Source organism: Triticum urartu, chromosome 2 (genome assembly GCF_003073215.2).
Source record: "Triticum urartu cultivar G1812 chromosome 2, Tu2.1, whole genome shotgun sequence".
Lineage (NCBI taxonomy): Eukaryota > Viridiplantae > Streptophyta > Magnoliopsida > Poales > Poaceae > Triticum > Triticum urartu.
In genome coordinates this window covers 182,222,253-182,294,341 of record NC_053023.1, presented here as the reverse complement: position 1 = coordinate 182,294,341, position 72,089 = coordinate 182,222,253, and the positions used below count along the sequence as shown (strand labels likewise).

At 46.4% G+C, this 72,089-nt stretch overlaps 1 protein-coding gene, 2 long non-coding RNA genes and 1 pseudogene across 10 annotated transcripts; all 4 read right to left on the bottom strand.

The window, feature by feature from the left end:
- Window positions 1–34,346: 34,346 nt before the first annotated feature.
- LOC125541369 lies at window positions 34,347–36,023 on the bottom strand. Of its 2 annotated transcripts, none has more exons than XR_007297502.1 (2): window positions 35,345–36,023; window positions 34,347–35,235 (listed from the first exon to the last, which is right to left on the bottom strand). It is a non-coding gene; the product is annotated as an uncharacterized LOC125541369 (long non-coding RNA). The 2 variants fall into 2 exon arrangements; XR_007297503.1 differs by having other exon boundaries at window positions 34,347–35,231.
- A 2,135-nt stretch (window positions 36,024–38,158) lies between these two features.
- Window positions 38,159–42,659, bottom strand: LOC125536651 (annotated as a pseudogene).
- Window positions 38,643–43,889, bottom strand: LOC125536652. Its single transcript, XR_007295113.1, has 3 exons — window positions 42,978–43,889; window positions 42,666–42,890; window positions 38,643–38,997 (listed from the first exon to the last, which is right to left on the bottom strand). It is a non-coding gene; the product is annotated as an uncharacterized LOC125536652 (long non-coding RNA).
- An 18,235-nt stretch (window positions 43,890–62,124) lies between these two features.
- LOC125536650 lies at window positions 62,125–64,427 on the bottom strand. Of its 7 annotated transcripts, none has more exons than XR_007295109.1 (3): window positions 63,788–64,426; window positions 63,216–63,372; window positions 62,125–62,760 (listed from the first exon to the last, which is right to left on the bottom strand). XR_007295109.1 is itself a non-coding variant. In XM_048699901.1 (2 exons), the coding sequence occupies exons 1-2, from the start codon at window positions 64,147–64,149 to the stop codon at window positions 63,314–63,316; spliced, it is 408 nt and encodes a 135-aa protein (XP_048555858.1). In that variant the 5' UTR covers window positions 64,150–64,427; the 3' UTR covers window positions 63,052–63,313. The 7 variants fall into 7 exon arrangements, 2 of the variants coding, with proteins under 2 accessions (XP_048555858.1, XP_048555857.1); XR_007295108.1 differs by having other exon boundaries at window positions 62,125–62,757; XR_007295110.1 differs by having other exon boundaries at window positions 62,125–62,374.
- Between the last annotated feature and the right edge of the window lie 7,662 nt (window positions 64,428–72,089).

The window sequence follows — 72,089 nt, the reverse complement described above, 5'->3', positions numbered from 1 at the left end:
AGGACTTAGTGGAAATGCTAAGTTCTTGAAATCAGCATTAACGAATGCTCCACTTTACAAGCTTGTGCTAGTCACCACACACATCACAAAAAATACATGGGTTGCACCTCTGGATAGATGGCAAAACATATAACAAAACACATGTAGAGCACAGGGGCATATCATGCACACATTAATCATGGCAAAAATGACAAATATCTAATTGGAGCAGCAGATCTGACAAATATCTCAAATAGCATTCTTCCAACAGCATTTCGGGCATCAAGATGAACTCAAATGAAAATGATGCAATGAGATGAAATGATGTGCTCTCTGAGGCGAACATTTTGATATGCTATATGCCCAAAACGGAGCTATGGATGAGGAGTTACGATGCGATGAACATAGACAAAAGGTTAAGGTTTCGGGGCAAAAGTCAACCGTCTCGTCCAGATTCAGATCCGGTTGCACGCGAACCAAGGAGATCGCCGGAGTGTACTGTAGCTCGCCGGAGACGGAGGAGGCCGGCCGGAGAGGGACTTGGTGCGTGGAGGAGGCGACCGGAGAGAGGCGGAGCCGGTGGTGGCAGCGGCCGGGCGCGGCGCCGGCGGGGTCTGACGGCGCGTCGGGCGGCGGGGAAGGCTCGCCGGAGACAGAGCCCTGGTGGTGGCGCTCGCCGGCGTCGGTGGTGCGGCGGTTGGGTCACGCAGACGCGGGCGGCACGTGAGGAGGAAGAGGGCGGCGGCAGCTCTGGCCCGAGCGGCCGGCGGGGAGGGCCGGAACCGGGCCTCGCGGGCCTCAGCGGGAGCGGCGGCGATGTGGGGTGCCACTGCCACGTGGCGCGCCCCGGTTGGCCGGAGGCGGAGGCGGACGCTGTCCGGCCGGGGACGGACGTGTCCGGCGCGGCGCGAGGGGTGGATCTAGGGTTAGGGATGGAGGGGATCCGGGATTTTCAAGGAGGGGTCTTTATATAGGCATAGAGGGAGCTAGGTGTGTCCAAATGAGGTGCGGTTTTCGGCCACGCGATCGTGATCGAACGCTCTAGATGATGGAGAGGTTTTGGTGCATTTTGGGCCAAAATGGAGGGGTGTTGGGCTGCAACACACACGAGGCCTTTTCGGTCCCTCGGTTAACCGTTGGAGCATCAAACGAAGTCCAAATGGTACGAAACTTGACAGGCGGTCTACCGGTAGTAAAACAAGGCCGCTTGGCAAGTCACTGTCCAATCCGGAAATGTTTAATCCCCACACACGAAAGAAAGGTAGAAATGGCCACCGGAGGAGAACGAAGCGCCGGAATGCAAAACGGACAACGGGAAAAATGCTCGAATGCATGAGATGAACACGTATGCCAATGCAATGCACATGATGACATGATATGTGATGCATGACAATGATAACAACACACGGAGACAAAAACCCGAACCCGAGAAAATAAAATAACTTAACGCCGGAAACGGCAAGAGTTGGATTACATATTGGGTAAATTACATCCGGGGTGTTACACACCTCCTTCATCTTCTGACGTAGGGTCCAAGTCTATCCGGTAGGTTTCCTTCCAAAAATAACTTCTCTAGTTGATTTCGTTCCGTTTTGACTCCGTTTGATATTCCTTTTCCTCGAAACACTAAAATAGGCATAAAACAGCAAATCTGGGCTGGGCCTCCGGTTAATAGTTTAGTCCCAAATATGATATAAAAGTGTATAATAAAGTCCATAAACATTCAAAACAGTAGATAATATAGCATGGAGCAATCAAAAATTATAGATACGTTGGAGACGTATCAATTGTAAGCCAACTCTTTATCCCTTTCTTATTCAGTACATGGGATGTGTAAAGATTACCCCTCTTGCGACATGCCTACTATGCGGTTATGCCTCTAAGTCGTGCTCCGACACATGGGAGATATAGCCGCATCGTGGATGTTACAATATGAGACCAGTCTCCAAACCTGCTAGGCAAGGAGAGCTTGATTGAAAGCATGCATGTCCTTGAACCCCATGCCACCCATCACCTTTGGTAGAAGCATTTTATCCCATGCTAGCCACGCCATTTTTCTCTTTCCTTCCTCCACTCCCACCAGTATTGTCTAATGTGCTTAGAAAATTCATCACACACTGAAAAAGGTATTTTGGAAACACGCATTACATAAGTAGGAATAGCTTGCACTGCTGCCTTTACCAATATTTCCTTACTGGCCATGGACATATGCCTCTCACTCCAATCCAATAATCTCTTCGCTAATTTTGCAAGTAAAGGTTGTAACAAACCTTTATGTATCCTCCCCTCTGGAACCGGTAGTCCCAAGTATTTTGGGTCAAATACCTCCTGAGTAATTTCCAAAATGTGTTTAATTTCCTTGGACACCAACCTCTGAAGTTTGTCGGCAAACAAGATGGAACACTTGGCTGGGTTGATGAGTTGTCTCGTTGCTGCTGCATATGTGTTCAACACCTCTTTGACAATTATCGCTTGGTCGGGCTTGGCCCGAAAAAATAGGAGAATATCATCTGCAAACAAAATGTGAGAGATCTCCGGAGCTCTTCTGCATATTTTTATAGCTTCCAAACCATCCTCTCTTATAGCTTTATGTAATAGAGCAGATCAGCCACAAATAAAAATAGAAAGGGGGATAAGGGATCACCCTGCCGTAGACCTCGAGAAGGCGAGAATTGATCCAAAAACTTCCCATTAAACTTGATGGAGTACTTTACTGATTTGACACACACCATCACACGGTTCACCCAATTTGCCGAGAATCCTCACTTGAGAAGGGCACTCTCCAAGAAATCCCAGTCCACCCGTTCATATGCCTTCGAGAGATCCAACTTGTATGCACAATAAGATTGCTCCCGCGAAGATGATTGAATATGATGGATACATTCAAAGGCAATAAGAGTGTTATCAGTAATAAGCCTTCTCGGTATGAACGCACTTTGATTTTAGATATGAGCTCCACCAACAAGGGACAAAGACGATTGACCATACATTTGGACACCACTTTATAAATTACATTACATAGGCTTATATGTCTGAAATCCTTCAAGTCCGTCGGGGACGCAACCTTAGGGATTAAAACAATTGTTGTCCCATTAACACCCGGTGGCATGGATCCTGTGGCAAAGAATTCCAGTACCGCCGTAGTGATCCCCCCCCTTCAATACTTGCCAATTTCTCTGAAAAAACACGGCCAGAAATAACGCGTCAGCCACTTCCTTCTCCGTGTATATTGCATAAATAACATCATTCATTTGTTGCGTTACTCTGGACTGTATGCACCTTAACAAGGACTCCGACTCCTCTGTGGCGGCATGCGCATCTATCTCCACTTCGACCTCATCGAAGAAGGCGTCGGTTGCTGCCGTCGGTTGGCCTCCATGTTAGGCAATCCGATCTGGTCATAGCCTGCCATATTTAGTGCTCCTATATTTGCATATAAATCAGGCCATTATGGTTAGGATTGTATTGATTTGTTTCCATGATTATATTGTAACTTGTCTATATATATATGAGGTAACACGGAACCCACATTTGTGTGGTCAATTACTCTTGCCTTCTGTTTCCATCATGGTATCAGCCAAATGATTCTCTTCCATCCCCATCCACTTCCGCCGCTGCCCTAGGGTGCCGCACCGCCCCTCCTCTCCACCTCCAGCTGTCGCCGTCATGCCCGACGCCGACCCTCTCCATCCCCACGCTGCCCTATGGGCGCAAGCCAACTCCATCCAGAACATCAAGAGCCTCATCCCAGTCACCCTCGACCTCAAGGCGTCCAACTTCTCCAAGTGGCACAACTTCCTCACCATTGCCATCAACCAGTTCGCCCTCGCCGATCATCTTGAACCGGCACCCCCTCCAGCTGACGCGGAGTGGCTGCAGATGGACTCCACCGTCCTTCGGTGGTTGTACAGCTCCATCAACCCCGACATCGCCGACATGGTCATGGCAGCCAGTACCACGGCTGCCGCTGTCTTCGCCGGCATCACCTCCCTCTTCCACGACAACCAACAGGCGCGTGAGGGCTACCTCGGCCAGAAGTTCCGCAACATCGTCCAAGGCGACAAGACCGTCACCGCCTACTGCCTCGAGCAAAAGATGGTCGCTAATGCTCTCGCCGATGTCAATGCCTCGGTCTCCAACGACGCTCTGGTGTGGAACACCATCAAGGGACTCAACGACCACTACAAGGACATCGGCAACCTCGCGCCTCTCATCAAGCCGTTCCCCATGTTCCTTGAATTTCACAACATGCTTCTTCTCCAGGAACTTAAGCTGTCCTCCCCGAGCTCTACGTCGCCCGCAGTCTTCTACTCTGCTCCCGCCAACGGTGGGCCTCACGGGGGATCTGCGCATCCACCACCACAACCGGCCGGTCTCGGTGCTCCGGTGCCATACTGATGACCCACAAGTATAGGGGATCTATCGTAGTCCTTTCGATAAGTAAGAGTGTCGAACCCAATGAGGAGCAGAAGGAAATGATAAGCGGTTTCCAGCAAGGTATTCTCTGCAAGTACTGAAATAAGTGGTAACAGATAGTTTTGTGATAAGATAATTTGTAAGGAGCAACAAGTAACAAAAGTAAATAAGGTGCAGCAAGGTGGCCCGATCCTTTTTGTAGCAAAGGACAAGCCTGGACAAACACTTATATGATGTAAAGCGCTCCCGAGGACACATGGGAATATCGTCAAGCTAGTTTTCATCACGTTCATATGATTCGCGTTCGGTACTTTGATAATTTGGTATGTGGGTGGACCGGTGCTTGGGTACTGCCCTTACTTGGACAAGCATCCCACTTATGATTAACATCTATTGCAAGCATCCGCAACTACAACAAAAGTATTAAGGTAAACCTAATCAGAGCATGAAACATATGGATCCAAATCAGCCCCTTACGAAGCAACGCATAAACTAGGGTTTAAGCTTCTGTCACTCTAGCAACCCATCATCTACTTATTACTTCCCAATGCCTTCCTCTAGGCCCAAATAATGGTGAAGTGTCATGTAGTCGACATTCACATAACACCACTAGAGGAGAGACAACATACATCTCATCAAAATATCGAACGAATACCAAATTCACATGACTACTAATAGCAAGACTTCTCCCATGTCCTCAGGAACAAAAGTAACTACTCACAAAGCATAAACATGTTCATAATCAGAGGGGTATTAATATGCATATAGGATCTGAACATATGATCTTCCACCAATTGAACCAACTAGCATCAACTACAAGGAGTAATTAACACTACTAGCAACCTACTAGCAACAATCCCGGACTTGGAGACAAGAATTGGATACAAGAGATGAACTAGGGTTTTGAGATGAGATGGTGTTGATGAAGATGTTGATGGAGATTTCCCTCTCCCGATGAGAGGAGCGTTGGTGATGACGATGGCGATGATTTGAGATGACTTGGAGACAAGAATTGGATACAAGAGATGAACTAGGGTTTTGAGATGAGATGGTGCTCATGAAGATGTTGATGGAGATTTCCCTCTCCCGATGAGAGGAGCGTTGGTGATGATGATGGCGATGATTTCCCCCTCCGGGAGGGAAGTTTCCCCGGCAGAACAGCTCTGCCAGAGCCCTAGATTGGTTCCGCCAAGGTTCCGCCTCGTGGCGGCGGAGTTTCGTCCGAGAAGATGGCTTATGATTTTTTCCCATCGAAAGATTCCATATAGCAGAAGATGGCCACCGGAGGAACACCAGGGGGCCCACGAGGTAGGGGGCGCGCCCAGGGGGGTAGGGCACGCCCACACCCTCGTGGGCAGGGTGTGCCCCCCTGGTGAAGTTCTTGCTCTCAGTATTTTTTATATATTTGGAAAACGTCTTCCGTGGAGTTTCAGGACTTTTGGAGTTGTGCAGAATAGGTCTCTAATATTTGCTCCTTTTCCAGCCCAGAATCCCAGCTGCCGGCATTCTCCCTCTTTATGTAAACCTTGTAAAATAAGAGAGAATAGGCACAAGTATTGTGACATAATGTGTAATAATAGCCCATAATGCAATAAATATTGATATAAAAGCATGATGCAAAATGGACGTATCACATACGGTGCTCCCACCAGGTGTGGTACAGGCCGCTACAAGGGGAAGAAGAAGACTTGGGGCGGTGGCGCCCCCATCTTCCCCAACATGCAGAACCCCTGGACCGGTGCCATCCACATGTACCCGATGATGGGTCCTGGCGCTCCCACGCACGGTCATGCTGGCCCCGTCAGCATCCTCGGACCGGGACCCCGCTCCTCGGCGTCGCTGCATCGCCCTCCTGCTCAGGGCTACATGGCCCTGCCTGTCCCGTCACCTCCAACCCCATAGGTGACGTACTCCTACACCGGCTACCCCGCCGATGGATCCTCCTCGGCACAGACGTGGGATTCGTCCGCCCTCGCGAGCTACTTCAATACCATGAGTCTCTAGGCTCCTACGGAGTGGATCATGGACACTGGAGCAGCCGCTCACATGTCTTCGGACGCCGGTAATCTCACCTCCCTCTCTTCAACTCCTCCACATCAACATGTCATCATTGGTGATGGTTCTTCTATTCCTGTCACTCATTCTGGACATGTTTGTCTCCCCACCTCTCATCATCTCACTCTTCGTGATGTCCTTGTTACTCCTCGTATTGTTAAGAATTTAATCTCAGTTCGTTAATTTACCACTGACAACTATTGCTCGGTTGCATTTGACCCTTGGGGCTTTTCTGTGAAGGATCTCAGGACAGGGCACGTGATTCGCAGGTACAGTAGCTCGGGTGACCTCTATCCGCTCACTACCTCGCCGCATGCTCTCACCGCCATCACCTTTGACTCCACCCTTTGGCACCGGTGCCTCGGCCACCCCGGTCATGACGCGTTTCGCGCCTCTTCTCGTCATCCTCGCTTCCTATAAATAAAGTGCACAAGGATCCTAGTTTATGCCATGCTTGTCAACTTGGCCGTCATGTCTGTTTACCTTTTTTTGCTTCTACCACTCATACTCATAGACCGTTTGAGTTAATTCACTATGATTTGTGGACTTCATCTATTGAGAGTGTATCTGGCTACAAATATTATCTTGTAATTTTAGATGATTTCACTCACTATGTATGGACATATCCCATGCGGCAAAAATCTGAAGCTTTTGCTCTTTTGTCTAACTTTCGTACTTATGTCGCTACACAGTTCTCTCTTTCTCTCCAAGCGATCTAATGCGACAACGACCATGAATTTGACAATCGCTATAACACCCATGATGCGGCTATATCTCCCACGTGTCGGAGCATGACTTAGAGGCATAACCGCATAGTAGGCATGTTGCAAGAGGGGTAATCTTTACACACCCCATGTACTGAATAAGAAAGGGATAAAGAGTTGGCTTACAATCGCCACTTCACACAATACATAAATAACATACATCATCCAGAATACAATCAAGGTCCGACTACGGAACCAACATAAAAGAAAGACAACCCCAAATGCTAGATCCCCGATCACCCCAACTGGGCTCCTCTACTGATCGTCCGGAAAGGAAACATAGTAACGTCCCGAATCCTCGTCGAACTCCCACTTGACTTCGGTTGTGTCCCCTGCACTGGCTTCATCGACACCTGCATCTGTTTTGAAGTAATCTGTGAGTCACGGGGCCTCAGCAATCTCACACCCTCGCGATCAAGATTATTTAAGCTTAAAGGTAGGAAAGGGTAGTGAGGTGGAGCTGCAGCAAGCACTGGCATATATGGTGGATAACTTACACAAATGAGAGCGAGAAGAGAAGCAAAGCACGGTCGGGAAACTGATATTGATCAAGAAGTGATCCTGAAGCTACTTACGTTCAAGCATAACACGAGACCGTGTTCTCATCCCGGACTCCGCCGAAAAGAGACCATCACAGCAACACACGCGGTTGATTCATTTTATTTAAGTTAAGTTTCAAGTTTGCTACAACCAGACATTAACAAATTCCCATCTACCCATAACCGCGGGCACGGCTTTCAAAAGTTCAAAACCTTGCAGGGGTGTCCCAACTTAGCCCATCACAAGCTCTCACGGTCAACGAAGGATATTCCTTCTCCTAGGAAGACCCAATCAGTCTCGGAATCCCGGTTACAAGACATTTCGACAATGGTAAAACAAGACCAGCAAAGCCGCCCGATGTGCCGACAAATCCCGATAGGAGTCACATGTATCTCGTTCTCAGGGCACACCAGATGAGCGCTCCGTACAGCTAAAACCAAACCTCGAGTTTCCTCGAGGTGGCGCTGCAAAGGACTCTAGTTCGGACCAACACTCATAGGAGCACTGGCCCGGGGGGCTTAAAATAAAGATGACCCTTGAGTCTGCAGAACCCAAGGGAAGGTATATGGTGGTAGGTTGTTAGGAAAATGTAAAACCAAGGTTGTGCGTTGCTGGAGGAGTTTTATTCAAAGCAAACTGTTAAGGGGTTCCCATAACACCCAACCGCGTAAGGGACTCAAAATCAAGGAACATAACACCGGTATGACGGAAACTAGGGCGGCAAGAGTGGAACAAAACACCAGGCATAAGGCCGAGCCTTCCACCCTTTACCAAGTATATAGGTGCATTAAAGTAAACAAGATATAATAATGATATCCCAACAATAACCAGGTTCCAACAAGGAACAAACTGTATCTTCACCTGCAACTAGCAACACTATAAGAGGGGCTGAGCAAAGTGGTAACATAGCCAAACAACGGTTTGCTAGGACAAGGTGGGTTAGAGGCTTGACATGGCAATATGGGAGGCATGATATAGCAAGTGGTAGGTATCGCGGCATAGCAATAGAGCAAACAACTAGCAAGCAAAGATAGAAGTGATTTCGAGGGTATGATCATCTTGCCTGAAATGAACTCAGAGTTGACGAAAGCTTGATCCTTGAAAGCGTACTCAATAGGTTCCTCGATCACGTACTCGTCTCTCGGATCTACCCAAAGCAAGAACACAAGCAAAATGACCAACAATCAATCACGGTGCAATGCACAATCAACATGATGCAAAACATGGCATGACATGCGGGATGTGATATGCAATGCATATGTGTGCTTCGGAAGGGAAAGATTGATCAAGGCATCAACTTGGCAAACCAAGTGTGCCTCTGGAAAGATGAGATGATTTCGGTCGAAATCAATATAGAGATCACCGGAATCGGATGCGCGGTTTGCAAATGGCAAGCAAAACAAGAATGGCACAATTCTGTGATTAACAGCACGATGCCATCTATAATGTAACAAGAAACTAAGCTACTGCACTCCAACAAAGCAACAAAGCACATGGCAGTGATCTACTCAAGATGCTTGACAAAAGATGAGCACTGAGCTACGGCTAAAACACACAAGAGCAGGTTCAAACAAGCATGGCAAAAGTGCAAAAGATATCAGCATCACAGACTTAGTGAAAATACTAACATGCCAGGAATAACATCAGGAAGCCATGTTTAGAGCAAGCAAACAACATGCTATAGGAACATATTATAGCAAAACAAGGATGGCATGAATCTACTCAAAGCATAGAACAAAAGTCCCTTACTAACCATGAGCCAAAAAGGCACAAAAGATATGATGGCACCCATGTAAACATAGCAAGTTTTATAAACAGATTCAGACTTAGCAGAAAACTGAGCATGGCATAAATAGAGTTATGAAGGCCTGTTTGCGAGCTCGATTCACACATCATAAGGCCTTGCATGACAAGCTAAGCATAGCATCAGTAAGAAGACATCTTCATAAGGCTAACCATGTCAAGAACAAGTTTATAGCATGCTTGGGTCAACTACAACATCCATGGCAAAATTGATTAACATGTAAACAATCTGCCAGGAACATTTTATAGCAAAAGTAGAGCAAGATTAAGTCATGCTAGGGCACTCCATAAATGCAAACAGGGGCATGGATGGATATACCACAATCATATGTCCAAATCATCCTTACTTAAGCAACTCAAATAAAGCATGTATCTCACTGTAGTAACATGGCTACATGGCATCAAAATAATAGCAGACACAGACTTAGCCAAAATCCGAGATCCTGAAATCAACAATATCACGAAGGCTACTTTGCATGCTTGTGCTAGTCACCACAAAGATCACAAAAATACATGGCATACACCCCTGTAAAGATGGCATGGCATAGACCAAAATACATGTAGAGCTCATGCCCTTATGCAGCACACAACAATTGTAGCAAAAATGACAAATCCTCATACTCTGATAAGAATCAGCACCTAACAATTTATAGCACTCTTGCATCAATGATTTGGGCATCAAGATGGACTCAAAAAAGCAGGTCACAATGGAATGAAATGAAGATCACATCATTATGAACATTTTCATATATCATGCGCTCAAAACGGGTCTACGGATGAGGAGTTATGGCATGTTGAACAGGGCTTAAGAATGCAAAAACTCAGGGACTTAGTGGAAATATACCCCTCCTCGGATCTCAGATCTAGGGTTCTTCGGTGGCGCGCAAACTGAGGTCAACTCCGGCGAGGGAGGGCTTCTCCGGCGAGGGGCGGCCGCGGATGAGGTCGGGGAAGGGCGGCGTAGGTCGGCGCTCTGGCGAGCGGAGGGGCACGCCGGCGGACGAGCTCCCTCGGATTTGGCAGGAAGGAGGCCGGAGTCGGGGTTGGCGCGGCCACCGGTGGTCGACGGTGGCGGCAGAAGTTCCGGGCGGCGCGGCGAAGCTGGACGCGGTCAGGACGCGGCGGAGTTTGGCGGCGACTGGTGCTCGAGGCGGGCGGCGGCGCTCGGGAGGCAAGGAGCGGAGGCGTGGGATCGGGCGGCTCGGGCCCGGAGGGCCAGATCCAGGTCCCGACGGGCCGGGCGCGGTGTGGGGGAGCGGCGGGGCAACAGGTGGCGCACCGGGACTGGACGGGGTGGCGGCGCGGACATGTCCGGCGGCAGAGTGGACATGTCCGGCGCGCGGAGGAGGAAGATCTAGGGTTAGACTGCGATTTTGGGCGGGGGAGGCCTTTTATAGGTAGGAGGAGGTAGGAGTGTCCAAATGAGGTGTAGTTTTCGACCACGCGATTGTGATCCGACGACGGAGGACATGGGAGTGGTTTGGAAGGTTTATTGGGCTGTTTTGAAAGGGTGTTGGGCTGCAACACACACGAGGCCTTTGTGGTTCCCCGGTTAACCGTTGGAGTATCAAACGGACTCCAAATGGCACGAAACTTGGCAGGCGGTCTACCGGTGGTGTACCAAGGCCGCTTGACAAATATCGGTCCATTCCAAGAATGTTCAACACCCGCTCATGAAAAGAGACAAAAGAGGGCGCCGGAGGACGTAGGAGTGACGGATTGCAAAACAGACAACGGGGAAAATGCTCGTATGCATGAGACGAACACGTATGCAAATGTGATGCACATGATGACATGATATGAAATGCATGACATGGACAAAATGCAAAACGAAAACAAAACCCAACTACGAAAGAAATATCGTATCGCATCTCGGGAAAAGGCAAGAGTCGGAGTACCAATATGGAAAGTTGTATCTGGGGCGTTACAATCGCGCCCTTTAGGATCTCTCCCTCCAGCACGGGATCCTCCTACCTTTCTCATGCCCATACACCTCTCCACAAAACGGTAAAGTTGAACGCATCATTCTCACTATCAACGACGTAGTACGTACTTTGCTTTTTCAAGCGAGCATGCCTCCAAAATTTTGGTTTGAAGCCCTCCATACGTCCACCTATCTTCTCAATAGATTACCCACCAAAGCCCTTGCGACTTCCTGTCCTTTCTTCGCTCTTTTTAGCAAAACACCAGACTACACCCTTCTTCGTACTTTTGGTTGTTTATGCTACCCCAACATCGCGTCCACTATGTCTCACAAATTGTCGCACCGTTCAGTCGCATGTGTTTTTCTTGGCTATCCATCTAACCACCGTGGCTATCGTTGTAGGGAACTTGAAACTCATCGCATCATCATCTCTCGCCATGTGATTTTTGACGAAACTCGGTTCCCGTTGGGAACCTCTTTTTTCTGTCTCTAACATGCAGCAGCACGCCTCTACACCGCCCTCGGACGATGGTCCGATCGACATACTCGACTCGGTCGTCATGCCACCCATGCATGTTGGGTTGCATCCCTCCGCTGGACAGCGCCTCGCCTCCCCATCGACAACCTCTGAGACGGTCTCGTCACCCTCACGCACGACGGCCCACTCGGCACCGTCCATGCCGGTCCACTCGTTCGCGCGGACGTCGGTCTCGCGCACACCAGCTTTGCGCATGTCGGGTCATTCACCGGCCCATCCGGCTTCGCCTACGCCGGGCCATTCACCGGCCCATCCAGCCTCGCCTGCGCCTGCCTCGGTCTCGCTCGACTGTGGCCCATCTCCAGCGGCCTCTGCCGCCGACTCCAACACCGCGGCTTCTGGCCTCGCCTTCGACGCTGCCTCCACCACGCCCCGTTGGTCTCCGACAACGACACCGCAGTGTTCGCCGCCCCCGGCACCTGTGGTCGTCCCTCCTCCACCGGTAACGCGTCGACCAGCTATGGCTGCTCCTCACCACAAGGTGACCCGCCGCCAAGCCGGCAAGACCATCGGTCCGCATGAGCGTCTTAACCTCCATGTCGACACCGAAGCTGCTCTATCACCGGTTCCCAAGCTATTCGTGGTGCTCTAAAAGACCTGAACTAGCTCGCAGCGATGACTGACGAGTACGGTGCTCTCCTCTCTAACGACACATGGGAAATTGTCCTCCCGCCAGCCAACTGATACGTCTCCGTCGTATCTACTTTTACAAACACTTTTGCCCTTGTTTTGGACTCTAACTTGCATGATTTGAATGTAACTAACCCGGACTGACGCTGCTTTCAGCAGAATTACCATCGTGTTATTTATGTGTAGAAACAAAAGTTCTCGGAATGACCTAAAACTTCATGAAACATCTTTTTGGAAATAATAAAAAAATCCTTGCAAAAGATGAAGACCAGGGGGGCTCACACCCTAGACACGAGGGTGGGGGCGCGCCCCCCTACCTCGTGGGTCCCCCTGGAGCTCCTCCGACCTCGACTCCAACTCTATATATTTGCTTTCAGGGAGAAAAAAAATAAATAAGAAGGATTCATCATGTTTTACGATACGGGGCCACCGCCAAGCCCTAAAACCTCTCAGGAGGGCTGATCTGGAGTCCGTTCGGGGCTCCGGAGAGGGGAATCCATCGCCATCGTCATCATCAACCTTCCTCCATCACCAATTTCATGATGTTCACCGCCGTGCGTGAGTAATTCCATCGTAGGCTTGCTGGACGGTGATGGGTTGGATGAGATTTATCATGTAATCGAGTTAGTTTTGTTAGGGTTTGATCCCTAGTATCCACTATGTTCTGAGATTGATGTTGCTATGACTTTGCTATGCTTAATGCTTGTCACTAGGGCCCGAGTGCCATGATTTTAGATCTGAACCTATTATGTTTTCATCAATATATGAGTGTTCCTTATCCTATCTTGCAAGTCTATAGTCACCTATTATGTGTTATGATCCGTTAACCCTGAAGTGACAATAATCAGGATACTTACCGGTGATGACCGCAGTTTGAGGAATTCATGTATTCACTATGTGTTAATGCTTTGGTCTGGTACTCTATCAAAAGGAGGCCTTAATATCCCTTAGTTTCTGCTAGGACCCCGCTGCCACGGGAGGGTAGGACAAAAGATGTCATGCAAGTTCTTTTCCATAAGCACGTATGACTATATTCGGAATACATGCCTGCATTACATTGACGAACTGGAGCTAGTTCTATGTCACCCTAGGTTATGACTGTTACATGATGAACCGCATCCGGCATAATTCTCCATCACCGATCCATTGCCTACGAGCTTTCAATATATTGTTCTTCGCTTATTTACTTTTTCGTTGCTATTGCTATCATCACTACAAAATACCAAAAACATTACTTTTGCTATCATTACCTTTTGCTACCGTTACCACTACTATCATATTACTTTGCTACTAAATACTTTGCTGTAGATATTAAGTTTCCAGGTGTGGTTGAATTGACAACTCAGCTGCTAATACTTGAGAATATTCTTTGGCTCCCCTTGTTTCGAATCAATAAATTTGGGTTGAATACTCTACCCTCGAAAACTATTGCGATCCCCTATACTTGTGGGTTATCAAGACTATTTTATGGCGCCGTTGCCGGGGAGGGTAGGACAAAAGATGTCATGCAAGTTCGTTTCCATAAGCACGTATGACTATATTCGGAATACATGCCTACATTACATTGATGAATTGGAGCTAGTTCTGTGTCACCCTAGGTTATGATTGTTACATGATGAACCGCATCCGGCATAATTCTCTATCACCGATCCATTGCCTACGAGCTTTCCATATATTGTTCTTCGCTTGTTTACTTTTCCGTTGCTATTGCTATCATCACTACAAAATACCAAAAACATTACTTTTGCTATCATTACCTTTTGCTACCGTTACCACTACTATCATATTACTTTGCTACTAAATACTTTGCTGTAGATATTAAGTTTCCAGGTGTGGTTGAATTGACAACTCAGCTGCTAATACTTGAGAATATTCTTTGGCTCCCCTTGTTTCGAATCAATAAATTTGGGTTGAATACTCTACCCTCGAAAACTATTGCGATCCCCTATACTTGTGGGTTATCAAGACTATTTTATGGCGCCGTTGCCGGGGAGGGTAGGACAAAAGATGTCATGCAAGTTCGTTTCCATAAGCACGTATGACTATATTCGGAATACATGCCTACATTACATTGATGAATTGGAGCTAGTTCTGTGTCACCCTAGGTTATGATTGTTACATGATGAACCGCATCCGGCATAATTCTCTATCACCGATCCATTGCCTACGAGCTTTCCATATATTGTTCTTCGCTTGTTTACTTTTCCGTTGCTATTGCTATCATCACTACAAAATACCAAAAACATTACTTTTGCTATCATTACCTTTTGCTACCGTTACCACTACTATCATATTACTTTGCTACTAAATACTTTGCTGCAGATATTAAGTTTCCAGGTGTGGTTGAATTGACAACTCAACTGCTAATACTTGAGGATATTCTTTGGCTCCCCTTGTGTCGAATCGATAAATTTGGGTTGAATACTCTACCCTCGAAAACGGTTGCGATCCCCTATACTTGTGGGTTATCAAGACTATTTTCTGGCGCCATTACCGGGGAGCATAGCTCTATTCTTTGAGTCACTTGGGATTTATATCTGCTTATCATTATGAAGTACTTGAGAGATCCAAAAACCAAGATTTATCCCTCAACTACGAGGGGAGGTAAGGAACTGCCATCTAGCTCTGCAGTTGATTCACCTTCTGTTCTGAGTAAGCTTGTGCCACCTAAACCTGCTTCTGCTATTCGTTCTGATATGTCGCATGTTATTGATGATGCCACTTCTACTATGCATGATACTTATGATGAAACTACTTCTATGTTTGATACTACTGTGCCACTTAGTGAATTTCTTGATGAACAACTTGCTAGGGTTAGAGAGAGTGAAAATATTGAATCTGATAATATTGATGAAAGTGATAATGAAGACTCTCCCTCTAATGAATATGAATCACCTGTTATTCCCGAGGGTTATGTTTTTGAAAAAGAAGTTGCTCTAGCTATTTTAGCTTGCAAAGATAGATATGAACTCAAGAGGTTATTAGCTAAATGGAAGCAGCAATCTCTTAATGCTAGAATGAAACCTGACCCTACTTTTGCTACTTCACCTATCTGTGTTACCGATAAGGATTATGAATTCTCTGTTGATCCTGATATAATTACTTTGGTTGAATCTGATCCTTTTCATGACTTCAATGCTTATTTTGGTAGACAATTGAAATACAATTCAAATATGCTTGAATACTTGGGTGATTATATGGCTAATGTTAAAGGTGAACTTAAACTTATTAGTAAACATGCTTCTATGGTTACCACTCAAGTAGAACAAGTACTTAAAGCTCAAAATGATTTGCTCAATGAATTGAATAGTAAGAATAATGATTATGCTGTTAGAGTGGCTACTAGAACTGGTAGAATGACTCAGGAACCTTTGTATCCTAAAGGCCATCCTAAGAGAATTGAGAAAGATTTTCAGAGAAATAATATAGATGCACCTAGTCCTTCTAAAAGGAAGAAAAAGAAAAATGGTAGGACTTTGCATGCTTCTAGTGAACCTATTGCTGAAACACCTGAGAATCCAAATGATATTTCTATTTCTAATGCTGAAACACAATCTGGTAATGAGCCTGAAACTAGTGATAATGTTAATGATAATGTTCATGATGATGCTCAACCTAGCAATGAAAATGATATAGAAATTGAACCTGCTGTTGATCTTGGTAACCCACAATCGAAGAATCAATGCTATGATAAGAAAGACTTTGTTGCTAGAAAACATGGTAAAGAAAGAGAACCATGGGTTCATAAACCCATGCCTTTTCCTCCCAAATCATCCAAGAAAAAGGATGATGAGGATTTTGAGCGCTTTGCTGAAATGATTAGACCTATCTTTTTGCGTATGTGATTAACTGATATGCTTAAAATGAACCTTATGCTAAGTATATGAAAGATATTATTACAAATAAAAGAAAGATATCGGAAGCTAAAATTTCCACCATGCTTGCTAATTATACTTTTAAGGGTGGAATACCAAAGAAACTTGGAGATTCAGGAGTACCCACTATACGATGCTCCATTAAAAGAAACTATGTTAAAACTGCTTTATGTGATCTCGGAGCCGGTGTTAGTGTTATGCCTCTCTCTTTATATCGTAGACTTGATTTGAATAAGTTGACACCTACTGAAATATCTTTGCAAATGGCTGATAAATAAACTGCTATACCTGTCGGTATTTGTGAGGATGTGCCTGTTGTAGTTGCAAACGTTACTATTTTAACGAACTTTGTTATTCTTGATATTCCCGAGGACGATAGTATGTCTATTATTCTTGGAAGACCCATTTTGAATACTGTAGGGGCTATTATTGATTGCACTAAAGGCAATGTCACTTTTCATGTTAATGGTAATGAGCATATGGTACACTTTCCGAGGAAACAACCTCAAATTCATAGTATCAACTCTATTGGAAAAATTCTATCGATTCTATTTGGAGGTTTTGAATTTCCTCTTCCTACTGTCAAGAAGAAATATGATATTCTTATTATTGGGGATGTGAATATCCACGTTGAGGTAACATAGTGTTATTCGAAATTCCTCCGGTTCCATGTTATTCGGAATGAGTTCGTTAACAAGACTTGATCAACCTTGTTAATGGATTTCTTTTGATGAGCATGAGATGGATGAAACTAGAAGGCACAACTCTCTGTACCCTCCTTTTGCTTCTTGTTATTTATATTAAATAAAATAAAAATAAGTATTTTCCGTCTGTTATCTGAATTATCCATGCAATATAAAAATACCCCAAAAATAAAAGTTCTCCAAATGCCCTGAAATTTAAATATGATTTTTTCTGGAATATTTGAGAATATTTGGTACTGAGAACACAGCAGGAGGGGCATCCACCTGGCCACGAGGGTGGAGGGAGCGCCCTACCCCCTGGGTGTGCCCCCCTACCTCGTGGGCCCACGGTGGCCCTCCTCCACTTATTCCTGCACCCACACACTTCTTCTTCCTCCCACAAACACGAATATCCAGCTCAAGCACGAGTTCTAGCTCATTTTGCTGCAATTTTTGATCTCCTTGCTCAAAGCACCTCTCACAAAACTACTTGGGGAGATTGTTCCTTGGTATGTGACTCCTCCATTGGTCCAATTAGTTTTTGTTCTAGTGCTTTATTCATTGCAAATTTGTGCTGCCTAGGTGACCTTGTTCTTGAGCATGCATGTCAAATTTATATGGTCAAAAGTAGTTCTAATGCATGATATAGGCTCTAGGCACTTGTAGGAGTTGTTGCTATCAATTTTGTTGAGTTTGGTTACTTTTATTTTGAAGTTACTAAAAAATTCAGAAATTTTTCAGAGGAAGAAATATGCTTAGGAAAATGTACCAAGGTGGTTCTTCAAGGAAGCAAGGACCCAGTCTTGCAATGTGTGATGCTGATGAAGAGCCACCAAGAGACGCTCCAGTGCGTCCTTGTGAATGGCCTTAGGAAAAGTTTATGGATCGAGCGGGAATTAAGGAAGAATTTAATGCATATTTGCGTAACGCTGATCTTGTGAGCTTCGAGGAAGAAAAGTGCCGCCATTATCACTATCTCACTAGTTCCTTTGTGAGGAGGTTTGAATTTTCATCTTCACGTAATTCTCCAATTGTTCTGTTTGATCTTTATGAAAATTCTTACACTATGGACTTAGAGGATTTTACCACTCCTTGCAAACTTCCACAATGGGGTAGTGTCAGGGAACCTCGCAAATCTGAATTTAGAGATTTTCTTGCTAGTATAAATGTGGGGGAATCTAGAGATATAACACAAGCTACCATAGGGAGCATTCACTTTCCTGCTATACATTATTTTGCTCTCTTCATAGGTAGATGCATTAATGTTAAGGATGAGGCATGTCACATGTGTGTCCCTGACCTCAATATTCTTAGGAGTGCTGTGTTGGGAGATAAATCTTATAATTTGAGAGCCATTGTTGCACATAGGTTGCATCTTAGTAGATTTAATAAAGATTTCTTTGGTGGAATATATGCAACCCGCATAGCTAATTTTCTTGGTATAGCCATACGTGAAGATGATATTGAGTTGCCTCCTGCTTATTTGGATTATGAGGCTATGGTTCACCACCAGTTTGTCGAGAGGAATGAATCACCTCTCTACTATCGCTTAATCTTTGACAGATGTTGTGTTGTCCGTATTACTCTCCCCGCTCCTGCCTTCTTTGATTATCGGGCAAAAGGAAGATATGTAATTACCAGAGAGGAGGCAGATGAGTACGAGAGGAGGGCGGAGGCCGCTCGTCGCCACGCTGCAGCTCAGGAGGCGATAGCCACTGCATCTCAGTACGACCCCAACTATTATTATGGATATCCGCCAGGCCAACCGTGGCCATAGACCAACTTAGGCCAAAAGCCTAAACTTGGGGGAGTACGTATTACCCACCGACATTACATTCATGTTCACACACTCATTGCTAGATGTAGGTGCTCATACTTTCTCATTGTATCATCCATGCTAGTTTATTTTCCTTTTTATGCTTTCTTCTTGTTTGTTTAATAAACCTTAAGAAAAACCAAAAAAATTAGTTATAGCTTTTAATTAGTTTACTTTCCATGCTTGTAGTAGTAATTAAAAAACCCAAAAAAAATCCTGTTCTTCTTTTGCTTGTTGGGAGCTTTCCCGTGTAAATAGTTTTATTTCTTTTCTTTTCTTGTCGATAGGAGAAGACCATAATTAAATTGTTGAAGTGGCTCTTATATGCATTATTGTTCATCTGACAAAAGAGCCCATATTGCCTTGTCTTCTCCTGTTTATTGAATGCTTGCAGATTCCAGCTTAGTCCAATGCACGTGCACTCTTATTATTATTCACACTATTCGGTCGTGCAAGTGAAAGGCAATTATGACGATATATGATGGACTGACTGAGATGAGAAAAGCTGGTATGACCGTAGTTTGAGGAGTTCATGTATTCACTATGTGTTAATGCTTTGTTCCGGTTCTCTACTAAACGAGGTCTTAATATCCCTTAGTTTCCGTAAGGACCCCGCTGCCACGGGAGGTTAGGACAAAAGATGTCATGCAAGTTCTTTTCCATAAGCACGTATGACTATATTCGGAATACATGCCTACATTACATTGACGAACTGGAGCTAGTTCTGTGTCACCCTAGGTTATGACTGTTACATGATGAACCGCATCCGGCATAATTCTCCATCACCGATCCATTGCCTACGAGCTTTCAATATATTGTTCTTCGCTTATTTACTTTTCCGTTGATATTGCTATCATCACTACAAAATACCAAAAACATTACTTTTGCTATCATTACCTTTTGCTACCGTTACCACTACTATCATATTACTTTGCTACTAAATACTTCACTGCAGATATTAAGTTTCCAGGTGTGGTTGAATTGACAACTCAGCTGCTAATACTTGAGAATATTCTTTGGCTCCCCTTGTGTCGAATCAATAAATTTGGGTTGAATACTCTACCCTCGAAAACTGTTGCGATCCCCTATACTTGTGGGTTATCACCAACGCCAACATCGTCTCTGGCAAATGGGTCTTTCGTCACAAGCTCAAGCCGGATGGCACCCTCGATCACTACAAAGCTCGATGGGTGTTGCACGGATTCTCTCAGGAACACGGCATCGACTTCGATGAGACCTTCAGCCCGGTGGTTAAACCGGCTACCATCCGGGTCATCCTCTCGGTCGCCCTCTCCTCCAACTGGAAGATTCGCCAACTCAACGTCAAGAACACCTTTATTCATGGGCGTTTTAACGAGGTGGTCTTTTGTCACCAACCAACCGGCTTTGTTGACTCCGCTCACCCTGACCATGTGTGCCGCCTCAACCGTGCACTCTATGGCCTGAAGTAAGCCCCTCGTGCGTGGTATCACCGCTTTGCGAGCTTCATCACCTCCTTCGGCTTCACCTACTCCAAGTCGGATACATCACTATTCACTCTCCACGGTTCCATGGGGACTGCTTATCTTTTCTACGTCGACGACATCATCCTCACAGCTTCTACATCGACCCTGCTTGAGCGCGTCATTACCGCTCTCAGCGCTGAGTTTGCCATGACCGATTCGGGCGAGCTACACCACTTCCTCGGCCTTGCTGTTTGTTGTGACTCCAGTAGGATGTTCCTCTCGCAGACACAGTATTCTCTCGAGATTCTCGAGTGTGCTGGCATGAGCTCCTGCCACCCTGCCTCAACACCCGTGGACACATCACCTAAGCTGGCCGCTACCGCCGGCTCACCTGTTGCTTATCCTTCGGAGTATCGGAGTCTAGCTGGTGCTCTTCAGTACCTGACGTTCACACGTCCTGACATCGCCTACGCCGTCCAGCAGATTTGTCTTCACATGCATGATCCCCGTGACCAGCACTTGACCTTGGTCAAGCGTGTTCTCCGCTACGTCAAGGCTACCCTGCACCACGGCCTTCAGCTCACACCCTCATCCACGGATCACCTTGTTGCTTACACTGATGCAGACTGGGCTGGTTGTCCTGACACTCGCCGATCGACCTCTGGCTACTGTGTGTTCCTTGGTGACAACCTGGTCTCATGGTCCTCCAAGCTCCAGCACACCGTCTCCCGCTCTAGCGTTGAGGCAGAGTATCGAGCTGTCGCTAATGCCGTCGCTAAAGCAAGTTGGCTTCGCCAACTCCTCCAGGAGCTTCACCGACCTCTCCCTGCCGCCACAATCATTTTTTGCGACAATGTCAGTGCCGTCTACATGTTCATGAACCCGGTTCAGCATCAGCGTACCAAGCACATAGAGATCGATTTTCACTTCGTTCAAGATCGTGTTGCGCTTGGGCACATTGGAGTTCTTCATGTGCCTTCTTCCCGACAGTTCGCGGACATCTTCACCAAAGGCTTGCCATCGCCATTGTTCTTGGATTTTCGGTCCAGTCTCAGCGTCCGAGAATCTCCCGTTGTGACTGCGGGGGGCTGTTAGGCAATCCGATCTGGTCATAGCCTGCCATATTTAGTGCTCCTACATTTGCATATAAATCGGGCCATTATGGTTAGGATTGTATTGATTTATTTCCATGATTATCTTGTAACCTGTCTATATATATGAGGTAACACGGAAACCACATTTGTGTGGTCAATTACTCTTGCCTTCTGTTTCCATCACTCCACATAGGCCTCATTTTGGATGGACTCTTGGATGGCCCGCTGCTCCACCATCTCGTCCACTTGGGCGATAGTGAACTCTGCCTCCGCCTGCTTTATGTTGAAGCCCGGAGTCGGCGCCAGCTTCGCTCCGGCTGCTCCGCCTCCTTGTCGTCCTTCGGATCCACCACCTCCATCGAAGCCAGCTGGTGCTCCTCTCCCTCCTCCTCCGTCTGCTCCTCCTCCTCCGGCTCCGGTGATTCAGGAGGCAGCCCGACAATGATGCGGGCAGCGCGCGCGGGGTGCCTCGCCCGGATCTCCTGCTCGATATCGTACCAGCGCTCCGGTGTGAGCATAGCGTAGGTTGTTATCTTCTTACAGACCATGGAGAGGCCGGAGTGTGTGGGAAGAGCGCCGGAGCGGAGAGAGGAGGTGGATGGGCTTGGGCTGGCGGCACGGAGAGGGAGGCGAGCCAGACAGGCGCTGCCCCCCCCCCCCCACACACACACACACACACCGGAGGAGACGTCCGTTGGACCGCCGTGTTTCCGGGCGATTCCGTGTGGGACTCCAACGTGGCGGCCGCGTCCGGGTGTCCCCATATTCGCCCCATATTTGGGCTGGATATGAAAGGTGCCGGTCAGACCAGGCATTTGAGTTTCGTTTGAGGCGTCTGTCTAGATTAAAATTTTGTGACTGAGCCGTCCACCCAAACATTTGAGGCGAGTTTGAGGTGCCAAGTTGTAAATGCTTTAATGGATTTATGTTTGTCAAGCAGGGAAGTGCAATGGCGAAAGAAAGATCCGCCCGAAGATCCTCTTTTGGCGGGATGGTGGATGCGCTTGGCTTGCCGCAGCCCGCGTACCGCCAAAGGTGCAACTACCGTGCCTCTATGTGGTTCTTCACTTCGCCGGCTAACCCACACGACGTCCGCGCAGGTTGCACTGGACGGCGAGCCGCGCTCAAATCCAAAAGATGTTGAAGACACGGCGGCGACCAGAGAAGGAAGCACATGGAAAGATACGGCATGGTCGAGATCGAAGACTACAGCCACACAGGCAAAAAATCCATGCAGGAGAATGCACGCCTCAAAGCAGAGCTCAGCTGCCAGAAAGAGAAAGGTAAGAAGCGGAAAGCAGCTATGAAAGACCTAAGCAGAGGGTACGCATCTACGTACCATCGGCGGCATAGAGGATGCATGCCTCGAAAACCTGACCGTAGCCAAGGAGAATTTCATGGTCTATCCAGAGCCCGACGCTCACAACATGCTCGATTGAGCCCTACTCCAAGTCGGAGTACATAGGTGAAAAGTTGGACCACGCTACTGAGCATCTACACACGGTGGGCATCTACCCGTGCAATGACTCTGACGACGATCCCAACGTACGGCGATGGCATTGATCCATCGACCCGTCTGATCTCGGGAGGAGCTGCTTTACGGTGAGCCACACCCAGCTATGTCCAGCATTGGGGGCACTCCGACGACTATGGCCGGAACGAAGGCACCGCCGACCACGATGGATACAGCTTCCACGGCGGCCTCTACAACGCCAACTAGCAGGCCACTCTCCCTCCGTTCAAGCGCCTGCCGCTGCACGTCTTGGCCTACTCCTCTTCATGTTCATTCTTTTTAAAAGGGAAGGATTGCCCTTGGTTTCTGCATCACAACGATGGATGCAGCTATTTTATTAATCAAAGTATATATATCTAGTAAATATGCAGTTTCAAATTAAATCCATTGAGTCAAAATCATCAGGCAAGACTACCCCCCCCCCCCCCCCCCCCCCCCCCCCCCCGGGGCCCCCCCCCCCCCCGCCCCCCCCCCCCCCCCCCCCCCGCCGCCGCCCGCGCCGTTGGGCACTCCGGCCGCGGCGGCCACCTACCCTGTCGCTGGCCGCTCGGCCACCGGCGCCACCCTCCCGAATCCATGGGGCGCGGACGCTCGGCGCACTCACGCGGCTCTACACGCTCCAGCTCACGCGGCAGCGAGGGATGGGGCCAACCCGCCTCCGTCCCAGATCTGCGCCCGTCCGGCGGTCCGTCCGCGGATCCGGTCCCTCCGCCGCCCCCAGCCCTCCTACTGTCAACCCTGGTTCTCCGCCGCGCCTTATGCTCCGGGGGGAGTGCTCTGGGGCCGCTGCCGCACTATCCATGCCGGATATTAGCAGGGATCGCCCAATGGAGCCGCTCCGCCTAAAATCCATCATGGTCTGTCCCTTCCCTCGCACCGACCATTCCTCCCCCGGCCAAGCTGATGGATGGATGCCGGTCCTGTCCCGCAACGCGCGCCGCGCCGCCGCGCGCGCCCATGCCTCCCCCGCGTGCTCGCGGCGTCCCCGAGGCCAGCGCCTCTCCTTCAATGCGACGCTGCCCGCGCGGCCTTCTTAAGGTGTTTCAGGGGGCTCTGCTTCCGGTGCCTCAGCTCCAAGCACCGTCGCGTCGACTGTAGAGACCCCATACACTGCATCGAGTGCAAGTTGCCGGGCCACATCGCCAAGGACTGCCCGCAAATCCGGCGTGGCCGTGGTGGTGGCCTGGCGCCCGCTGCTAGCCGTGCTCCGGTCCGTGAGAGGCTCTGCTTCCCCTCGCCTCCTCCGCCCGCGTCGGCCATGGACCGCTGCCACCACACCGACCCCGCGCGCCGGCCAAGGGACGGCCACAAGGTGGTGATCGAGTCGCCGGAGATGGAGCATCAGATGTTCCTCCTCCGCCGCCATGCCGTCCTCCTCATCTCCACGGCCGAGCGGCACGCGGCGAGCCCCATGTCCGTCGGCCGCGCCTTCGACGCCGTTCTCCGCACCCCGGCGCACCTGCTGCGAGTGACCAGCCACGACCCGGAGGACTTCCTCGTCCACTTCGAGCTGTCGGCGCACCGGGACAACGCTGTCTGCCTGGGCTCCATCAACGTCGATGGCGTCGCCTTCACCATCAAGCCGTGGCACGAGGACGTCCACGCCGACCATGAAGACTTCCTCCTCCATGTCCGCGTCGTCATCGAGAAGATGCCCATGCACCTGTGGTCCGTTGACGGTGCGGCGGAGGTGCTCGGCGACAAATGCATCATCGACCGGCTCGACAGCCGCACGCATGAGCGCGGCCACACGCGGACCTTCGCGTGCTGGGTGTGGGTGTACGACGTCGCCTTCATCCCCACCAAGCACACCATCTGGCGCGCAGCGCGTGGTGCCGGCCGCGTCGAGGCCATGCTGGGCTTCTCGCCGCCCAGCCGTGAGGTCCCCCCATCCACCATGTGTCCGGCGCAACGTTATGCTCATCCACGTCGACCGCGTTGAAGACTGGACGCCCCTGTCGCCTCGCTCCTCGCACTTGGGCCAGAGCAGTATCCCGTCCTCCGGGTCCGACGATGATCGCCCGTTCCCGCGCGTCTACCCGGGGACGTGGTCGATGCACATTGAGGATGGCCAGGGACAGGGCAGGCGCCAGCCCCCGGTGGTCGGCCCCTCTGGCTGTGGCGGGCTCCAGCTCAGGCCTCGCCGAGACCACGACGACAACAACGGGCCACAGGGTGACTGGCGTTCCTGGAAGGACACGCTCCTGGGTCGCGGCCACGGCGGGCGCGAGCAGCCGCCCCGGAGAGCAACGGTGGCGCCACACGCCAGCGAAGCAGGACTCCAATCAGCAGGCGTCACGGCAAGGGCACCCGCCACGATGCTAGCAGCCTCAGGGCCACCCTACCTCTGCCGCTGCTGTCGGACCAAGCCGAGCGCACGGCCAAGGGGCCGGCAGCGGCCTCGGACCCTGTCGCTGACCTCTTCGACTCGGCAGACCGCGCGCCTCTCCAGCCCGTCCGCGTAGACTCCAGCCTTCTGGAGATCGACCAGGCGATCGCTTCAACGCTTGCTGCCCCACTCGAGTTCGCCCCAGGGCCCTCGACCGTGGCCTGCCGCACCACGCCCACGACGGTCTCCACTGAAGTTCAGCTCGACGCAGTGACACAGCAGGTTCAGCAGCTGCAGCTCCCCAGCAACGTCGACAACGCCGAGCAGCCTGGCCTCTTCACCAACACCCCGACTCCCCTCGTGCGTCAACCCCCTGCTGGACGCACCTCGGCACCACCCAGGGCCCGTGCAGGGCCGACCAGGCAGAGTGCGCGGTAGGCAGGCAACACCTCAAGGGTGCCTGTTGCGCAGCGTGCCTCTCTCCTGCTGGTCAAGAAGCTCGGCCTGCTGGGGCCGAAGGAGGCCATGACGGCCAAGGCGGCCGAAGCCCTCATCAAATGTTTCGACGAGCCGCTGACTGACGAGGACATCTCCATCATCGCCAAACTCACCCGTCTCGACCCGGAGGCGCTGCGCATCGCCGGGGGCATGGCTGGCCCGGATGCCGCTACTGAAGCTATAGTTTAGTTATGTTAGTCATCCATAGTATCTTATGCTCTGTTAGTGTTAGTATTAGTCTCCAGCAGCGCTTGGCCTTAAGCCGAGTAGAGTTAGGACTCATGTTAGTTCTCCGTTATGTTAGAATTAGGCGTCGAGGGTTGCTATTGTGCCAGAGGATCTTGGGGCCTATTGGTGGCCTCTGGCACGCCCCTGTTAAGCTGGCTGTGTATCCGCATCGTTTGACCATCAATAGATTTGTGATGCTGTTGGAGAATTTGCCCGTGCCCAATGGATAACAACCAATTTTCCCTCATGTCCTGGAATGTCAGAGGGCTGAACTCTCCAGCGAGGAGAGTTGTTGTGTGTGAAGTTGTCGCTGCTCACAAAACCCCAATTCTTTGCATACAGGAGACAAAACTGGAGCTGTGGTCGCCTAGCATCGTGCGTGAACTGGGAGGCAGCCGCTTGGAAGGTTGCGCGGTCCTGCCGGCAGTTGGAACAAGAGGAGGTGCGGCGATCCTCTGGGACAAGAGCGCCGTGCAGCTCGACACTCAGGCTATGGGCGTCTTCTCGATCACAGCCAAGGTCACCCTACTGCAGTGTTCATCTTCATTCTGGCTAACAACTGTGTATGTTCCGGTCGATGATGGGCTCAAGGAATCCTTCCTGGCTGAGCTGATCCATTTTGCACCTCCACTTGGTGAGCCATGGATGATTGCAGGCGACTTCAACATCATATATGAAGCAAGGGACAAAAGCAATCTCAACCTCAACCGGCGCATCAGGGCATGTTCAGAAGGGCGATTGACACGGCCAGCCTGAAGGAGATCAAGTGCAAAAACAGGCGCTTCACATGGTCAAATGAGCGACAGGATCCGACCCTGGTGAGCATTGACAAGATTTTCTGCAACGTCGAATGGGAGAGCCTTTTCCCCTCCCTTATGCTCATGGCTGCTTCGACTGCTTGCTCGGATCACTGCCCGTTATTGCTAGCTGACACCACTGCTCCCCTGAGGAGGGCCACCTTCAAATTTGAGGCATTTTGGCCGCGTTTCCCACGCTTCAGAGAGACAGTGGAACGGGCCTGGCAGCGGCCTGTTGCAGCAAGGTGCCCTATCGCAAGATTAAACACCAAACTAAAGCGGGCAGCTTTTGATCTCAAGATTTGGGCTCGTTCCCTGTTCAGCGATGCCAGAGTGCAGCTCCACCTTGCTGTTGAAGTTGTGCTCTGCCTGGATATTGCCCAGGAGGCGCGTTGTCTGTCCCCCGCTGAATTTTGCCTCTGCAAGCAACTCAAGCACAGGATCGTCGGCCTGGCGGCGATCGAGCGTGCACGCAAGCGTCAGGCATCCAGGGTTTCCTGGCTCCGCGCAGGTGACGCCAAGACCGCCTTCTTCTAAGCGAAGATCAACTCCCGGAGGCGCAAAAACCACATCCACTCGCTGCAAACTGAATCCGGTGTGGCCACCGCGCATGGAGACAAGGCCACCATTTCTCACACCCATTTCCTTCAGCTGCTCGGCACAAGGCGGCCACGCTCCTGCTCGATCAACTGGGACTCCATTGTGCTACCATCAGTTGAGAATGCTCGGCTAGACAACCCGTTCACGGAAACTAAAGTTTGGGAGGCGATCAAAGCATCCCCCTCTGAGAAGGCACCTGGACCTGACGGATTCTCGGGCGCCTTCTACAGATCATGTTGGAGCCTCATTAAGCACGACATCATGGTTGTTTTCCATCATTTCTACAACTTAGTTGGGGGTGATTTTGCGGCCCTAAACTCTGCCATGATTGTGCTGCTGCCGAACAAGGACGGGGCAACTAGTATGGCTGACTACAGGCCCATCAGTCTTATTCACTCCATCGCCAAACTAATCGCCAAGGTTTTATCCATGAGGCTGGCCCCAATCATCAGCACACTGATTTTGCCTGCCCAAACTGCCTTCCAGCGTTCTAAGTGCATACATGATAGTTTCCTATATGTTCAAAACGCCATCAGAGCTCTTCATCGCCGCAAGACACCTGCCCTGCTTCTGAAATTAGATATAGCCAAGGCATTTGACAAACTTCTTGGGAATACATCTTTGAACTCCTTCAGAAAATGGGCTTCCCTACTAGATGGCGAGACTGGATCACGCTTCTGCTCTCTACATCCTCGTCGTCTTGCCTACTGAATGGGTCTCCGGGCGCCTCCATCATGCATCGTCGTGGGCTGCGGCAGGGGGATCCGCTCTCGCCGCTGCTCTTCATTCTCTGCATCGACCCCCTGCACCATCTACTAGAGGCGGCAACCTTGGCGGGCCAGCTATCTCCTCTGCCTGGTACGGTCGTGCGTATGCGTACAAGCCTGTATGCCGACGACGCCATGATCTTCATCAACCCCACAAGGACGGAGGTAGATACTCTGCTCAGCATCCTGCATCTTTTCGGCAAGGCCACGGGCCTGCACGTCAACTTGGCCAAATCCTCGGCAGTGCCGATTAGCTGCAGCGCCCTCGACCTTGGTTCCATCTTGCAAAACTTTGGCGGCATCATGGCGTCACTACCAATCACGTACCTGGGCCTCCCAAACACTACCAGTAGGATTCGTCTAGTCCACCTGCAGTTCATCCTAGATAGGATTCGTGCGCGCCTCGCTGGTTGGAAAGGCAGACTAATGCATATCGCCGGCCGTAGGGTGCTTGTCCGCTGCGTCCTCTCCGCCATGCCAACGTTCGCCCTCACGGTACTGGGAGCGCCAAAGAAGTTTTTCAAGGAGGTAGATAAAGCCAGATGACGTTTTCTCTGGGCACAAGATGAAGAAGTAACCGGAGGAAAGTGTAAGGTAGCATGGAGCGCGGTCACCACGCCAGAATCCCACGGGGGCCTCGGCATACATGACTTGGACAAATTCGCGCACGCCCTCCGTCTGCGCTGGCTCTGGCTCTCCTGGACCCATCCAGAGCGGCCATGGGTCGGCACGGGCACGCCATGCAACCTGCCGGACCAGGCTCTCTTCGCTGCCAACACGGTGGTCACCATCGGGGGCGGCAGGACGACGTCCTTCTGGTCAAGCCCATGGCTTGACGGCAGGCCACTCCGGCTGGACTACCCCACCCTCTTCGCCCGCTCCATCCGCAAGAACAGGTCCGTCCGGGACGCGTTGCTCGACGGGCGATGGATCCTTGATCTCCGCCACGGGGAAACCAGTAGCATTGCACCCTCTGTACTCCAGCTAGCAAGGGCGATTCGGAGAGCGGGCAACATCATAAACGACGACCTCAACGACACAATCTGCTGGACTGCTACCACCTCCGGGAGCTACTCCGCTCGCTCCGCCTACGCGGCTCAGTTCCAGGCGCCAATGGCACCCTTCCCCTCCAAAAACGTCTGGCGTATCTGGGCACCTGGGAAGCTCAAGATGTTCCTGTGGATGCTCCACCTCGACAAGCTATGGTGCAACGATCGCCTGCAGCGGCGTGGCTGGGAGAACAGTTACTTCTGCCAACTCTGTCTGCGAAGTTTGGAGTCCTCCGCCCACCTTTTCTGGGAATGCCCGATTGCTATCCAGGCCTGGACAACGGCGGTGTCATGGCGGGGCTGTCACTCCCTGGCACAAGATACCTGGAGCTCCGGAACGACGACGACGGAAAGAGTGAGACTGATCACGGACGCGGCAAGCCCAGCAGACAGGAAGGGCACCAGATCAATTCTTGCGCTCATTGTCTGGCACATATGGCTTGAGCGTAATGCATGCACCTTCCGCGGCAAGATGCCGTTCTCTAGCACCATTATCGAAGCGTGCCGTCGCGACATGGAGCAATGGAGGATCGCCGGAGCAGCCTGCATAGAGCACCCCTTCGGGGATGTGCCGTGAGAGATATCCGATACTATCAGTGCCAGCATAGCTGCTGGGCTGGCCACTTGTACCTTTTCTTTTTCACCCCATCGATCACTTGATCAAGCTTGTTTCCCGCCTTCTCTCTGCTAATGAAATCAATGCCAGCCAGGGCTAGATCTTTCAAAAAAAATTAAACCCATTAAGAGGTGTTAGAATGGTAGCCAACCAGCTACGCCATGTGACGCATGCTGGTTGTTTACGGTGAGAAAGTGTTTGTAGAGTTTTTTAAATGGTAAGGAGACTTTCGAGAAAAGTTTTTCTAAGCTTTTTCTTTGTCCTTTTAAGATGGTTGTGATGTTCACGTGATGCGAAAATATTTTTTAAACTTTTTAACATGATGATGAGGTGCGCATATCTTCCTCTTAAGCGGCCCACGATGATGGGCCCCAGCCACTAGTAAGAACTCAAAGTGAGATGAAAAAGAAAACAAGGCCACAACTGGCAAAAATAGGACTCCACAGCTATCTCATTGTTGAACCGCCATCTAAACCGGTTGTAGCCATATGTCATTGACTTTCTCACGGCTGAGTAACGACCACGTGATCCTGCCAGTTGCTCAGATGACTTGCAAAAAGTTGGTGATGTTTTGTATGTTAAAAATTAGATCATTCTGATAGTTCCATATGACCCAAAGTAATATACACACTTCAACTCGAATATGCGCCGCTAATTTAGGCTCTATCCTGTTTAACAAATTCCCAAATAAAATGATTATGATATTAGGAGGACTGACACTAAAGGTCACATGCACTGTGCGGCACAATGACTTGGCTAGTGGGCATTCGAGAAACAGATGTTGGATTGATTCATCCTGATCACAAAAGCAACACTGTTTACTACACTCCCAACTACGCTTTGCCAAGTTATCTTTAGTCAAATCACTTTCTTGTGAAAAAATCACATGAAAACTTTCATCTTTAAAGATACCTTAATTTCCAAATGTGAAGCGACTTTGGGATTGAACCAGAGTTTATCAAATCTATATTCATATACTTTACTGAGAAAACCCCGAGATCGCAAGTCTCCATTGTAGTGTACACTACCAGGGAAATGCTTATAGGAGGACATCATTAGTAGCGCTGAAAAATAACACGCACTGCTGCTAATTAGCAGTAGCGCTGGTCTCGGGCATCGCTACAAGTAATGCTTTAGCAATAGCACTGCAAATGAAAAAAGTGCTACTGATCAGTGAGGCCCAACGAGCCCACCGACGCTAAATGTAATAGCAACACGGCCCAAAATAAAGTGCTACTCCTAAGATTTTCGCAGTAGCGCTTGGTTTGACAACATCGCTACTGCTAATGGGCCCCACTTAGTAGTAGCGGTGCTCCTGAAAAGCGCTACTACTATATATGCACCATAGCAGTAGCGCTGTCTAGAAAACAGTGCTACTGCCAGGTGCGGCTGGTGCCACCTTTTCACCCCCCCCCCTCTCCCCCTCCTTCCCCTACGTAAGAGGAACGGCGCCAAAGTCAACGAGCTGTTGAAAAACTGGAACAATGCCCTGTGCCGGGAAAGATGAAAAAGGCGTCGGAGCCGCTGTTGAAGATTTGAAAAACGACATCTTTTTTCTGGGATTTGCAGTACTGGCCCAATCACGACACACCTCATTGCCTTGATCAAATGCATATCATGAAGAATATCCTCGAGAGCTTGCTTGGCACACTAATGAACATGCCGAAGAAGATCAAGTATGGGCCGAAGGCAAGGAAAGACTTGGAAGATCTGGAGATCAGGATAGATCTCCACCGTAAAAAGTTGACGGAGCAGACGGAGACGGAGGTGGGGGAAGGGGCAGAAAAGTCAACAAGAAGGAGGAGAATTATTGCCCCCTTCTTGCTTCACCTTAAGTGCTAAGGAGATCGATCAATTCATCAGGTGTTTTACGGGAATCAAAGTCAGTTCCGGTTACTGTGGGAAGATAAGCAGATTTCTAGACACCAAGAAGAAAAGGTTCAGCGGGATGAAGTCTCATGACTGTCACGTGATGATGATGCAGATACTCCTGGTTGCCATTAGAGGGATAATGGAGAAGCACGTCCATGACACGCTTACTGGTCTCTGCAACTTCTTCGACGTTATCTCTCGAAAGTCCATTAGTGTGAAGAAGCAGCTCCGAAGGCTACAGGAAGAGATCGTTGTCATACTATGTGAGCTTGAGATATACTTCCCGCCCGCGTTCTTTGACTTCACGGTGCATCTGTGTGTCCACATTGCGGACGACATCATTGACCTCGGGCTGACATTCCTTCATAACATGATGCCGTTCGAGAGGATGAATGGGGTCATCAAAGGATTCGTTCGTAACATGTCCCGTCCCAATGGGAGCATCATCCAGGGGTATCTGACGCAAGAGTGCATCTCCTTTTGCAAGAATTATATAGGTGTCGGAGACCCTATTGTTGGTTTGCCCGTTAAGAAGCACCATGGGTGGCTCGGAGGAGGTCACAACAACGACTGGAGGGAATTGCACGTGGACTACTCGGATCGACGGAATGACTTTGCCAGGGCTAACTTACTAGTGCTACAACACCTTTTTTTTAAAGAAAGTTCAAGCTTTATTCATTAGAAATAATCATTACATCGTTTATGAGGATTGGTACAATTGCATTATGTGGTTCCTCAAACCAATCAGAAATGAAAGAAAATCTAGCCAACTTGGCAAGTTCATGAGCAACTTTATTTGCTTCTCTATTACAATGCTCGAATCTAGAAATAGGAAAATCGCAAGCTAAGTGAAAACAGTCATCAAAAATTGCAGCAGTTGCCCCCGACGATCGTCCTCCTTCGTTCATGGTCTCGATCACCTTCATATTATCCGAGTTAATAATTATGCGATTACAACCCGTCCTTTGCGCAAGCGATAGGCCAAATTTTAACGCCAAAGCTTCAGCCATCAACACATCTGCACACCGGTCAATCTTACCATTTCCCCCACTGATGAACCCACCTTTGTCATCTCTTAAGACAGCCCCGATCGTACCCCTGAGAAGGTCGTGGTCAAAAGAAGCATCAACGTTAAGTTTAACAAATCCCGTTGGGGGGTTAGACCATCCTCCTCTTTTCATGGAAGCCTTCGGCGAGGAGGCATTAACAAAATTGGCAGCGAGAGCGCGTATCCCCATGGATATCTGTTGTGCATTCTGAGTAGTCTCATTGTGTACCAATTTGCGCCTTTCCCACCACAAGTACCAGGCTGATATGACAATCATGTCACGCACATTACGAGTGCCCATAATACATAGTTCCTGATCTGGTAATGAAAATAAATATTCCAAGATTGCCTCACCCGCATAGTCTATTTTACAAGCTCTGTTGATAATATCGTCCATCCCTAGATGTGGTAGATGCTTATGTGACACTGCACAAAGGAACCATCGTAAAGAAATGCCACGATAAGGGGATGCGCAAAACAGACGACGAAGTTACTATAGAGCACAATGCCACTTTCTTGCGTTGGTTCAAAAGCAAGTTCTTGCTAATACCTCGGAAGAGGGCAGTTCAGACGGATTGCTCATACACGCCTTAGCACATGGCCCCGCGCCCAAACTCGCGACCTATCACGCATACGATATCAACGGGTACACGTTCTACACGGAGACCAAAGACATGGACATTGATTACTAGAACTCAGGGGTGATGATTGAATGCGTGACCGACGCCAACGGCACAACTGAAAGATTCCACGGAAGGGTCGAAGAGATCTGGGAGCTTGACTACGCTGGAATGCACGATGCGACGATGTTCTGTGTCATATGGGGTAAGGACATCGTAAGAGAAAACAAGTATTTCACTACCATGTCTATACCTGACGCGAAGAGCACTACCATGAACGTTAACATCATCACCGAAACTGAGCCATGGGTTCACGCTAAGCACGTGACACAATGCTTCTTCATAACCGACCCTACCAATCCCAACCGTGTTGTCGCGAGGAGAGGCAAAAGGAGCATCGTCGAAATGGATAGAGTCGCCAACGAGGAAGACTACGACCAATACAGCAACCCAATGAGGGAAGATGACTATGACGATGAAGCATACGTGAAAATAAGAACCAAGACTACATTACCTAAGAAAGATCGTACTCCATAGTTCCGAAAAAATCACAACGAGGGGCTCAATTATTTGACAACAAACAAGAAAGGAAAAAAGCTCAATGTGAACGTCCTCGACGCAGCTGAGAAACCATCATTTATATATACTAGATGACCCGTTGCGCCCATGGCGCAAAAAGCCAGTTAGAACCGTGCATTATGTGACTATTGCAGGGCACCATAAGGAAGAGAGAAATATAGGCTTATCTATCTTCGCTGATACTTATAGTAGTTCAAATGAACGATCTATAATATCTATACTAAGAGGTAATCCATAAGGAAAGACAAACCAATGTGGAGATAGCATAGGAGTATTATAAACATGAAGTCCTGTACACAAGCTGTATATAGGTGACACTGAAGGTTTATGATGGTGTCCTCATTTGGAGTGAATGGTTAGAGGCGGAGGCGCTTTGCCTTGCGCCTAAAGGTGAAGGCATACATCGTTCCTTCATCTATGTTTGCTATGTGAAGAACTCCGTCAAGTTTGTTGTTAAGATAGTCCTGTCAGCAGCTCCTTCCATAAGCCACGCGACGATATTTATCATAACCTATATAGTTGAGCAAGAAACAATAAAAGTTCAATAAAGAGGAGCGAAATCACTGAATAGGTATATCCTGTTATGCAAGAAAGATTTGCATGAGGCCAGGCAAGATAATATCAAACCTACGTTGGATCTGTAGTGGACTTAAACACCATGTAAATGGATACTTAGATAGTATCTTTATACATAATGGTTTATACTTGAGTCATGGTAGCATGATAGCCCAAAAGGACTAACGATGTACAAAGAAAGGTACGAAGGCAGGTCATGCAGCTCATTTACATTGATCTTATACATGGCGTGTGTATAGGGTCACACTGTTTCCCCATATACAATGGTCACTCAGCTCATCTTTCATCTATGTAGTTCTCACCACGAAATTCATAGTGTTTATTATGTTTCCAAAGCGACACAAGTTACATAAAGGAAGCCAGGTTTTTCCCATGGACAATGTATTCCCCATCAGCTAAATGGACCCTTTTCCATCGATGGTCCGGTTCTGAACAAAGAGAGTCAGGAATAGGAAACTAAGGTATATGAACAATTGCAAACAAAACTTTTCTTTTCCGGCTATGTATTTACCTGCGGCGTTGTTGCTGAGGCAAACATTGCTGTGTGAAGCTCTGTGTTCAAGTTTTTGCCTCAGAGCTGGCTTTTGTAATAAAACAATGAAGCAGTAAGGTAGGAAGTAAGCAGCGTGAACATCTGTAACTGTTGGATGTCTAACATTTTGAAGTAGACTGGTGGAACAGAAGTCGGACCTGGATTGATAAGCATGCATTTGGAACAGTCACAGGCAGGCTTCGACGCTGCTTGAGCGATCTGTGGTTCTTATGCATAGCGCATGGACTGCACGGGGTTGGCTAAGAATGGCTTAAGGGAAAGCTTAAATAACCTGTACGACACATGCTTACCGCCAATATCTTCGACAGGTATGTCGCTAGCATCTAACTCTTCTTCCTTGATAGTTACTTTCTGCCCGCAAGCGGCAGACCTGTTAGGATTGCTAATTTTTGGGTGTTCTTGATGTTATGGTTAAACGGAGAGTATGAATATATCTAGCAATTTGCTTGGCATAAAATAATCATACAGGACAGAATGAGCTGATAAGAAATCTGCAGAAAGGATTGATGTATAACCTTTCCTCTTGAGTATAGTTTCATAGTTCAGACTATAATATATTGTTTTGGGTGTATGTATAATCAGTCTGATTGGGTATCTTAGCGGCATAATAAAAAATTAAACTACCTTTTATTTATTACATAGTATAGCATGTACACCATGCAAAGGTTTCAGACACATATATCTGCTGACCAGGCATCTCTCTACTGCTGATAGGAAGACCAATAGCTAGTCATGAATTTCCTAGATCCATACTTCTGTTTAATTGCCGGGGTGCTGATCCACGGGCACCTATGGGACCGGCGGACCGGGTCCCTTTCGGTTCGGCGGGGGCGGAGGTCGCGCAAAGAGCAGATCGAGGCGAAGCACGCGAGCGATTTACCCAGGTTCGGGCCGCACGGATGCGTAAAATCCTACTCCTGCTTTGTGGTTTTGTATTGATTTCTAGCTCGGGAGCGCGGAGTGCTACAGTACACACCAGCGGCTAGCAGGACCGAGCGTGAGTGTACGAACTGGCTAACCCCCCCTCTACGTTGCACACGGGCCTCCTTTTATATGCTCAAGGAGTTACCGACAGGTGGCAACGGAGGTAAAGGGCAAAAATGGAAAGGTGCTGTGGTAGGCACAGCTACCTGTTACAGTGTATCATACCTAACCCTGGCGGCAGGGGACAAGGGCATTAATTGCCCGTCTGTGTCGCCTAAACAGTACCGAAAGGGACCGCTAGGGACGCCACCGTTTGCCACGATGGTTATCTTGTCAGCGCCTGCTTGCCACCGCGCACCCCTAGCTGCACGGCCTCCTGCCACGTGTGCTTGGGAGGGTCCTAGAGCGACACGTTGGTGGGTGTGCTGGAGCGCGGGCACGAAGTGGGGGTTTCCCACGGCAAGCTCCTTGCCGCGGTCGTCGTTTTGTCGTGTTCGGGAGCTTGTCGCTCACCGGGCCTTGCCGGGACGCGTGGCGCGTCGCGGCAAGTTTTCTTGGTATGCCTTGGTTGGCCTTCCCGGCAAGCTCCTCTTGCCGGGGCCTTGGTTTGAGTACTTTGCTCTTGAATGGCTTCAAAGGAACCACGGAGGATCTTGGCGGTCACCCAGCAAGCCTTGCCGCGGGATGCTGCGACCGCCCCTGCACAAGTTCGGGATACTAGGGTACCCCTACTCTAGTACACCGACAGGAGCCCCCGGGCCTGGGCCAGACACGTTGCCGAGCGCTGTTGGGCCAGGCCCAAAACAGTGCACGGGCACGCGCGGCCTAGGTTACGCCGTATCTCACTCCGTATCCACCGCGCCCTCCCCGAACGGCACGCGTTGAATGCGGCGTCGTGGGAGAGGTCGTGGGGGTTTCCACCGGGAAGCCCTCCGATCCCTGGCGGAGGAGCGGGAGCAGCTCGCTGAAGCGTGGAAGGTCTTTCTCCTCGAGAAGGCTGAAGCCGAAGAGCGCCAGCGACTTGCCGCTGTGAAGGTAGCCGCGGAAGAGGGCGAGCTGGCGCAGCGGAAGGTCAATCTCGACGCCCACGAGGAGGAGCTTGCCTCGCGTGAGGAGAATCTTGGCGGAGCCCTCAAGCAAGCGGAGGACGCTGCCGCCGCCGCTGAGGCCGCCAAGGAGGAGTTGAAGACGAAGGTGGCGCGGCTGGAGGCCGATCTCTCCGAGAAGGGCAAGGAGCTCAGCGCCGCCAAGGTCTCCAACTTGGATCTTGAGTTGAAACTAACCACTTTGACCAAAACTCTGGACAGCGCCAAGAAGCGGGAGGCGGCCTTGAAGGAGGAAATCAAGGCCGACAAGGCGCTGCTGGAGAGCGCTGCCACCGCCCAGAACACCTTCAGGAAGACTGTGATGCACTGGACGGAGAGTTTGGCGAACGCCGCCACAGATATCGACAAGGAGCTGGCGCAGCTGGGGATGGAAGATCCTGGGTATCCCTCCAACGACAGCCTCCAGCCCAGCGCCAAGCTCGTCCTATTCTTCAAGGGCGTGGCCTCATGTCCTCTCAATTTAGATTAGAGAATATATCTCTCAGGATTCCTTCCTTATTTCGTTGCCTCACTTTCCAGTTAATTAGCCTCTCTTTCCTTCCTTGTTTTTCTGTAATGATTTCCGAGACGGCTTCCTGACACCTAGGAAACTCAAAAACGTATATGAATTGAGTAGTTGGATGTAAAAACCGAGGTGGGACTATTTATTACTGTATCAATTTGTATTTTTACAAATAACACATGCTAGCTTCGTTGGCCGTGCTGTTTTTGCTGGGCGTTAGGTTCAGAGTTCGAGTCTTGTCACCAGCAAGTATTTTTGCCTCAAATTGGGGATAGGTGGGCTGGATTAATTGGGCCAATTTCTGTGCCGCGTAGGCCCACTTGGGGCGCCAGAATGGCCCAGCCAGAGGCGATAGCAAGGAGGGGACGTACCAGAAACGGGCGATCAAACCTCACACAAAAATTATAATGTCCAACATAAAAAAATTCAAGTTCATCAAATTGCACCAATCTGATATAAATCATACGAATCAAATCAAATCCATATTTATTTTTGGCAGTGTTTGTCAGACCACAAAATAAATGGGTAATGATATGAAGGGGTAATCTGCGCTAGTCCTTGCACCATGGAGAATAAACATCTTCTTGCCATTCACAAACTGGGAAATAAACATTAGAGCAGGGTAAACCACATAAATACTATTTCTAGTTTCTCAACATGGAAGGTTCGAAAGCAACAACTTTTCCAATAGCATCTGGAAAAAATGATATGTAGGTATCCACATGATATATATGGCACGAGGGCTTTTACCATAGCCGATCCATATTTTCTGCGCATGATTTGCAAATAATCTGATTACTCCTAGTCACAGCCAGAACTTTTTATTTCAAGGTATATGATCTTGGGATAAATTTTTGTTCTCAATGTCAAAATACCAAATGCCCATAACTAAGAACCACATCCTAAAAGCAAGCATTTTCATGAGAATCAGCAAAAGCGCGCACACACACAGACCATAAATGTTTGTTGAACAGCAAATCAAGCTACTGATTTCCATCACATGGCAACTCGAAAAAAATCATATGTGTGTACTACATATATCCTAATAGACGTCCAACCAATGAAGTCACATCACATTAAACACCTAATGATGTTTATCCACTTGGACTAACATATCAAGATCAAAGTCTGCTCACCATAGGTGGCTGGAGTCACGTATATAAACAGTGATTGCCAATGCGTGGCCACCGTCCGACTACCGCTACAGCTTCCATTCCTTGTCTCTTTGTTCACATGTACCCAGCAGAAGCATACATATCTACATATCATGAATGGATTGTAATCAGCAAGCAGCAGCCTTCTGTATGTAGATGTGTAACAGTAAGCGAGTAGCAGCATGAAAAATCGGTAGTAACAGGCTGTTGTTCTCTTCTCCGATCTCTCTATACATGGAATAGTAGTATAGCACAAAAGAGCAGCAAATAGAGCAAAAGCAGAGCAGCCTCAGCAAGGTAACATACCTCTATAGAGGAAGACTATTTTTTTTTCTTAACTCAGATATAAAACCGCAATGAATTGTATAACTATCTCCTCTTATGAATACAAATATTGTACACTAAATAGCAAATTAAATTATTGTTATCATTATCTACATTATATTGTAGAGCGAGCATATATTTATATACACAAGAGACATATATTTGCAAGTGTTTCTTACTATCAACACCTAGAGCTAAAATAAGTAGACCTAAAATGAAATTCGAGATGGGCGTATATCACAACAAAAAGTACAAAAAGTTCCCATAAGAATAAGAAGAACAAAAAGTTCATTGTGTACCTTCGATGAGTATACACCAGTACTTCTATCAGTGACCCAGAGTAAAGATTAGGCTTTGCCTTGCTATATTAGTGTAGAATCTCTACTCCTAATGTCTCAGTTGGTAGGTCGCGTTCCGGGTTTTATTTTCGTCCCACCTCACCCGGTCTTTTTTGGTATTTTTTTGGTACTTGCTCCCACCTCCCGCTCAGCCGAGACGGTTTATTTTCGTACTCCCTCCCACCTTCCAGGTAGTTCCCTCTACGCAAAAAAATCGAACCAACCAATCTCTACTCCTAATGAAGCAGTTGGTAGCCTCGTAAGGTTTATTTTCGTCCCACCTACCATGGTTTTATTTGGTACCTGCTCCCACCTCCCAATTTTGTCGGTTTTTTTTCGTCGGTTTTTTATTCGCCCCCCTCCCACTGGCCGGACAAACCCAACGTTTATTTGGTAACACAATGAATTCACATATGGTGATTGATTTCTTCTTTGGTAACCCAACTAACGGATGGTAATCAATCTTCAAATATCAAAACCAAACATACAAGGCAACAATTAATTCATTTTTTTCTGACCGGTTATTTTTCGTCTCCCCTCCCACATACCTTTTCGCTTCACCGCCCACATAAACCCATCGGATTAGTTACCATATAAAAGAATTAATCACAATCAATCAAGCATTGATGGGATATTTCCTGACATTGATGTGATTTTCATTTCTTATCATGAATCATACACGTCAAAAAAAGGTATAGCGTGCGAGTATCGTGGGCACATGCCCTACAAATCCGAAAATGCCTATAAAAATTAAATCAGAATCAATCAAGCATTGCTGGTATATTTTACTTGTTTTGATGGGATTTTTGTACACGGTACCATTAACTCGATCCTCCCACCGCTGCCGTCCTCACGAGCCTGGACGGCCGATCCTCTCGACGTCTACCCTCATGTGTCCTCGCGCCGCCATCATCTTCTTCTCTCCGATCTCCTTGACTAGGAGGACTCCTCTGTGCCCCAGGCCCTGGCCGACGCCGACGCCGACGACTCCTCGGTACTCCACCCGCGCCATCACATCCGACGCAGGCGAAACTCCAGCTGATGCCACGGGATCCACATCCTACGCTCGTCGGCCATCTTCCACTCCGGCTGCTGCATGGTGCCGCCGCTGCGGGAGGCAACCTGGCAGGGGCAGACGTAGCCGTCCTCGTGCAGCCCGACCCATCCGTCTAGCTCGGCGGCGAAGTAGCCTCGGCCTCTGAAAGGCAGCATCCACTCCCCATGGCGCCTCCACTTGCAGCTCCTGGTGTCGACGGAGTACGTGCCGCAGACCGCCCTGCTCCACGAGGACACAAATATGGTGCGCCCGTCCGGGTGCAGCGCGTAGGAGAAGATCATCTCGTCCTTGGTGAAGGGCGTCGGCATGCATTTCCAGGACCAGTAGGTGGGCAGCAGGTCGTCGTCTTCCGTCGTCGGTGGCTTCGCCATCGCCTCAAAGGACACAGGCTGCTCCATGAAGTGGAAGGCGAACGCGTACAGCGCGTCGCCGGCGCCGGAGGTCAGGAAGGTGCTGGAGCCACAAAGCAGTGCGTCTCGAACGGGAGGGCCGACGGGCAGTCCGGCGGTGTCAGTGTCGTAGAAGAGGGTTCCGGCGTGTATGTTGCTCGTGGCGATGATGTTGCTGCCCAGGGCTGCGAACTACATGGCACGGCCACGCTCAGGTGACACTAGCCGGAGGACAGGGGGGCGCTAAGGTCGGGACTGTCGACATCGATCTTGCGGATGGTGAAGCCCTTGTGCCAGTCGTCTAGAACCAGATAGAGGCTCTTCTCCTTGTTGCCGCTGCGATCGTGGTAGTAGTTGGGCTCATCCTCCTCGCCCTGCCTTCTTTGCTTAGACATCCCGCCCCCGACTGACTGAATTCTGAAGTATATACCAGAAAAACACGTACGCAGACGAAAACACTCGAATAGATTGGACGTAGCTGGCTAACCACGGTTGATGTATTATCGATCTACTAGAAGCAACACGGATACGCGCAAGCAATTGATACACACGGGCATGCCTCGTGCCCGCTGATCTTTCTATTGGTCTCTAGGTGTACTGTTTATAGGGGTGCAGGGTAATACGTATATATAGCTATAGCTAGGACTTGCAACATAACCGATTCGGGACGGAACTACTGATCCTACTTGGTGATGGATTCCTGCACAAGCCGGACATGAGACGTGCTTTTTTTCTTGAGGGAAACGCCGCCACCGCCGCCGCCAGCGCGGAACCCTAGGGCAGGGCGTTAGGATCCCCAAAGCAGGGCGGGCAGCAAGGAGTGGCGCAAGGAGGCCGTGTCGGTTGTTCCCGCCACCAGCGCTAAACCCCAGGTATTTACGTTCCGTGTCCTCCCCGCACTCTACGCTGATACATCAGCGAGGAGCTGACGGTGGAAATGCTACTCCTCCCCGAACTCTATGATGCTTGATTCGATCTCGTGGAATGGAGCCATGACGGTAGGCAAGGCTATTGAGTTTGCTCCTAACGCCGGCTTGGGCGATGGGTGGGACGAATGCGAGCAGCGACCAACGGCGGACATGGACTCAAGCCAGCACAGGTCCACAGCGGTAGAGGAGAGACACCACCCACCACCCATCGATGCAGTGAGGAGTGTGGTGTTCTACAGTATGGTAATTGGTAAAAGTTTTTGGTCCTATAATATCAGAGAGAGAGAGAGAGAGAGAGAGCATATTACATAAAAATAACGCTGAGAATTTAGATGCATTGTTTGTCACGGAGCTGTGACTGGCCAATTTACATGAAATTAATTCCCTTAGTTGTGGTTGCAAATATAATACACCTAATCCATATTGTTATGCACTAGCGTGTGTGTGTGAGATAGATGGATTATGGTCTCATACCCAATAAGATAGATATGTGCGTGTGTTAGAGAGAGAGAGAGAGGGAGAGGGGGAGAGACAGTGAAGAAGAGGGACGGAAAGAGTGTGTGTGAGAGAATTTGATGGTAAAAAAGGTCGCTAATGTCACTTGATATGTATGAGAATATTAAATGTAATATTAACATGATTAATATTAAACTCTTAAAGTTACGGAAATGTTACCCGTTGCAACGCACGGGCGTTCTTCTAGTACAAATAACTAAGGACAAATAGAAAGATTACCAACAAATGGTGTTTATCCCTGCTCTTTCTTCGTGTAGCTCAGCCAGCGGGCTAAGGAGGTTGATGTCGTTCTGCAACATCTGCTCTGATTCCAAACAAAAAAGACAGACATGTTAAATTCCATGGCAAACTGCAGGGAAGCAGGAGCATCGTGCCGTAGGAGAGTATCTGGAGGCAACAACTACACATATGTATGTGCAGTTAGGCACCATTATTTGTTTGGCACTATAATTGAAGAGAAGGAAAACCAATATTAGTGTTTGCACAATAACGCTTATCTGCTAAATATTGCAAGAGATTAACTTTACTAACCATTTATATCCTCTGGTTTCTCCAGTTAAGCACTTCCTTTGAGTGGAAACTACTGAAGAAGAGAAATAAATAAACAGAAGCAGGAATTGATTCATGAAAAACTTGCCATGACAGATGGCATCCCAATAGACATTGTTGAACTGCTTTTGAGAAGTCAGGATGAGAGACCATGTATAACTAATGCTAATTCTGCTGAAGATTGACACTATTTTTCAGCAGAAGCATTTGAAATCACACTATTGAGCAGAAGCCTTTGGAACCAGATCGTTCTAGGATTGAGGGAACGTAGGCTAGACCGCTAGAGTGGCAGCGAGCTCACCGAGAGGGAGGAGAGGTGCTGTCCGGAGGGCTCGCCTGTAGTTGGATCTGGCCACTCGGCGACGACGAGCCATGGAGGGGGCGCGCTGGAGGGAGCAGCTTGGGTTCTCGGCCTCTGCCATGCTCACCCTGCCGTACCTCCCCTCGTTTCTCTCCTTCTACCTTGTTTTTTCTCCCTCTCATCCTTCCTCGTTTTCTTCCAGGAGCATGCGAGAACAACCATGGTGCCGCCCCGGAGAACCCCGACGCCTTGCAAGTTCCCGCCTCCGCTCTCCTGGATCCGTACGCCGCCGTCGTTCCGCACGTCCATCCCGTCCGCCGCCGCCCTGTGCAGACTTCGCTTGATCGGATCGAACGGGAGAACCACCTGCCGCCCCACACACTCGTTGAGCCACCTCGATTCGGAGATAGGGGTAGGCGGGGCGGCGAGGTAGGTGGTAGAGGCGCGCGGCGGCGGCTGGCGGCGCACGCTGAGGCGGGGCGGGGCGTGGCAGGAGGTGCGACGACGGTGGAAGGCCGCGGGTGGAGGTGGAGAAACTGGAGATGGGATCGCGAGGCACGGTCATTTTTCTTCTTCTTTTCTCTCGCACGTACCAGTTCGTGTGACTTTTTACGAGGAGTGCGGGTTGAATAGTGAAAACAGCAGGATTATTTTGCAAAAAGGTGCGACGGTGAACCGGACGGACCCAAATTAATACCACCTCGTTTATATTATGATTTTGTCTATACAAATCATATAAAAGCGTATTATGACATAAGAAGAAAGTGTATTGTGACGATGAACCCACGAAGTCAATCTGTGTTTTATTATTACTAGCAAACATGCTCGTGCGTTGCAACGGGAGAAAAAAAGTCATACACCTCTAGCCTAATAAGCATCTCTCAAGCCCCCTCTCCGGTCCACATCCCCATTTTACAAAAAGTAGCTAGTTTACAATTTTTTTGTTAACAAGTTAATTCTTTGTCCCTATGCATAGTAATTCTCACATTTGATACTTGGATTGGACGGTGAACTTCAGAAACTCACCTCATCTCTTCTTCTTCGGAATGTCTATCCCTTGCTAGTCTCATAAATATGAGGTCTCTAAATAACAACAAAAAAATAGCGCGCTACAAAATATAGCAAGGCCCTTCTCGAAATGCTACACAAGTTATAGCGTGCTATATTTCAAAATAGCGTTTGCAAAAAATGCCAAATATATCCATAAATAAAGTATTTCGGTAGCTTAAGACACCATCATAGAGAGACATAATCTTGCCAGATAGGAAGCACAAATTTTAAACTGAATGTCAAACTGTAGTCAATCTATTTAACATATATTAACTCTGAACACTGAGCATCGAGCCTACATCTACCGTGCAATAACCAGAAAGTAAACCTGCGCTTCCCTATTTTTCTGATATTTTTCATTATTTGAACGTTATAACGCTACATGCTACAACGTTATAGCGCCTTGTAGCGTGCTAATTGCATGAATAGCGCCATAGCGGCTGAATTTGCTGAAATATAGCGTTTTCTTCTGAATACGCTATAACGGCGCTATAACATCGTTATAACATGCTATTTTTTCGTAGGAAGAAAGTATCATGATTAGTTTCGGACAAAAAATGTTGGGTAAAGGAGATATGTTGGTCTAGTTTTCATTATCATGGAGTTATGCATCAGTAGAAAGCACGTCTATCCCTATACATGTCCTTACTCATTAATGATCACAGGCCATGATTATATTAGCATCCAATTGTATCAAAAAAATTGGAATAAGGACGGCAAATATCAAACTACTTGATCAGATTGTTTTCGGTTATCAATTTTGTGAAATAATGACAAAAAATATCAAACTATTTAAAATAATTTGGGTATTCTCTGAAATTAATTCAATGATTAATTGTATGGAACAACATTTAAATAGAAAACATTATGTTTAAAACATTCTACCTGTTTGGGGTTTAATCTATCAACAAAACCAATGATTGTATGATGCCTCCCCCATGCACCAGAATCACGGAGCGAAAGGGACAAATTGCTCATCTGTAGTATTAAAGGACATATATGTGTGATACCAACTTGTAACGCCCTCGATGCGGCTATATCTTCCACGTGTCGAAGCACGACTTAGAGGCATAACCGCATTGAAAGCAATATCGCAAGTGAGGTAACCTTCACACAACCCATATAATACAATAAGGGAAAAAGATACATAGTTGGCTTACAATCACCACTTCACACAAATACATGAATAAAGCATTACATCATCCAAATACAATCAAGGTCCGACTACGGAACCAAAATAAAAGAAGAACCCCAAGTGCGACAAAGGTCCCCGATCGATCCCAACTGGGCTCCACTACTGATCAACCAGAACGAAACAAAACAAAGAACAAGATCTTCATCGAGCTCCTCCTGAGCTTGGTTGCGTCATCTGCACGGACTCATCGGCACCTGCAAGCTGTTTTTGGAAGTATCTGTGAGCCACGGGGACTCAGCAATCTCGCACCCTCGCGATCAAGACTATTTAAGCTTATGGGTAAGGTAAAGGTATGAGGTGGAGCTGCAGCAAGCGGCTAGCATATATGGTGGCTAACATACGCAAATGAGAGCGAGAAGAGAAGGCAAAGCACGGTCGATAAAAGTATGATTAAGAAGTGATCCTAAAACAACCTACGCCAAGCATAACTCCAACACCGTGTTCACTTTCCGGACTCCGCCGGAAAGAGACCATCACGGTTACACACGCGGTTGATGCATTTTAATTAAGGTCAACTTCAGGTTTTCTATAACCGGACGTTAACAAATTCCCATCTGCCCATAACCGCGGGCACGGCTTTCGAAAGTTCAAATTCCTGCGGGGGTGTCCCAACTTAGCCCATGACAAGCTCTCACGGTCAACGAAGGAATAAACCTCCTCCCGAGACATTCTGATCAGACTCGGTATCCCGGTTCTACAAGACATCCTCGACAATGGTAAAACAAGTCCAGCAAGACCGCCCGATGCGCCGACATCCTGATGGGAGCTGCACATATCTCGTTCTCAGGGCAACACCGGATAAGCAATCCGTACAACTAAAACCAGCCCTCGAGTTTCCCCGAGGTGGCGCTGGAAAGGGCTCTAGTTTGGACCAACACTTAGACAAGCACTGGCCCGGGGGGTTAAAATAAAGATGACCCTTGGGGTGGCCTAACCCAAGGGGAAAAAGGCTAGGTGGCAAATGGTAAAACCAATGTTGGGCCTCGCTGGAGGAGTTTTATTCAAGGCGAACTGTCAAGGGGTTCCCATTATAACCCAACCGCGTGAGGAACGCAAAATCCGGGAACATAACACCGATATGACGGAAACTAGGGCGGCAAGAGTGGAACAAAACACCAGGCATAAGGCCGAGCCTTCCACCCTTTACCAAGTATATAGATGCATTAATTAAATAAGATATATTGTGATATCCCAACAAGTAAACATGTTCCAACAAGGAACAATATCTCCATGTTCCCACAAGGAACAAACTTCAATCTTCACCTGCAACTAACAATGCTATAAGAGGGGCTGAGCAAAGCGGTAACATAGCCAAACAATAGTTTGCTAGGACAAGGTGGGTTAGAGGCTTGGTTCAACAATATGGGAGGCATGATAAGCGAGTGGTAGGTATCGCAGCATAGGCATAGCAAAAAAACAAGCATCTAGCAAGCAAAGATAGAAGTGATTTCGAGGGTATGATCATCTTGCCTGAAATCCCGCAAGGAAGAAGAACGAGTCCATGAAGAAGACAAACGGACGTAGACGAACGGATCCTCACAAACGCGACGTTACCGGAACCAACCCGAAGAAGCAAACACCGGAAAGAAGCACACAACATAGTAAACAACCAACACATGAACATGGTATGATATGCGGGATGCGGTATGCGATGCATATGCATGGTTTGCAAGGGAATGAATGAACCTGGCCTCCACTTGGAAATCCAAGTATGCCACTAGAAAGGTGAGATGAAATCACTTGAAAACGATATAAAGATCACCGGAATCGGAGTTACGGTTTGGAAAAGGCAACCAATTTAAGTATGGCACCGGTCTGCGATAAACAGCAAGTAGCCATCTAAATGCAACAAGTTAAACATGCTACAGCACCCAAATATGGCAACAAAATACATGGCAGGGATCCATTCATGATGCTTAACAAAAGATGAACACTGAGCTACGGCCAATTCATTCATTAACAGGTTCAAACAAGCATGGCAAAAGAGCAATTGGTAAACAGATTTCAGACTTAGTGAAATTAACACTAGTCTGGAATTTCAGATCAGGTAGCACACTTTGGAGCATGAAAACTATATGCTACAGGAACTTAACATGGCAAAGCAATGCATGACGGGGAGCTACTCAAAGAGCTTAACAAAAGTCCCTTAGTGACCTTGAGCCAAAAGGGATCAGAGAAAACAAGTGCAAGCATATGAACATGGCAAAAACATAATCAGGTTACAGACTTAGAGAAAAACTGGAGCATGCAAATATCTTAGCGAGTAGGCATGTTTACGAGTTCGATGCACTCACTACAGAGCAAGTCATGACAAACTAAGCATACACCCATCAAGAATACACATTATACAAGCTAGACATGGCAAGAACAATAACATAGCATGCACGGATCAACTACAACATCCTCGGCAAAATTGCTAACAAGTAGACAATCTGCCCAGATTCACGAAATAGTAAAAGTAGAGCTCGATTGACTCAAGCTAGGATGCTCCATAATTGCAAACAAAGACATGGATGGATAGAGCACTACAAGATTAACAAAACATCCTTACTGATCATCCTCAAAAGAGGCATGGATCACTAGGAAACAACATGAACATATGGCATATTGAAATAAATAGATCAAGGACTTAGTGGAAATGCTAAGTCCCTGAAATCAGTATTAACGAATGCACCACTTTGCAAGCTTGTGCTAGTCACCACACACATCACAAAAATACATGGGTTGCACCTCTGGATAGATGGTAAAGCATATAACAAAACACATGTAGAGCTCGGGGGCATATCATGCACACAATAATCATGGCAAAAATGACAAATATCTAATTGGAGCAGCAGATCTGGCAACTATCTCAAATAGCACTCTTCTAACAGCATTTCGGGCATCAAGATGAGCTCAAATGAAAATGATGCAATGAGATGAAATGATGCGCTCTCTGAGACGAACATTTTAATATGCTATATGCCCAAAACGAACCTGCGGATGCAAAGTTGCGACATGATGAAGATGGGCATATGAAACATGGAAAACTCGGGGACTTAGAAGAAATAGACCTCGCCTAGATCTAGGGTTTGTGCACGTTCTTCGAAGTTCGTCGGGTGAGCTCGCTGGAAGATCGCCGGAAAACGCGAGGAGACGGCCAGAGCTGAGGGAGAAGGCCGGAGACAAGGGGGGGCTCACCGGATCCAGGCCGGCGTCGAGGGCACGGCCGGATGGGGTCGGCGACGTCGGCTGCACGGTGGTGGAGCGCTCCGGCAAGCGGCGGCCGGAGCAGCGGCGAGCTAGCGCGGGGCGGCGGCGCTAGGCGTCGGAGGAGCAAGGGCGGCGGCGGCGCCGTGGGTCGGAGGCGCGCGCACGGCGAAGGAAGCAGACGGCGGCGCGACGAGGTTGGCGGGGCGCGGCGGAGGTCGGCGGCGAGCTAGTGGTGCGGTGGCGGCGGCCGGATGGTGTAGTTGATCCGTGCATGCTATGTTATTGTTCTTGCCATGTCTAGCTTGTATTTTGTGTATTCTTGATGGGTGTATGCTTAGTTTGTCATGACTTACTCTGTAGTGAGTGCATCGAGCTCGTAAACATGCCTACTTGATATCTGTTTCAGCATGCTCCAGTTTTCTCTAAGTCTGTGATCTGATTATGTTTTTGCCATGTTCACATGCTTACAAATGTATTTTCTGATCCCTTTTGGCTCAAGGTCACTAAGGGACTTTTGTTAAGCTCTTTGAGTAGCCCCATGCCATGCTTTACTTTGCTATGTCCAGGTCCTGTAGCATATAGTTTTCATGCTCCGAAGTGTGCTATCTGATCTGAAATTTCAGACAAGTGTTAATTTTACTAAGTCTGAAATCTGTTTACCAAATGCATTTTTGCCATGCTTGTTTGAACCTGTTAATGGATGAATTGGCCGTAACTCAGTGCTAGACTTTTGTTAAAAATCATGAATGGATCCCTGCCATGTATTTTGTTGCCATATTTGAGTGCTGTAGCATGTTCATCTTGTTGCATTTAGATGGCTACTTGCTGTAAATCGCAGAACGTGGCCATATTTGAATTGCTTGCCATTTCCAAACCGTAACTCCGATTCCGACGTTCTTTATATCGTTTTCAAGGGATTTCATCTCATCTTCCAGTGGCACACTTAGATTTCCAAGTTGAGGCCAGGTTCATTCATTCCTTGTCAAATCTTGCATATGCATCACATATTGCATCCCGCATAGGGTACCATCTTTGCATCATATTGTTTGAGTTTGCACGTGGTTGATTGTGTCCTTGTTGCTTGTTTGCCTTGTTTGGATAGAGCCGGGAGACGAGTTCGCTAACGAGGAGCCCGTTGAGTTTGCTTTCGAGGATCCAGTCAACTCTGACAACTTTGCAGGCAAGATGATCATACCCTCGAAATCACTATTATCTTTGCTATGCTAGATGCTCGCTCTTTTGCTATGCCTATGCTACGATGCCTACCACTTGCTTATCATGCCTCCCAATTTGCCATGTTAAATCTCTAACCCACCATGTCCTAGCAAACCGTTGATTGGCTATGTTACCGCTTTGCTCAGCCCCTCTTATAGCGTTGCTAGTTGCAGGTGAAGATTGGAGACCGTTCCTTGTTGGAACATTATTTACTTATTGGGATATCATTATATTGACATGTTATCTTAATGCACCTATATACTTGGTAAAGGGTGGAAGGCTCGGCCTCTCGCCTAGTGTTTTGTTCCACTCTTGCCGCCCTAATTTCCGTCATATCGGTGTTATGTTCCCGGATTTTGCGTTCCTTACGCGGTTGGGTTATAATGGGAACCCCTTGATAGTTCGCCTTGATTAAAGCTTTTCCAGCAATGCCCAACCTTGGTTTTACCATTTGCCACCTAGCCTCTTTTTCCCTTGGGTTTCCGGAGCCCGAGGGTCATCTTATTTTAAACCCCCCCGGGCCAGTGCTCCTCTGAGTGTTGGTCCAACTCGTCAGCCGCCGGTGGCTACCAGGGGCAATTCTGGGCTGGCCTATCGGAAGTTTGGACAAGTTAGCTCGATCTCCTTCCATATTTCTTTTCTCTTGTCACCCCATGTTCGTTTAGCAGGTCATCACACGTATATAGAAGATTAATTAGCCTCAATTTGCTTCCTTATCTTTCTGTCTTAATCTCTGAGATGGCTTCTTGATATCCAAGGAATTTAAAGATGTATATAAATTGGATAGAATCGATTTGTGGGAGCGAGGTGGGACTATTTAATAACAAAATCAACCTGTTTTCTAGAAATAACACCCCTAGCTCGGTTGGCCGGACCATTATCTACTGGACGCTAGGTTTTGGGTTCGAATCGTCTCACGAGCATGTTTTTTTTCTTTTGCTTCAAACGGAATAAGTGGGCCAGATTTATTGGGCCAGAGCGCACGTGCGGGCTCGGTTGGCCTGGCTCGAACAACGGACAGAAGAAACAATCGGTGAAACTATTGACGCAGACCCGAATTAGTATCATCTCGCGTATATGTTTTAAATTTAAATTCAAACTTAAAGCGTAAATTCACAGAAAGAAAGTGTATTGTGACGGTGAACCCAAGGACTCAATTCATGCTTTATTATTACTAGTACAAATGCCCGTGCGTTGCACTGGGCGGAAAAAAAGGGCACAACCTGCTTTCATTTGCCATTGTGCACCATTTCTTATATCCAATTTTAATAAACATCTATGATAAGGTTAAACATGGAATTTTTTCTTATTTTTAATAAAATTTAACGTTTGCATAAAAATGGAACACTTTTTTTCAGAATAGTCAATGTTTTTATGAAGTTGGAATATTTCTCTAAAAAGAACATTTTTCTATCAGATGTTTTTTCGAAAAGAATGTTTTGTTATACATTTTTAAGTGGAAACATTTTTCTTAAAATGGAACATTTTTTGGGGAATTTTTAAGCTTTTTAAAAAAGTGCAAACATATTTTGTTGAAAAATAGCATGAACGTTTTTCAACTATATTTATTGTGTTAAGTTTTTTTATGGATAGTCTTTTTAGGGTATATTTTGGGAGTTTTTACAGATAGTTGGTTATTTGGTTGGGAAGAGTTTTTCTCCTTTTTTGAAACTAAGGAAAATTTGCAACGGGATAAGAACTTATTGCACTCTGACATTCGTAATTCAAACACTATAGTTTCTTAGAAAAAAATATGGTCGAATTCCCTGACATGAAGAACAATTGTTCTTTCTGCAAGAAGTCTAATGATTGCATGCTTATTTTGTGTGTGTGTGGGGGGGGATGTATGCATTGTTCGACTTGCGGGCCGTGGTTCGCTAATGATTAACACCGGAGCGAGGGATAACCGGCTATAGTCCAATTTAATGTACGTACTGTTGCTAAAGTTATTAAGATGAGTGTCGTTACTTTTTTTAAATCTCAATTGGTTAAAGCAACCCATTAAAGTTAGCCGTGAAACTAACTATGCAATTCCTTCATCTATCTATTTGAGAGAATAGCACACATGTTGTGCTTTGCAACAGAAGAAACACCAGACTTTGTGTCCTCCTCATGTGTTGATGGCAGTGTCAGCTAGTCGAGCAAGGCGAGCTTTTGCCCGGTGGCACAAGCTTCGCCGAACACCTTCAAGCGTTGCGCGCTCATAATTATGCCCAATTTCCCTCACAACAATTTGCTGTAGCAACCAACAAAGAATAATCTTGGCCAACAGAACACAACAATTTCACAAAAAATAGCTAGCAATTTCTCTCCATCTGTCTCACTATATCTTCTCACTATACAATAATGACAACAATACACAAAGCATAGCAACATCCATACAAAGCAAGTCAAACAAAATAGCCCCAAATCTTAATTCCAATCTATGAATTGCCCTTGGACAAAATTTCCCCAAGTGCGCCAAAGATGGATTTTGTACAGAGAAGGGTGTGTGTCTCCCTCTCTGTAGCTCATCTCCAACAACAATAATCTAAAAACAAATGCACCAAAGATGGATTTTTATCTGTAACTTTAGCACTCCAACGCTTCAGCCAACAAAAAAGGATGTGCTAGCCACCTATTTGTCCCTATTAATAACAAAATCTTCTTGCCTTCTCAGCTTGAACGCGGAAGGCCTTGTACACTTGTAGCAGCTTGTTAGTGAAGCACCTACCTCGGGTGCGGGCGCGGAAGGCCTTGGCGCAACATCTGGGCGTCATGCACAACCTTTCCCAGCGCTCGTCCTCACCAAAGCCCACCAGCAGCGGGCGAGGGTTCCATGGTGTCTTCTCCTCCAAGTGCCTCGGTTCTGCCAAGCTCCACCAGGAGATTCTTCGCCTGGTCTATGATGCACCATCAAGCAACCATGATGAGGGCACCTCGGCCCCTCCGGCTTCGTCACTCCCCTCCTAATGCATCTGGAATTTGCATACAGTAGGTAGTATCAACTTGCCTCGGATGACACGACCCATAATGAAGTTATTCATCTAGAAAATAAGCAAGATGAATGACTCTATCTACAGTTGTTATTCTCATCATAGAATAAGTAGTGAGCTACATGAAGAGTTGATGCATGTGTATAAACAACGACATAATTTTGTCCCAACAATAAATTCCTAACTATTATAGTGTCCGTAAGTTGTCTCTCAACTTTCTCAATCAGCAACCACCTTTTCTAAAGCTATCAATGGTATAATATTACAACCATAAACATCTATCATGGTATGAAACATCAGCATGATAGGGATCAGACAAACAAGCAACAACACAACATAGGCTAAGCCAAATAACCTGTCAAGCTATCAATTCCTACAGTGAAAAATCACAGCAACCTCACGAGCACGGGCAATCGCCCAGATGACAAACATATCACGACCATGCCAGTGCAAGAGCATGTTTAAGCTAAGTTCATCGAGCTTGAAGTGAGGGCCGCCGCCCGTGAGATGCTCCCATTACTTGGTCCATACTGTTGGGGAACGTAGCAGAAATTCAAAAAATTTCCTACGTGTCACCAAGATCTATCTATGGAGAAACCAGCAACGAGGGGAAGGAGAGTGCATCTACATACCCTTGTAGATCGCTATGCGGAAGCGTTCAAGAGAACGGGGTTGAAGGAGTCGTACTCGTCGCGATCCAAATCACCGGAGATCCTAGTGCCGAACGGACGACACCTCCACGTTCAACACACGTACAGCCCGGTGACGTCTCCCATGCCTTGATCCAGCAAGGAGAGAGGGAGAGGTTGAGGAAGACTCCATCCAGCAGCAGCACAACGGCGTGGTGGTGGTGGTGGAGGAGCGTGGTACTCCAGCAGGGCTTCGCCAAGCACCGCAAGAATATGAGGGAGAGGTAGGGCTGCACCAACAGGGAGAGAAACTCATGTGTATTGGGCAGCCCAAACCTCAACTATATATAGGGGAAGGGGAGGGGCTGCCCCCACCTAGGGTTCCCTCCCTAGGGGTGGCGGCAGCCCCCTAGATCCCATCTAGGGGCGGCCAAGGGGAGGGGAGAGGGGGAGGCGCACCAGGGTGGGCCTTAGGGCCCATCTGCCCTAGGGTTTGCCCCCCTTCCCCTCCCTTGCGCCTTGGGCCTTGGTGGGGGGCGCACCAGCCCACCTGGGGCTGGTCCCCTCCCACACTTGGCCCATGCAGCCCTCCGGGGCATGTGGCCCCACTTGGTGGACCCCCGGGACCCTCCCGGTGGTCCCGGTACGTTACCGATAAAACCCGAAACTTTTCCGGTGACCAAAACAGGACTTTCCATATATAAATCTTTACCTCCGGACCATTCCGGAACTCCTCGTGACGTCCGGGATCTCATCCGGGACTCCGAACAACATTCGGTAACCACGTATATCTATTCCCTATAACCCTAGCGTCATCGAACCTTAAGTGTGTAGACCCTACGGGTTCGGGAACCATGCAGACATGACCGAGACGTTCTCCGGTCAATAACCAACAGCGGGATCTGGATACCCATGTTCGCTCCCACATGCTCCACGATGATCTCATCGGATGAACCACGATGTCAAGGACTTAATCAATCCCGTATACAATTCCTTTTGTCTATCGGTACAATACTTGCCCGAGATTCGATCGTCGGTATCCCGATACCTTGTTCAATCTCGTTACCGGCAAGTCTCTTTACTCGTTCCGTAACACATCATCCCGTGATCAACTCCTTGATCACATTGTGCACATTATGATGATGTCCTACCGAGTGGGCCCAGAGATACCTCTCCGTCACACGGAGTGACAAATCCCAGTCTCGATTCGTGCCAACCCAACAGACACTTTCGGAGATACCCGTAGTGCACCTTTATAGTCACCCAGTTATGTTGTGACGTTTGGCACACCCAAAGTATTCCTACGGTATCCGGGAGTTGCACAATCTCATGGTCTAAGGAAATGATACTTGACATTAGGAAAGCTTTAGCATACGAACTACATGATCTTGTGCTAGGCTTAGGATTGGGTCTTGTCCATCACATCATTCTTCTAATGATGTGATCCCGTTATCAATGACATCCAATGTCCATGGTCAGGAAACCGTAACCATCTATTGATCAACGAGCTAGTCAACTAGAGGCTTACTAGGAACATGGTGTTGTCTATGTATCCACACATGTATCTGAGTTTCCTATCAATACAATTCTAGCATGGATAATAAACGATTATCATGAACAAGGAAATATAATAATAACCAATTTATTATTGCCTCTAGGGCATATTTCCAACAGTATCCCACTTGCACTAGAGTCAATAATCCAGTTCACATCGCTATGTGACTAACACTCAAGGTCACATCCCCATGTGACTGACACCCAAAGAGTTTACTAGAGTCAATAATCTAGTTCACATTACCATGTGATTAACACTCGATGAGTTCTGGGTTTGATCATGTTATGCTTGTGAGAGATGTTATAGTCAACGGGTCTGAATCTTTCAGATCCGTATGTACTTCGCAAATTTCTTATGTCATCTTGTAGATGCAACTACTACGCTACATTTGGAGCTATTCCAAATAACTGTTCTACTATACGAATCCAGTTTACTACTCAGAATAATCTGGATTAGTGTCAAAGTTTGCATCGGCGTAACCCTTTACGACAAACTCTTTTACCACCTCCATAATCGAGAAAATTCCTTAGTCCACTAGTTACTAAGGATAACTTTGACCGCTGTCCTGTGATCCATTCTTAGATCACTCTTGTACCCCTTGACTGACTCATGGCAAGGCACATTTCAGGTGCGGTACACAGCATAGCATACTGTAGAGCCTATGTCTTAAGCATAGGGGACGACCTTCGTCCTTTCTCTCTATTCTGCCGTGGTCGAGCTTTAAGTCTTAACTTCATACCTTACAACTCAGGCAAGAACTTCTTCTTTGACTGATCCATCTTGAACACCTTCAAGATCATGTCAAGGTATGTGCTCATTTGAAAGTACCATTAAGCGTTTTGATCTATCCTTATAGATCTTGATGCTCGATGTTCAAGTAGCTTAATCCAGGATTTCCATTGAAAAACATTTTCCAAATAACCCTATATGCTTTCCAGAAATTCTACGTCATTTCTGATCAACAATATGTCAACAACATATATTCATCAGAAATTCTATAGTGCTCCCACTCACTTCTTTGGAAATACAAATTTCTCATAAACTTTGTATAAATCCAAAATCTTTGATCATCTCATCAAAGCGTACATTCCAACTCCGAGATGCTTACTCCAGTCCTTAGAAGGATTGCTGGAGCTTTGCATACTTATTAGCATCTTTCAGGATTGACAAAACCTTCCGGTTGTATCACATACAACCTTTCCTCAAGAAAATCATCAAGGAAACAATATTTTGACATCCTATCTGCAAGATTTCATAAATAATGCAGTAATCGCTAATATAATTCCAACAGACTCTTAGCATCGCTACGAGTGAGAAAGTCTCATCGTAGTCAACTCCTTGAACTTGTCGGAAAACATCTTAACGACAAGTCGAGCTTTCTTAATGGTGATACTTACCATCATTGTCCATCTTCCTTTTAAAATCCATATGTACTCAACAGGCTTACGACCATCGAGTAGTTCTTCCAAAGTCTACACTTTGTTTTCATATATGGATCCTCTCTCGGATTATATGGCCTCAAGCCATTTTGGAATCCAGGCCCACCATCGCTTCTCCATAGCTCGTAGGTTCATTGTTGTCTAGCAACATGACTTCCAAGACAGGATTACGTACCACTCTGAAGTAGTACGCATCCTTGTCATCCCACGAGGTTTGGTAGTGACTTGATCTGAAGTTTCATGATCACTATCATAAGCTTCCACTTCAATTGGTGTAGGTGCCACAGGAACAACTCCCTGTGCCCTGCCACACACTAGTTGAGGAGACGGTTCAATAACCTCATCAAGTCTCCACCATCCTCCCACTCAATTCTTTCAAGAGAAACTTTTCCCTCGAGAAAGGACCCGATTCTAGAAACAACCCCTTATTGCTTTCGGATCTGAGACAGGAGGTATACCCAACTGTTTTGGGTGTCCTATGAAGATGCATTTATCCGCTTTGGGTTCGAGCTTATCAGCCTGAAACCTTTCACATAAGCGTCGCAGCCCCAAACTTTTAAGAAATGACAGCTTAGGTTTCTCTAAACCATAGTTCATACGATGTCATCTCATCAGAATTACGTGGTGCCCTATTTAAAGTGAATGTGGTTGTCTCTAATGCCTAACCCATAAACTATCGTGGTAATTCGATAAGAGACATCATGGTATGCATCATATCCAATAGGGTGCGATTATGATGTTCGGACACACCATCACACTATGGTGTTCCAGGCTGTATTAATTGTGAAACAATTTCCACAATGTCTTAATTCTGTGCCAAACTCGTAATTCAGATATTCATCTCTATGATCATATCTTAGATATTTTATCCTCTTGTCACGACGATCTTTCAACTTCACCCTGAAATTACTTGAACCTTTCAATAATTCAGACTCGTGATTCATCAAGTAAATATACTCAACATCTACTCAAATCATCTGTGAAGTAAGAACATAACGATATCCACTACATGCCTCGGCACTCATTGGACTGCACACATCAAAATGTATTACTTCCAACAAGTTGCTTTCTAGTTCCATTTTACTGAAAACGAGGCTTTCAGTCATCTTGCCCATGTGGTATGAATTGCATGTCTCAAGTGATTCAAAATCAAGTGAATCCAAACGGTCCATTTGCATGGAGTTTCTTCATGCATATACACCAATAGACATGGTTCGCACGTCTCAAACTTTTCAAAACGAGTGAGCCCAAAGATCCATCAACATGGAGCTTCTTCATGCATTTTATACCGATATGACTTACGTGGCAGTGCCACAAGTAGGTGGTACTATCATTACTATCATATATATCTTTTGGCATGAACATGTGTATCACTACGATCGAGATTCAATAAACCATTCATTTAAGGTGCAAGACCATTGAAGGTATTATTCAAATAAACAGAGTAACCATTATTCTCCTTAAATGAATAACCGTATTGCGATAGACATAATCCAATCATGTCTATGCTCAACGCAAACACCAATCTCGATGGTAGAGGGAGCGTGCGATGCTTGATCACATCAAGCTTGGGAAAAACTTCCAACACATATCGCCAGCTCACCTTTAGCTAGTCTCCGTTTACTCCGCAGCTTTTTATTTCGAGTTTACTAACACTTAGCAACCGAACCGGTATCTAATATCATGGTGCTACTAGGAGTACTAGTAAAGTACACATTAACACAATGTATATCCAATATACTTCTATCGACCTTGCCAGCCTTCTTATCTACCAAGTATCTAGGGTGGTTCTGCTTCAGTGACTGTTCCCCTTATTACAGAAGCACTTAGTCTCGGGCTTGGGTTCAACTTTGGGTTTCTTCACTAGAACAGCAACTGATTTGTTGTTCCATGAAGTATCCATTTCTTGCCCTTGCCCTTCTTGAAACTAGTGGTTTTACTAACCATCAACGATTGATGCTCCCTTTTGATTTCTACTTTTGTGGTGTCAAACATCGCGAATATCTCAAGGATCATCATATATGTCCCTGATATATTATAGTTCATCACGAAGCTCTAGCAGCTTGGTGGTAATGACTTCGGAGAAACATCACTATCTCATTTGGAAGATCAACTCCCACTTGATTCAAATGATTGTTGTACTCAGACAATCTGAGCACAAGCTCAACAATTGAGCTTTTCTCCCTTAGTTTGCAGGCTAAGAAAATCGACGGAGGTCTTATACCTCTTGACGTGGGCACGAGCCTGAAATCCCAATTTCAGCCCTCAAAACATCTCATATGTTTCGCGACGTTTCAAAACGTCTTCGGTGCCTCAACTCTAAACCGTTTAACTGAACTATCACGTAGTTATCAAAACGTGTATGTCAGATGTGCGCAACATCCACAGACGACGTTCGAGGTTCAGCACATTGAGCGGTGCATTAAGGACATAAGCCTTTTATGAAGTAATGAGGACAATCCTCAGTTTAAGGACCTAGTACGCATAATTGCTACTAACAACTTTCAACTAAATTTTCTCTAGGAACATATCTAAACAGTAGAACTGAAGCGCGAGCTACGACATAATTTGCGAAGACCTTTTGACTATGTTCAGGATAATTAAGTTCATCTTATGAACTCCCACTCAGATTGACATCCCTCTAGTCATCTAAGTGATTACATGATCCGAGTCAACTAGGCCATGTCCGATCATCACGTGAGACGGACTAGTCAACATCGGTGAACATCTTCATGTTGATCGTATCTACCATACGACTCATGCTCGACCTTTCGGTCTCTTGTGTTCCGAGGCCATGTCTGTACATGCTAGACTCGTCAAGTTAACCTAAGTGTTTCGCATGTGTTCCGAGGCCATGTCTGTACATGCTAGGCTCGTCAACACCCGTTGTGTTCGAACGTAAGAATCTATCACACCCGATCATCATGTGGTGCTTCAAAACAACGAACTGTCGCAACGGTGCACAATTAGGGGGAACACTTTCATGAAATTATTATGAGGGATCATCTTATTTACTACCGTCGTTCTAAGTAAACAAGATGCATAAACATGATAAACATCACGTGCAATCAAATAATAGTGACATGATATGGCCAATATCATATAGCTCCTTTGATCTCCATCTTGGGGCTCCATGATCATCTTGTCACCGGCATGACACCATGATCTCCATCATCATGATCTTCATCATCGTGTCTTCTTGAAGTTGTCTCGTCATCTATTACTTCTACTACTATGGCTAACGCTTTAGCAATAAAGTAAAGTAATTACATGACGTTTAAGTTGACATGCAGGTCATAAATAAATAAAGACAACTCCTATGGCTCCTGCCGGTTGTCATACTCATCGACATGCAAGTCGTGATTCCTATTACAAGAACATGATCAATCTCATACATCACATATCATTCATCACATTCTTCTTGGCCATATCATATCACATAGCATACCCTGCAAAAACAAGTTAGACGTCCTCTAATTGTTGTTTGCATGTTTTACGTGGCTGCTATGGGTTTCTAGCAAGAACGTTTCTTACCTACGCAAAACCACAACGTGATATGCCAATTGCTATTTACCCTTCATAAGGACCCTTTTCATCGAATCCGTTCCGACTAAAGTGGGAGAGACCGGCACCCGCTAGCCACCTTATGCAACTAGTGCATGTCAGTCGGTGGAACCTGTCTCACGTAAGAGTACGTGTAAGGTCGGTCCGGGCCGCTTCATCCCACAATACCGTCGAAACAAGATTGGACTAGTAACGGTAAGCATATTGAACAAAATCAACGCCCACAACTACTTTGTGTTTACTCGTGCATAGAATCTACGCAATAGACCTAGCTCTGGTACCATTGTTGGGGAACGTAGCAGAAATTCAAAAAATTTCCTACGTGTCACCAAGATCTATCTATGGAGAAACCAGCAACGAGGGGAAGGAGAGTGCATCTACATACCCTTGTAGATCGCTATGCGGAAGCGTTCAAGAGAACGGGGTTGAAGGAGTCGTACTCGTCGCGATCCAAATCACCGGAGATCCTAGTGCCGAACGGACGGCACCTCCACGTTCAACACACGTACAGCCCGGTGACGTCTCCCATGCCTTGATCCAGCAAGGAGAGAGGGAGAGGTTGAGGAAGACTCCATCCAGCAGCAGCACAACGGCGTGGTGGTGGTGGTGGAGGAGCGTGGTACTCCAGCAGGGCTTCGCCAAGCACCGCAAGATATGAGGACAAAGAGAGGTAGGGCTGCACCAACAGGGAGAGAAACTCATGTGTATTGGGCAGCCCAAACCTCAACTATATATAGGGGAAGGGGAGGGGCTGCGCCCTCACCTAGGGTTCCCTCCCTAGGGGTGGCGGCAGCCCCCTAGATCCCATCTAGGGGCGGCCAAGGGGAGGGGAGAGGGGAGGCGCACCAGGGTGGGCCTTAGGGCCCATCTTCCCTAGGGTTTGCCCCCTTCCCCTCTTCCTTGCGCCTTGGGCCTTGGTGGGGGGCGCACCAGCCCACCTGGGGCTGGTCCCCTCCCACACTTGGCCCATGCAGCCCTCCGGGGCATGTGGCCCCACTTGGTGGACCCCCGGGACCCTCCCGGTGGTCCCGGTACGTTACCGATAAAACCCGAAACTTTTCCGGTGACCAAAACAGGACTTTCCATATATAAATCTTTACCTCCGGACCATTCCGGAACTCCTCGTGACGTCCGGGATCTCATCCGGGACTCCGAACAACATTCGGTAACCACGTATATCTATTCCCTATAACCCTAGCGTCATCGAACCTTAAGTGTGTAGACCCTACGGGTTCGGGAACCATGCAGACATGACCGAGACGTTCTCCGGTCAATAACCAACAGCGGGATCTGGATACCCATGTTCGCTCCCACATGCTCCACGATGATCTCATCGGATGAACCACGATGTCAAGGACTTAATCAATCCCGTATACAATTCCTTTTGTCTATCGGTACAATACTTGCCCGAGATTCGATCGTCGGTATCCCGATACCTTGTTCAATCTCGTTACCGGCAAGTCTCTTTACTCGTTCCGTAACACATCATCCCGTGATCAACTCCTTGATCACATTGTGCACATTATGATGATGTCCTACCGAGTGGGCCCAGAGATACCTCTCCGTCACACGGAGTGACAAATCCCAGTCTCGATTCGTGCCAACCCAACAGACACTTTCGGAGATACCCGTAGTGCACCTTTATAGTCACCCAGTTACGTTGTGACTTTTGGCACACCCAAAGTATTCCTACGGTATCCGGGAGTTGCACAATCTCATGGTCTAAGGAAATGATACTTGACATTAGGAAAGCTTTAGCATACGAACTACATGATCTTGTGCTAGGCTTAGGATTGGGTCTTGTCCATCACATCATTCTTCTAATGATGTGATCCCGTTATCAATGACATCCAATGTCCATGGTCAGAAAACCGTAACCATCTATTGATCAACGAGCTAGTCAACTAGAGGCTTACTAGGAATATGGTGTTGTCTATGTATCCACACATGTATCTGAGTTTCCTATCAATACAATTCTAGCATGGATAATAAACGATTATCATGAATAAGGAAATATAATAATAACCAATTTATTATTGCCTCTAGGGCATATTTCCAACACAACATACACCATCTCTCATACTCCCATTTGCATTTGACTTTGTTTCACAGAATGAGGGCATGTCTTGCACGCATCCCCACATGCCTCCTTAGAAGGGTTCAGTCTACGCCTTGGGCACCGTGTCCGACGAACGCCATCACTTGTGTTCATTCAGATCATTTATAGGATACTTAGTAGGAGTAACATAACCCGATTATTTGAACTGCACGCTTTCATAGACACTTTGCTAAATAAACTTGATAGATAAGCAGCTACATCAAAAAAGGAAATTGCAAAATAACATTGCGGGAATAAACATTCTACTCTAGGAGAAATCAAGCTAGTGAGCATAGCTTCTAATGAAGATGTGCCAACCTCAGTTTTAGGTAGTTGTATATAGGACTACAACTACAAAAATATTTATCCATTTGAGAATTTCAACTATAATCCATAAATATACAACCAGTATATATTAAAATTTGTATTTAGTGAAAACTGACTTGGCACTTGACATACAGCTGAGATGCGAGCTCCAGGTAAATATGCATTGCAGTAAATACAGTGGGGGTGGGGGGATAGTGGATCTGCATCCAATTCTTGTAGACTCTGCTATATAAATTACCCAAAGAAGACCAGACTTAACTTGGAATGAAATTTTAGAGAATGTTCACATAGACAGTCAAAGGACAATTGTTAATGTTATGGAAAAAAGAGTGATTTGGACACATTGTGCAGAATAATCACACTGACTGTCTTGGTTTTATTTATATATATAATTACAACTGACATTGTTGATGGAATGCTAGCAGAAGAAAAACTCCTAGTAGAACAATTGTCATTAAAACCAAGAGGTTAACAATTAATTGGTGCAATGTTGTAACTTTGGGCCAAGAATGTTCATATTTCAGTCGATTTATCAACAGTGTTTTATGGTATCTAGGTCTATGTCATTAATTGACAATTTAGACCACTTGTACAATTCACAATAGTAAACAATTCTCAGTGGCAAAAGGGTAAATGACTTTAGGGATCTTTCAAAAAGAAATTGCATCAGTAAAACTTACAAAGGCATAATAGCATATCCAAGCCGAAGCTGTCTCCCTATTTCCCGTCACATGTATGCAGCTACACGCCTACACGCCTAGGTTGTGCTACCACACTCCTAATACTTGTCTTGAAGGATGAATTGGCATAAAACCATGAGCTTGCACATGTTCTGTCCTGAAAAACATCATATAATAGTTGATTAGTTGATTTAAAGCTTAATTGGACACGTCGATTTAGTTTGTCCGAAAGTACACAGCCGCGTGCCTACTGCCTAATTCCTGCCCTTCTCATCCGCTTGTTGTAACAGCGCAGAACTGCTGCGATGCCGCACAACACTACTGCCGGTCCTCTGCTAGGCCGTCGCCCTGTTGCCGACGGCCGACCGTATGTTGTTGCGCCGCTAGGGTTAGTACTGCCGGTCGATTGAGATTTCTACGATCTATTTTTGTTTGGGGCCAGCTAATTAGCGATAGAATGGCCGATTTGAAGCTGTTGTCTTGAAGCTGCTGTTGTCTTGAAGCTCCCACACCACAAAGCAAATGTCAATGCACTGAGAGAGAGATTTAGAGAGCAGGAGAGGGATGCTCACACGGATCTCCTACCGTCACCTTCAAATCCGCTGCCGCCGTTTGCCGTCACCGTAGGTCTCAAGAGGAATCTCACCCGCCAGCAAGGGTCATCTGGGTCCGCTGAGGACGAGCACTGCTCCCCTTCATCGCCATACGTACACTGCAGGAGGCTCCCTCCCATACTCCATCCTCGTCCTCCACTGCAGGAGGCTCCTGCCCAGCCTCCTTGGCGCCCACACCACCCCACCCCCCGCCCCTGCAGGATGAGATCCACGCCGCCGCTGCTCCTCATGAGTCCGATTGTCACCGTCACCTCAGTTGCGTCGTCTGCCCGCCTGCACAGCCAGACGATCTTCATCTGGGCACCCGCTTCTTCCGCCATCGTCCTCAGATGCACGAATATGATCGAGGGAAGCGGCGCACCGGAGGTGGAGAAGGGGCTTGAAGCCGGTGAGGGAGGAGGTGGCAGAGCTGCGGCGCCGGTGGCCTTCGGGGAGGCGACGGTGGTGGTCAGCGAGAGGAGGGCCGAAGGGCTGCGGGATCGATGGTGGGTTGTGGGTGGGTGTGTGCGCCTGGTGGCGCGATGGGGAAAGAAGGGATCGAGGGAGATAGGAGCGCCGTACGAGACCTGCGGGATCGAGGGAGATGGGGATCGACTCAGCTAGGTCTTTTTTTTTATTTACGGGTGGCAGTGGGTAAATATTAGTACCACCTCATTTACATTATGATTTTGTCGGTACAAATCATAAAAGCGTATATGACATGAGAAAAAAGCGTATTGTGACGATGAATCCACGGAGTCAATCCGTGATTTATTATTAGGAAGAGACTAGCAAAAGGGTCCGTGCGTTGCAACGGAAAAGAAAATCATAATGTTCAATCACGATGACCACATTTTATTCACGTCTCATCGCATGATTTCAAAAATTTGTTCACAAATACATTAAAATGTTTCTTTTTTCTAAATTTATTCACAAATCAAAGCAATGTGCATATTTTCGAAATAATATCGTGGTTGTCAAAAAACTTGGTAATTCAAAGAATTATTCTGAATGTCAAGAAGCATATTTTAAAAAACATACCATAATATTTCAATCCACCCCGGTAGTTAATTCTTTAAAATTCATGTGAGTATATCGTCACAAACATTCAGAAGCATTACTGTTTAACTACATACCTTCGATCATTCATGAACATTTTTATGAATTTGCGAATATTTTTTAAAATCATGAAAATTATTTAATATTCGGATGGTTTTTAAGCATTTTCTTTAGAATCGTTGAACAGTTCTAGAATAGACGAACATTTTTTTTGAAATTCATGAATATTTTCTGAATTAGCAAACATTGTATGGATCAGTAAACTCTATTGTAGTTCACAAACTGTTTTGCTAATCCCATTTTATGAGCTCACTGATTATTTCCCAAGGCTACTAATGGCAATCATTTGAGAAAGTATATAAACTGATGGTAATCAGTTTAACCGAGCAAGGTGGGACTATTGACAAAAAAACGCATCACATACAGGCCTACGCTAGTTGAGAAGTTTTTTTTTTGATTTCATTGAAAGCTGAGACGTGTCTACTGGCCCATAAGCCCCAGCCGGACGACAGGTTTTTTGTTTAGAAAAAGAAAACTGAAACAACTTACGGGAGGGCATAGAAAACGGGAGGAGCTCGATTGCCTGCTCAATCCCTTGCGGGAGAAGGTAGGATTCTTACCAAAAAAAACTGAAACAATCTTTTTTTTGAGAAGCAATACTGAAACAACCTGGGGGGCTTGATCACAACGTATGCGTGAAGGCCCCAGTGGAACGCAGGCCCAACTCAGCTTATACGAACCTTTTTAATAGCCGATACGAAACTTTGCTATAGAAATTAGTACCACAGCATGTATTTCATGTAAGGTAGAATCAAATGCAGGACGGAATCAAGAATATCACCTTGCTTTAATAATAAAATCTCTATCTACTAATAAACCAAGTATTGCTTCTGGTCGTCCGTCTAAAAAATTGCCCTCGAAGTTGCTATATATTACCCGCTATGCCATTCATAAGTGAACAAAGCGTTTCGCTTTTTTTTAACTCACCGTCGTGGTAAGTCTTTTATATGTAGGATACCCAGTATATGGTCAGATACGCCCCAGTGGCGTAGTGGCAGAAGCATGTCGATCCCACTGGGAAGACCAGGGATCGAACCCTGCTTCCATCGATTTTCCCCACTTCTTTTTCTCACCCACCTCATCCCCCCCTGTATGTCTTAATGGGCCGGCCCGCGGGGCGTGGCGTCGCTGTTGTTTTTCATTTCATTTTTTTGTCTTTTCTTTTCTTATTTCTGTTTTTTACTTCTTCTTTAAATTAATTCGAGATTGAATTTTTTTTAAAGTTGCGACTCTTGAAAAATGGTCGAGAAATCATAAAGTATCTACGAAATTTAAAAATGTTCGAAAAATCATAAATTTTTTGTTGTTTCAAAAAATGTTGGTATTTTACAAAAATGTTGGCAAATTATAAAAAAATCACAATTTGGATGTCAGGAAATAAACCATGTTCTTGATTTTGAAAAAACGATAATGTATACAAAACATATTCGCGAATCTAAAAAATATCCATGAAATTTTAGAAAATTCTCAAAACATATTCAACTTTTCTACGAATTTCTATTTTTTGCCCTAATTTAAAAAAATCATTAATTCAAAAAATGTTCAGGAGTTAAAAAACTATTCATGTGTTCAATAAATGTTCATCTAAACAAAAAAAATGCTTCCATCGATTTTCCCCACTTCTTTTTCTCACCCACCTCATCCCCCCCTGTATGTCTTAATGGGCCGGCCCGCGGGGCGTGGCGTCGCTGTTGTTTTTCATTTCATTTTTTTGTCTTTTCTTTTCTTATTTCTGTTTTTTACTTCTTCTTTAAATTAATTCGAGATTGAATTTTTTTTAAAGTTGCGACTCTTGAAAAATGGTCGAGAAATCATAAAGTATCTACGAAATTTAAAAATGTTCGAAAAATCATAAATTTTTTGTTGTTTCAAAAAATGTTGGTATTTTACAAAAATGTTGGCAAATTATAAAAAAATCACAATTTGGATGTCAGGAAATAAACCATGTTCTTGATTTTGAAAAAACGATAATGTATACAAAACATATTCGCGAATCTAAAAAATATCCATGAAATTTTAGAAAATTCTCAAAACATATTCAACTTTTCTACGAATTTCTATTTTTTGCCCTAATTTAAAAAAATCATTAATTCAAAAAATGTTCAGGAGTTAAAAAACTATTCATGTGTTCAATAAATGTTCATCTAAACAAAAAAAATGTTTATGAATTTTAAAAAGTGCTTTTTTAAAATGTATGTCAATTCAAAAAACTTTTCACCATTTCAATAGTCTTTTATGTCTAGGTTTTGATCAGTTTTTGGAAAGTCTTTATATGTCTAGGCGTTGGGAGTAGTTTGTGGTAGATGAGATTTATTTTTAAAGTTTTAAACATTTTCTTGCGCTACACAATGACAAGTGTGTCATGTGGTGGCAAGCTCATTCCAACATATAAATGTATGTCAATTCAAAAAACTTTTCACCATTTCAATAGTCTTTTATGTCTAGGTTTTGATCAGTTTTTGGAAAGTCTTTATATGTCTAGGCGTTGGGAGTAGTTTGTGGTAGATGAGATTTATTTTTAAAGTTTTAAACATTTTCTTGCGCTACACAATGACAAGTGTGTCATGTGGTGGCAAGCTCATTCCAACATATAAATGTATGTCAATTCAAAAAACTTTTCACCATTTCAATAGTCTTTTATGTCTAGGTTTTGATCAGTTTTTGGAAAGTCTTTATATGTCTAGGCGTTGGGAGTAGCTTGTGGTAGATGAGATTTATTTTTAAAGTTTTAAACATTTTCTTGTGCTACACAATGACAAGTGTGTCATGCGGTGGCAAGCTCATTGCATTGGGATTTACCATGTCGAATGCATTGTGATCACATGGACATCACGTCCATCATCAGCAAGATAAGTGGCAAAATGATGAGCCACTTTGTTAAAATAGAAGATACTGATATGTCAGAGTATTGAGTCATACTTATTCGACCAACGTGTAATTTTTGTATGTACCGTTGCAACGCACGAGCATGTTTGCTAGTAGGTATACATATACATATAAATAAATAAATATAACTTATAATCAGCTAGCACACAAAATCTGCCCCAACACTTAATTAGCTTGAATTCCATTTCTTATTTATCTCTCTTTTAATATCGCTGTTTAACACATCATATTTTTGAACCGTGCATTTTAGGAATCGGATATTATGCAGGCGTGTCTTAGGAAGGAATATCTCTTAATTGCCTTGTTTAATTGCCCATCTTTCTAAAGCATCCAATTAGGCCGTCTCTTAATTATCCCACATAGTACCGATTCCTCCTTGCCCCGTTTGTTTGATTGCCCATCATATTTATCCTTGATGTTTTCTTCCTTTTTCAAGAATCCTTCCTTTCTTCATCATTACTTCCTTTCTGGGCACCCACTCGTCATCCTCCGATCACCAATTTGCAAGCCGACTTATTAAGATGATTGATGACAGGTAACTTGAACGCGTATATAAATTGATGGTTGTGCTTGTAAAAAGTCGAGGTGGTACTAATTGATAATAAGACCAACCGTATCCAACCAACATAGATGGACATAGTTCAGTTGGTTGGCGTCAAACGTATCGCCTGCAAGGTTTTGAGTTCGATTCCTCTTGCAAGTATCTTTTTTCTTCCTAGTGTTGTACTGGAGCTGGGCCGAGCTGGCCAATGGACATCCTGCAGGCCCACGTACCTCCTCGCATTGCACTGCTGGGCCGAGCTGGCCAACGGACAGCCTGACAATCATGCTGCTATTAGTACCACCTCGTTTATATTATAATTTTGTCCATACAAATCGTAAAAGCGTATTATGGCATGAGAAGAAAGCGCATTGTGACGGTGAACCCACGAAGTCAATCCGTACTTTATTATTAGGGATAGACTAGCACAAATGCCCGTGCATTGCAACGGGGAAAACAAAATCGAGCCTTTCCCTGCACTGACTTGTAATTCCTCGTGCGTTGCAACCATCGCATTCACTTTAAGTGGTTCAACACAAATCATGTCTTGACATATCAGGCGGTGCATGTCGATCTTCTTCATCTCTACCGCGAGCTTGGACATTTTTTGGGTAGTAAACTATGTCGCGTTCTTCCACCATGGTCCTCGAACCATAGTTAAAAAAACCCGGTGAGAGTAAACTTATTGTTCTAATCATCAAGTACAAAAGAGAGCCATAATTAATAATCACGAAATTCATTCCCATTGATTGGGAATCAATCAATTGTAAACTTTAGTTTCACACTTCCGGTCAAAAAGCTTGACTTTCACATAGCACTAAATAATTCATATAAAATTATAATATAAACATGGCCAAGCATAATTTATATATACCACAGGAAATTGAAAACAACATTATCAAAAAGTGGAGTACAACATGTGGGAATCAATCAATTGTAAACTTTACTTTCACACTTCCGGCCAAAAAGCTTGACTTTCACACTACCCTAAATAATTCATATAAAATTACAATATAAACATGGCCAGGCATAATTTATATATACCACAGGTAATTGAAAACAACATTATCAAAAAGTGGAGTATAACATGTGGGAATCAATCAATTGTAAGCTTTACTTTCACACTTCCGGCCAAAAAGCTTGACTTTCACACTACCCTAAATAATTCATATAAAATTATAATATAAACATGGCCAGGCATAATTTATATATACCACAGGTAATTGAAAACAACATTATCAAGAAGTGAAGTACAACATTAGCGTGTGCCTATTTATTTAATGGTCATCTCTCCTAGATAGAACACAAAATTATCAAGAAGTGAAGTACAACATTATTAGATAGAACACGGAATTTATTCGTTCTTCTAATTCCTTTCTTTCTGTCAAATTTAATTCCTCTTTTAATTTCTTTTCTTTGTGCTCAAGTGCTCATAATTGCAGATTACTTTTTCTTTTAATTATTTTACTTTCTTTCCTGCCAAATTTATTTCCTCTTCTAATTTCTTTCCTTTGTGCTCAAGCGGATTACTTCTTCTTTTAAATCTTTCCTTCTTGCTCCTAAGAGCGGAATTTATTCATGTACAGGACCAAAAAGCCCACACGCATGTCATTATTTGATCAAATGAACTCTGTTAATATTAACACAAAATAAAAAGCTTTTGTTTGAACGAACGACTCACTCGGGTATGACGCTTGGAAAGCAATCCCGGAGCTCCTGCGTGTGCAGTTAGTCTTGCAGGGATGCACACATCCGGCTCCAATTTCCCGTGCATGCATCCATCATATATATAACCACAATTAGTCAGCATGTTCCTCCTCTTTTTCTTCCTCAATCCGAATTTTAAAGCCACAATCAATGCATCTGTTGCATGTCCCTCCTTCTTTTTCTCGTGCCATTCCTTCATTCTTGTTGTTTTTTTCTTCTGGAGGCTTGCTGCTAGGCAACTTGTAAACGTGTATAAACTGATGGAACTTTGAGAAAAGAACCGAATGGGACTACTGGATAGCGAACCCAGATTTGTATCAAAAGCATACATACTCCGTTGGCTGTTGTCATCTTGACAGGAACGTAGATTGTGGGTTCGAATACCGTACGATCCATATGTTTAACTGATTGCTTATTCCCATCGACAACAACAAAAATTATTTTTCAGCGCTTCTATTTCTCGTGGCTTACAGAAGAGCCCACTCGCAAACGTGGTTGTCGGCCCATTAGAAAAACAGTAGCAACACGGGCCAACACAGAGGTCCAGCTGAGCTACTTGTGACTAAGATGACGTACCAGAAATGAACATGAGCTTAGCCGAGTTGGTCACTGGACCAAGCCCCCATCCCGGTGGCCTCGGATTGAATCCTAGCGCCCCCGCTTTTCTCTTTTTTTCTATTTATGTTTAATTTAGACAGCACGGCCGGTTGGAAACAAAAGAGGAAAATGTTAAAAAAATACTCCATAGCCCAATAAGCATGATCTAAACTGTGTGGAGAGAGTCGAGGAAGTCCGGCAGGGGAAGGCCGTGTCGATGTCCAGGGCGACACCACGCTAGAAACCCGAGCAGGTAGAGTTAGCCACTGGGCTGCATACGAGAAGGCACTGGTATTCGCCAGAGGAGAAAAGGAAGTAGTTACGTCAATACAAAGCAGAGTGGGGATGTCCAACAACTGTCTGGAACTACGACTGATGATGGCATTTACATGAAATCCGAGCAGATAGAGTTAGCCGCAGGGCTGCACACCGAGAATGCACGAGTATTTGCAACGGGAGAAAATGAAGTATTTACACTGATACAGAGCGGCATGGGGGACATCGGGAATTGGAGCTGATGACAGCGTTTACTCATGTGAGAGAGAGGCATTGGTAAAAAAGCATGGGGGTATATATTAGAGATGTACATGCAATTCGACTCTCGCCAGAGCATGTATGTTCTTTTTTTGAGCGAGAGTAGAACACAAGAAAATAAGCAAAAAATTCGTTGTGTTGCAAGTGATAAAAAATAGTGATTACTTTTCTCACGAAGCTTTTTTATCGTCATTCTTTGGCTTTCCAACATCTGTGCTCTTCCATCTACCAGCCCACGTTAAGCATGCTCATCGTACTTTTTTTTCGGGGGAAGCATGGTCATCGTACTTGATGTCTGAAATTTATGGTTCTAACACTCTATGTTTAGCCAAGCACGTCTCAACCCATCATCGGATATCTTGCCGTAAGGAAATCCTGTTTAAATTCTCTACACGTCCGCGCCCATCATCGTGAATTCAGTTTAAATATTCCATCATGGAGAGCCCACAATCCTGGGCGAATGCCATGCACGTCTCAGCATGCAGTCTAAGCTCGTAGTCCATGCATGTCTCTTCTGTAGAGACCCTTTATTTATTTAAACCCTCTGTCAATGGATTGTCAGATGTATCCTTCTATTTGTGTAAGCTGCTTGTTGATATTCCAGGCAACTTGCCAGCGTTTATGAATTGGTGAAAATTGGTAAAAGAAAGCAAGGTGGTACTATTTGACAAAAAAGATGAATGCATCCTCTCTAGTTTATAGTATTGTCAAAGAAAAAAGTCCTCCATGAATTCTATGAAGGCCACTTGCCCATAGAAAATAAATTCTGTAGCATGGCTTTTGGCCCATAAGAGATGGCCCAGTAGTGCATTGATTCGATGCAGAAATGGCATTGTGGCACCGTACGTGAGAGGCCAGCTTGCCTACGGAATTTGGTATGTGCGACATACGAAAATC

Excerpts from the sequence above, each read along its gene's own strand:
- LOC125536650 (XM_048699900.1), bottom strand. The coding sequence starts at position 64,149 with ATGGCGGAAGAAGCGGGTGCCCAGATGAAGATCGTCTGGCTGTGCAGG. Across the intron at positions 63,373-63,787 it reads GGTGACGGTAGGAGATCCGT|GACAGAACATGTGCAAGCTC; the intron begins GTGAGCATCCCT and ends GATGTTTTTCAG.